The sequence below is a fragment of the Nothoprocta perdicaria genome, unplaced genomic scaffold (genome assembly GCF_003342845.1).
Source record: "Nothoprocta perdicaria isolate Ctin4 unplaced genomic scaffold, notPer1 scaffold_281, whole genome shotgun sequence".
Classification (NCBI taxonomy): Eukaryota; Metazoa; Chordata; class Aves; order Tinamiformes; family Tinamidae; genus Nothoprocta; species Nothoprocta perdicaria.
Window position 1 is genome coordinate 268,307 of NW_020455512.1, and position 66,107 is coordinate 334,413.

Genomic DNA, 66,107 nt, shown 5'->3' on the forward strand with positions numbered 1-66,107 from the left:
TAACTGGCCGAGAGACTGTAACTCTGATGCCTGATGGCRAAGTACTTCTGAAGCAGAAATGTTGCAGTTGGAAATGCTGCGGTCAGTAGATGGCTGAACTGGTCAAGGCAGTGAATGGCCAATCTGCCAGTTCCAAAGTGCTTTTATAGCAGTGTTGTTATGGTCAGCTCCTTCCAGCGGCCTTCTTGCTGGATTGCTTGATCTGCTCTTCCCTCTGGGCTACACAGAAACATTGGTCTGGTCMCTGGACACAAGGGGAAGGTGGACTATGGGAGACTGCTGTCCAGGAGCAGAAGAAGCTGGAGGTAAAGCAATGTAAAGAAGTTGCCRAGATCCTCTATTGTAAAAGTTCTTCACTTGAGCAGTCACAGGCTCTGCTCTTTTTAGAACCTGATACCACTGCTGGGAGAAGTGCTGTGTCACAGACTTGGTCAGGACACCCTGAATAGCCTCTTGGTCACCAGACAAAACGCRCCACTTGGTTGCACAGCCTCCTGGGAGGCTTAATGATACCAAAAGAACCGTGTCAAAAGCTTCTTGAGCACTTCCCACCAGCAGTGAGACCGCTGGCAGTCACTGCCTYGAGCGCCGTATCCAGCCTGTGCCGGGCTGTGGGTTGCCAGCAGCCAGTGGCAAGTAGTGGTGGAGGCTGTTCTGAGTGGCACAAGTGGCCTRTGCCGTCTCTTTTCACTGCTTAATGCACTTTATACGTGCACATTCATGTYGCTAGTTAGCAGTTTGTGTCAGGTAAAACCTCACTGCAGACTGCCTTTCAATTTCTTTCCAATTCACCAGCTAGCACGTAAAATTCTTACCTTCCTGATGAGTTAGTTGTAAAATCTCAGGTATGGTACGGTGGGAAAGTGGATTGCTGTGATTGCAACATACAACATTTTGGTTTCAATCTAAAAGGGATCTTTATTTGACACACTTCACCTCTGCCATGACCTCTRTCTCTGCTGGGTCCTTTTCTTGGTTTATTGCACACTTTGCATTCCTTTGCTGGATGGTTTCAAAGTCTTTGCAAGCTTTAACTGTGGTGGTTACATCTCCCCTGTGAGCATAGTAAATACTCACAATTGTGTTTTGTGGGAAGGGGGAGGATGTAGCAGAGGGAGATGTTAAAGGTGCTGCTGATGTTTTGGTGCTGCCCAAAAGCAGATGAAGAGGGACTAAGAAAACCTGTAAATCCTGAATCCCAGTCCATGTGCAGTATTTTCCTTGATTGCATRAGCAAGCTCAAGAAAGATAAAATGTAGCCAGCAAGGCAAGCTACAGGTCATCTCTCTTTTGTCTGTAGAGGTTGTGCTTTTTGACCTGGAAGCTGCWGAGAGCAACAAAAGCTCATAGATGCTGGAGTCTTTTCAAAGCTGGTTGAAAAACGAGCAAACCTTGAAAGCTTCACTCCTTTCTGTAGGGCTATTTTTAGGAAGGTTTAGAGAGCAAAATAAAAGGGATGTCCTGAGGGTCTGTAGACACAATTCCTGTCCATCGGCCTCTGTGTGGCTGGAGTTTGAATGCCTTGTCAGGGCATTCCTGTTTGTGCGTGGTGAAAGGCAGAAGCCAGAGCTGCCCACGCTCACGGTGCTGCTCCCAGCCCCTCGGTGGGTTTCTTCAAAGAAAAAAGTTTGTTTTGCACGTGGCACTGTTAGCCAGATGCTCCTGTCTGCGCAAGAGGCGCCCATCAGTGAAAGATTTAAACGTTCTTGCTACTGTTTACTGGATCGGAAGCGGTGGCAGGGAATAGAGCAGGAGCAGAAAGCGCCACTTTGATTCATAATGATGTGCACTGCTGCCTTAGGAACCACGGAAGAGTAAGACCTAACAGGGCATCGCTGCTGATGTTGCATAGAAGCATCTTTCACCTCAGTGCTGCTCCAGCCCCTGCAGAAGTCCGTTTTCACCCTTAGGTACATGGTGGCTGCTTTTGCTGAAGCCGGAGTCCCTTGAATGACCACGGTGGAAGGAAATGCAGGGTTTGTTTCTGTGCAGGTTGGAGGGGGAAAGTCTCTTGAAACAGTGGTAGGAGGAGACCACACTGAGTCTTCTGTTGTGGAGCCAAAAGCTCAACTCACAGCATAGCCCAAGTGCCCTGGGAACATGAGCTTTGCCACTCCAGGTCTTAAACTTGAGCAGCGCATGGGCTTTGGGTGCAGCAGGCTTGTGAGTGCTCAGGCTGCAAAGCAGCCAAGAGCAGTCAGGAGCTAGCAAGGCAAGAGCTTCATTTACTGGTGTCCTTGGCAGCAGTGCCTTGTTGTTTAGCAAGCGCGTGCTAAGAAGGTATTTTAATAAGGGCAGTCATGCAACAATGAACTTGGATGAGCTGGTTGGCCTGAAATGAGAATCGATGACAAGYTGTCTGCAGATTGCTGCTGCTGCGATGTTTGTGGCTCACGTTTTCTCTTCTCCTCCTGTTTTTACTGCAAATAAATGCTTTTTCTCTCCAGGGTCACTAAAGCAGATGCTTACCAGGAGTGCTTTTGTTTTCAGCTGTAAAGCAGGCAAGTGGTAAAAGTGAATGCGTTGGGGGAAGCTCAGTCCTGGTAGGAGGAGATGTGTGTTCTACTGCCTGACCCATTGGTACAGTTGGTGCTTTCTTGGCCAGCAGGCACCTGGCACGAGAGCTGCTGAGCTCAAATGAGTAGCGCATCACCCTGCCACCTTCACAGAAAAAAAGAGGCTTCGCAAAAGCAAGTGAGGTTGGAGAAATTACAGCAACGGTTTCCTGCAGCCGTGAGCTCTGCTGCAGCTTGGAAACAGCAGTTTTCATTTAATAATTGCTTTGAGTTCCAGCCTTGAGAGTGGTACTGAGGAAGTCGATAACATGCTGGGTTGGCCGACGGGGAAGGTCTCGCTGTCTGTGACAAGGCACGATGAGTTAAGGCAATATAAGAAAAGACGGTGCTCATAATACAAAAGCAGACAAAGCGTTGCTGGAGTGAAGAGAGGCAGACCCGCAGACTGCACCAAGCGTGTGACAGTTGCTACTTGCGCTGCTGCTGGCAGCGGGAGCTTCYGCTTCCCCTGCTGTTGTTGCTGATCTTCCAAATAAAAGCAAAGCAAAGGAGCAACAGAACAACTTGTCACAAGCTGAGGCCATGCACCAGGCAATTGCTCCTTTGGATGTCGCCTGTATTGGCGGTCATTTATTTTCAACAAGGTAAATGGCTGGATATTTCTCTGCCAAGAAAGCATTTTCTCTGAAGTCCAGGTTGTCTTGGAAATATCTGAGAGGTTGAAGTGACCTCAATCCTGACAGCACACAGGAACCAATAATAGGGTAGGGAACTTAAGTGTTAGATGGCTTCAGTTTGCGATGGCTTTCATCATAGAAACACCAAAGCACCCTTTCCTTTTTCAGCCTCTTGCTGTGTCGCCTGTGGTCTGTCTGCTTGGGTGCCCATCCTCCTTATGCAATCACTGGGAGGATAGAGTAGACGTGACCTTTATTTTTCCCAGCGTATCTTTAGAGTTCACGGTAGTCTAAAGATACATGGTAGTATAAAGCAAGTACAAAGATGACTTGGTAGTGGTGCAGGAGCCCATGCACAGGGAAGCAACTCCATCCTTAGGTTTTGTCTGGCTGCTAGGAGCAAAGTCATTGAGCAGTAGCAGTCAGGCTGAGGCAGTGCTTATGGGCAGGACKCTGGCAAGACACCGCACACTCTGATTAGTTAGTGGAGACTGAAAATGAAATGCTGAGCTGGCACTCTTGAGAATTGCCTGAGCTGTGGTGGCTTCCAGTGTGGCAAGATCCAAAGGAGCAACAATGGCCTGGCTGCATTCATGCCTCCCAATAGCTTCTGGAGAGGAAAAGAAAATCTAGCTTGACTCTGAAAAATGTAAGCCATTCAAGAACTTGTTTGTGGCAGTTACCTGGGCATTCCTGGGAGGCAATTCTCTGGGCTTTGGTGCAAGAGCTTTGCAAGCCAGCTTTGCAGAATACGAGTCAAACAAGGTTTCCTTCCGTCCCACACACTTCCTCTGCACTCGGGCTCATTGGTACTGTTAGTCTGCTCTCCCAGCTCACTGGCATATGGAGCAGGGCCCTGCCAACTTCAGGCCGCAGGGCCGTGCGGAGCAGCCTCACGCTGCTCCAGGCACAACAGGCACTGAACAGCTGTGCCTCTCGTGYGTAGAAACTGCTCTGGCAGCATCATGGCTGCCTGGGGCTGTTGAGCCAGCAGAGCACGTTGCTGTAGCAGGAGTGATAGGTGCATCATGCCAGGCTGGGAGAGAGACACAGGTCTGTGAACACCTGGGTGTGGAGCTGTGCCAGGCAGGGCAGCCTASCCAGCTCTGCAGGCCATGCGGGAACAAGTTTGGGAGCCCGAGGAAGCAGCGGGAATAACAAGCAGGAGTGGTTTCTTCCTGTGCTCCGTGGACAGAAAGGGCCTGGTGCTTGGATGGCAGTTGTAGTTACGGAGAAGCGGATACATTTCATTGTTTCAAAAGCTAAGCRTTGTTCCCAGCAAATGTTGGAGAGGCTTTTTTCAATCCCTCTTGAAAATGCAGGGACTGCAGTCTGTAATGTTGTAAAAACAACAGCATCCATGTGGCGCGTATAGGAATTTATTTGCACAGGCTTGCATTGGCTGAAGCCCTCTGCAGCCTGACAACTCAGCTGATTTCACTAGCACGTAAGGAGCATGTGGAAGCAGGGGCTATACTGCACTTGGTCTGCAATGTAGAGGAATGCCTCATTATCAGAGACGGTTAGAGTGCTCTGAGGGGGAGAGCCCATGTATAAGTTAGCGTGTGCTAGGAATAGCTGCCAGTGCTCACAGGAGAATTCTTGGAGTTTCGCAGGGATGAAACTCAAAATGGCATCAGGGTTGGTTGATGTATTTTTCATGCTTGTTTGATTTGCATGACATTTTCTGATCCCTTGTTTCTGGAAAGCATTTAAGAGCACGGTTGTGAGCCATCACTGTGAGAAATAGTATCAGGAGCACATCAAGAATGGGTAAAATCAGAGCTACAGCTGTGCCAGGTATATGACGGTAGCTCTTAGGGACTGTAGCTGTATAGAATTGTGGTATTCAGGAAAGCAGTCAATGAATAACATCCATAATGCAACTGTGAAACTTCTTGAAAATAGCTGATTCCCCCAAACCAGTTGGAGGACCTCCTATTTTTGGTCTGATTTTGCTACTGGCAAAATCACTGGAAGAGAAGGTGAAAACGGRTTTCTATTGGTTGTGCAAAGGTCTCCCTGGTGCAAAGGAGGCTTTGTCCATCCTTTGTCCATCCACCTTCCTGTCTCTTTGCTTGCACTCAGAAAGAAAAGAAAAAATCTTTAGTCTGTGTTTACTTGACTTTAAATAGTCTTATACTCCCAAAATATTGTTCAACTTTGTTTTCCAGGAGCTATGTGAGCTTGATAGACGTTTGTGACCTTTCTGTCCTTGCCCATAAAATCTCCACGTTGCGTGCGGCTGCATGTACAGCAGTTGGCGTTTGCCTCCCCTAAGCATGTAAAGAATTAACCTTTTGCAAAAGGAAATTGCCCAGGGTGAAATGTGCTGGCCGGACGCAACTGCCCTGCCCTTACCGGGATGCATTTTTGCCTGGCCTAAGTCTCCATTTGTTTTTCTGCAAATCAAAACATCTGCTTTCCCCCAGTGAAAGGAGCTTTTTAATGAGGTTCTCAGAAACCTTCTGCGCTTCCCTTAATCTAAATTTATCCAGGGGCAGAGATTGTTTTGGAAGAGCAGAAGCAAGAAAATGCTGCCTTTGTGCTGAAGGCCGAGCGTGCAGTCAGGTAGTTGTGTTCAGATGCCTGTGCCGCTAATTAGTATTGACCACCGGTGCTCCAAACAGAATGAGTGTTTYTGTGTGCAGCCCGAGTGTTCTTTGTGCTGACAGGCAGGCAGGAGTTATCAGGTAGGTCTGCGACCAGGCTGGTGCCACTGTGGTTTCTATTAAGCTTCTATATGCTCCCTGTATTTGTTAAAAGAGCAGTTGATTAATCAGATTTCATTGCGGAACCTCATTTTATAGTTGTAAAATCTGTGCCTTTTCCATCTGAAGAAGTTTGGAAAGATGTGGGAGGTAGAAGGCTGTACTAATCCCAATGTATGAGTTGGCTGGTGCTGGTTTATTTGAGGAAAACAGACAAACGAAACAGTCTTGGGAGGGGAAGCTCAGTACTGTCACTGGGCTGGTGCAGAGGGCCAGTGATAGACTGACTCAGCATAAAACCATTGCTCTGGGATATTGGACAGTTGCTTACAATTCTTCGCTTTCTGCCCAAGTCATCACGTATGCCATGCATTTCCTTGAAGCTTTGACATTGGGCACACATGGAGATGGAAGCTCWGAGGGCAGGAGCATTGCTGTTTGCATGATGATCAAAAAGATTTCAAATGATTATTTGGAAACGTTCAGAGCCCAAATGAGCTTTCATGCTGACACGGTTGGTTTCTTGGCCTGGGTCAAGGAGTTAAACTATATTTTATGGACGTCAACTCTGGCAGAACCTGCCAACAAAAGAAAACAACTGGCGTTTCCATTTGTTACAGTSCAGCTTCTTCTGTTCAGCGTGACAACACGAAAACACCTGCTCGGGTCTGTGCAGTAAAAGACYAGAGACATTGCTTGTGTTGTCAGTGCCATGTATTTAACTGGCTGTCTTAATGATTTGTTGCCAAAATGACAAAACATCAGCTTATTGGAAAATAAGCAAATAAGCAAAATATCCCAGTTGGCGCTCGCATCCCAGGSACCGCGTTGCCATGGCACCGCGCCGATCCCGGCCATTCCCTAGCTCCGAGTGCTCAGTGCGCTGCAGAACGTGTAAGCAATGTGTTGACACGCGCTTGACCAGGACCCTAGTGCCTGGAGAGGAGGCTGCACATAGGGGCTGAGCAGGTCAGGCAGCCTCTGGATTCTTGTAAAGGTTCCKTTTTGCTTTTGTAGTCAAGGCTGCTATTAAAGTATGGCCAAAAATGAACAAATAACTTGATGTTATCAAGTTATTTGCTCATCGCTCTGAAATGAGCGCTTTCAGTTGTGTTTTGCCAAGGAAACCACAAAACTTGTCATCTGGAGTCAGTGAAATGACTCCTGGAGTTTGCTTGGCAGGCAGTCCAAAATGTCATTTATTCTTGTAGCTWTAAATATGGACACCTTAATATTGTCGTATCTGCCCATTTTGATTTACAGCATCACCTAAGGAAGGTAACTGCTTTTCCAGTTCATGACAGGCAACTGAAAACTATGCTTAGATAAGTGTCTCCTTTTCTTTAGTTGAGTTATGCATCGTACAGTAAAATCTTGCCATGTTACAAGAGTGTGGACATTGTCTATGGGGCACAGCCTGTGATAGCTACTTCAAAAAAAAAAGGGCGGGGGGGATTATTTGGGGCTTAAAAGTATGTGTTTAGAAAGATTTTAATGAGCAGTAGTAATAAAAGCAGAGGTCCTTCAGACACGTCGTGTAGAGCAGCGTGAATCCTGACTCGGGAATCAATTTTTTAAAAAATACTGCCTTTCCTGATCTCCGTTTCTTCCAGCTGAGAACAAGCTCAATTAGAAGCAGATTCCAGCTGCTCCAGCTGTTGCGTGGGACAGCTGTTCATGCTGTCTGTCCAAGGCTTTGTTTGCCCCGCCTGTCCTTGCCAGGATTTGGGTGTGACGGGTGCMGCCCGTGAGGCCGCAGTGTGTGAAGGCTCCTAAATACCCTTCTCTCACGTGATTATAGACAGTGTATTGCAGGGATCCTGATGACTGTGTTTACCCTTCTGGCTCCTCAGCCTAATTTAAGAAGTCTGTTGCTTTTTGCTGGCCAGCTGATAACCAGAAAGGCATTTGAGAAAACACAAACCTAATAGTCTTGTGCCTCAGAGGTCCTATCTTTCCTGCGGACAGCTAATTTGCAGGGCCTAGGGCAGCCTGCTGACCCCAGGCTGGGGAGAGGATGGAGAAAAAGCTTTTGTGCTGTGAAATGTAATCAGAAGAGCAGGGGGCTTTGCTGGGGTTGGAGCTGTTTGTTTTCTCTTCTTTCTCCTTTTTTTTTTTTTTTTTTTTTTAATAGCAGAATTTGGTTTCTTGTCTTGGCTCCTCTTCAAGCAGCTGATGTTGTGATTTGCAGAAAATGGGTGGCAGTGTTTCAAGGACAGATGCACGATATTATTTTAATTGGTGTAGCCCTACAGGAAATGAGCAGCTACTGCTGTAGGTGTAAGGCTGTCRGGCCAGTGTGGCCACAGCGCCAAAGGCTGGCGTGATTCAGAGGTGGCCACAGAGGCTTCTAGCGCGTGTCCTCCAGGCAGGCCAACCTGGATGGCACCCGCAGAGGCTGGCAAGGGAGCCCTAGCTCCGATTTCATCATTGTGGAGCCACCAGAAATTGGCATCTGCTAGCAGCTAGAGTCCTCACCTTCCTGTAACGGGCTTTTCTCTCTCCTTGCAGATAMACTGGCCTCCGGTAAAGCAGAGCTTCCCACGTGCCTTATAAGAAGCTGTGCTTCTGAGGCAAGAATATAGGGAGGAGCTGCTGTCACTGAGATCTGAGAGCTAATATTCCATTCTCTTGGTTGTAACTCAAAGCTTCGTACCAAGTGGTACATGAAAAACAGTGTGGGCTCAAGGCACAAAGTACCCATTCAGATCTCAGCTCCACAGAACTGTTTTAAGAGGAGGGGGTTCAGATACCATGTGGTGGTCCAGGGCAGTCACCAGCTAAAGAGCTTCACACGAGTAGGTGCTGCTTTTCTGTCTGGGATCTCATCTGCATTGACACTCTGCCGTTGCCCACGTTGGTATGGACGTGCCAGCATAGCACCATGCAGGGAATCATGCGAAAGAGGCTGCCTTGCTGTGCTGTTATTAAAATATGCTAAGGGTGCTCAGCAACCGAGAAGGGCGGCGTTTTCTAATCAGTCTGTGTTGGTAGCAGCCAGTGGTTTGGCGCCTCTCCATTCCTTTTTCCTATAGCAGTTGCGGTGGATACAAATGGCTTCCGCAAGYGCTGGGAACGGAATAGAGCTCCTGTCGTTCGGTAGCAATCCCTGCATGATGTGACCTTGGTTACTGGACCAGCTCTGGGGGGCCATATCTAGAAGGGACGTTGCCAGGGAAGGGCCATAGTGCTGCAGCACGGCTTCTGGATGCTGCAGTCTGTCGTCTTCTTTTAGTAATTGAGCCGATTTCTTAAGGTATCACTGAGCATATAAGGTGTCATGATAGCTGCTGTTTTTGTGGAGAGATGAGAAAGGCCACTTGCTGCAGAAGCTGTTGCTATAGCAGCTGTGGGCTTGAAGAACTTGGCCTAATACAAATAGGTGTTTAATTGATTCCGTGAGCACTAAGTGCAGTACCAAACACTGAATTTAAGGGACAAAACAACTGAGCTTTATGCTAAGGCACAAGTGCAATTAGATTCAAACCCTGGCTGCCAACACTTCTTACCCAACGATCTCAAAGCCCATTGCAACAGTAATAACAAGGCATGTCAAGTTCGGAACTGCAGTGCTATAAGCTGAATTCTCTACCTGCATTGAAATAACTTTGTGATTTTMCCTTGTAACCTAGGGCAGTGTGTGAGCCTGTGATAGATTTTTCAACCATATCAAGAACTTACCAGATCATAACGATGCAGCTAGGTTGATCCAAAGAGTGCGCAGCCTCAAAGTGTGTGGAAATAAAGGTGTTGTGCTTACACTTTAAGATGAAATGACAGTGACCCATAGGTAAGTACTGCTAAAATTTCACATCTYGTGGCTGAGCCATTGGTTTTCAGGGGACTAGTGGATGTGTTTTTTATCCTGCATTCAGCGTGGCCATGGCGACCTAACCATGTAATGTAAGTAGTTTGGGGACTTGTATGTATGATGCCTCATCTCTCACCTTCCACCGGCAGTGCCGGAAGTAGGGCTGAGGACAGAGGCTGCTTCTGTGTGTGTGTGTGTGTGTTCCTCAGTGTGTTGGTAAAAACACACATACAGGAGCCTTGAGCTGCAAATAGCAGGCTGTGACCTGGTTAGCTGCCTCAGGGGGTTTGTTTTGTGCTGTGCTGTATCCAGTAAGTAATTTCTACCTACTGGGAGAAGGAATTTCCCYATATGCTGCCGCCTTTTCATTCTCTCCTCTTGTCACGTTAGCACGGAAAATGAAGTGCCATTTGYTAGCATTCATATTTTAAGTTCTCATTCTTGCTGCGTATTGTCTAAGCAAATCCAGATTTTATTAGCATGATATTGCTGGTATCCTTCTGTGAATTGGTAATGAGAGGTTCAATGAGTAAAGAAGAGGGAAAACAATTTTTTTCAGGTGTTGGCAGCTCTTGATGCGAACTCTCAAATACAAGCTCCAGAACTGTGAACCTGTGCTCAGACACAGTCTGTCCTCCCACTAGTTATTTCAGCTGTGGGGAACTCTGTATATATTTTCTTCATATAATTGAAGTGCCTGGTAAAATCTGCGATCAGTTGAAGTGCCTGGTAAAATCAGTTAATGTTTGTTTGCAACATCTTGAATATTAGCTTGAAAAACTTAAAAAAGCCCTTCTTGCATGCTCTCCTTGCTGTCTCCACCGTTCACTTAGGTTCGACAAGCAAACACGCTGTGTATGTGACCTCTATTTAGGTGTGGTGCAGAATTAGTTAGGGCAAGGTCAGCTAGAGCATGTGCTGAGGCATGGAGCAGGGGTAAAAATACCGTTACTCATTAAACATTGGGAAAAGAGTCTTTATTTAGTACTCAGCAGTACAGCGAGGTGGGGAGGAACCAGACCTGTTGCCACCCATGCCCTTTCCGGATTTGTGCCCGTTGATAGCCTAAGAGAGAGAGGCAAATGCTCTTTCCCCCACGTCCCCAAGGGGTCTCAGATGCTTCAGCCAAGCACGTGGGGAGCAAGTTGTCTATGACCTGCTCCACGTAGTCCCTGTGAGAAGGGGGACTTCCACAGGGTCCTGACCCCATGATGTCTTGCTGTGACTGTGTGCGCTGGGGTGACTTGGAGACAGCCGAGTCRCTCTGTGCTGCCTCTGGTGTGGTCTCAGCTGACTTGTAATCTGTCCGCACCAGCTCGGTTGGAGCAGGCTGCTTGCTTACGGCTTTGGACGAGGATGGGGAGAAATCCTGTACATTATCATTCCCATTCTTGGGCTTTCAATTTCTACTCCTTTGACTTGAAGACTTACCAACCGTATTAACTGTATTTGTACCCCTGCACACTCAGGGTTATATGTCAGCAAATCGCACCATGTGAATTACAGATTCAGAGTGTACATTTAGAAATATCACCCTTAATAGGTATTGCAGTCATGGTGCAATAATAATAACTTGTCACATACATATGTAGCAGAGCAGGGGACATTTTGCATGATAGCACCATTTAAAACCTTAAACATTTTTAAAGCAGAATGTAGTATGGCAGTTTTGTTAATTAGCAGACAGAGYAGAATGTTGATTAATATAAAGCCTGAGACAGTTGTGTCCTCACCTTCTAAATGCCCTTTTGATATGTTTTAGCATGTGCTTTTCATGGACTGATGAACTGGAACTGCACCTGAGAGAATGAGCTCTGAATAGGGATTTCAGTGCTGTCTTCATGGCTGGAACCCTGCTGCCCTCTAGGAATCTTTATAATGAAAGATTGTCAGCAATATTGTTATACCTCCTTGGCAAACTGTGGAGCACTTGATTAATGTTCAGTCATGAATGCTATGACTAAACCGCTACAAAATATAGCGTTTCATAGTTAAATGCTATTTTAAAAAAAAAAAAAAAAAGATTTCTGCAGGGACTGCTGGCTTATGTCCTGATTTTACAAGATCTACAGGAGTTCTGCACAGCCTCCCTGTTACTCTTGAGTGTTTTAATATATTGAAAGGGAACGAGGAAAGTTATTTGAAACTTAAATGAATTGAGACTTGAATCGGTTTCATTTGGACTCACCCTTCCCTGTCAGCAGCATTAGAGGTTGTAGCATTGGATGGTTTTCAGATTTCAGAATGATCTTCGGAATTCCTGTAGGAGTGAGGGAATATACAKAGAATGTTAATGGAGAAGTAACTTCTGCCATTGAAAAAGTTTTCTACTTAGAGATCTTGTAACAGGTTACTTAGCAGACAGTGGGCAAACCTGCTCCATGGCAAACAGTGAGAAGGAGGTTTAAAGCTAATGCCAAAYCACAAAGGAAGTTTTAGCATAATCTGGTGTGATAAACACTAGACTAGAGAAACAATGCTAGTTTCCAAATCGTATGGTTAAAAAATTAGCTTGCAGAAGTTTGCTGCTGATGGGTTTGAACCAGTTTAGCCCTATGCTCTCAATGGAAACAGTCCTGATTTGTCTTCAGAAATGAAGTTAGGATTTGCTGGTAGTTCCCTATATAGTATCTTAATATATCAGTCATCATGTGCAATACAGAAATAGTGTTGATCTAAAAGCATGTGTTTCTACATATGTGCTGTAATCAATGAAACAGTRATGGCTGGAGTGAAATATGGAGCTAAAGCTGAATTTGGTGCAAGCTAATACACATCCCTGGAGTGAAATTACTAGTTCATTCACTTCAGACTGACTTACACAAGGGAAAATATTATCTCCTATCAAGACTTGGTAAAATGCATAATAACCATCCATTCATTGCTTTTAGTGGTTGTCCCTGAAAGCTGTTCATCGTGCATCGTGCTTCTGCTGCTCAACGCTTTCTCCAATAGCAACTCCCAGCACACAGCATTTGACACAGCCCCTACCAGCTCCTAGGTCTCCTGGAAAGCCCTGTGGCCAGCATTTTGGTTTACAGCTTCCTTAGGCTGCCCTCTCTTCATGTTTGAGGCCAGTGGATGGTGCTACCATGTCTCAAGCGCGAGCAGTCATCTCCTTTGATCTGTTTAGATTTTTATTTTCCTCTACCAGCGTCGAGTGTGTCCTTCAGAAAGCTATGGGCTCTAAATATCATCTTTTCTCCTTGGTGCACAAGGAGCCACATGCCTATTTCTTTGTGGTTGATATATGAGGCTTTTATTCTCCTGTACGAAGTTAAAACTATTCCTGATAACTCGTGCTCCCTTCTGTGAATGGCTGGCTGCTTCTCCCCATCTAGGGAAGAGATAGGAAGTATCAACAGCCCARGAGCTTCACAGCTGTTGATTCGGTTGCGTCAGCCTTCCGGTTGAAASTGGATCTCGAAGCTCAGACTGGGAATGAGGTTCCCAGTGAGTTACTTGAAATCCTTCCATTTTAAGCAGCAAGCTTTTACCAGGCTCAGGGAGACCCTGAGAACTGCTGAGACCCTTTCTTTAAGGAAGTTGCAAAGATTTGTATGCATTCCTTTGTTSAGTGGAGGCGAGAAGCTTGTTCTTTGGGTTTATTTTGGGTTTTTCTTGTTGGTTGGTAATTTTGGTTTCTATTTTTTGTAAACAATATGTTTAATTTTCASTTTGAATTTCAAGTACAGATTTATATACATAATGAAAATAAACACACGCTCGCAGTGTGAGTTGTGTGTTGACCTCTTAGGTTCAGCAGAGGATTTAGGATAAGAATAGCTCCATGACTATCGAAAATCTATTGAGAGGGCAGCTTTTTCATGCTAAAAACAATCATGTGCCCTTCTAAACTCAGCATGTCAGTAAAATTCTGTTCCTGTGATAAACCAGTAGAAAGTCTTGGCTAATTCAGTAGGGTAAAACTCGGCCTGTCTCTGTAATCTCACAGCTGCTGATGGAGTGCTGATCTACCTTCCTTCGATCAGGAGCTGAAGTAGCCCTTTATTTTCCAAGACTTTGCAAATGCTAAAAGATTCGTGGAGAATTTTTAATTAAGTATTTCTGATTTTATCTTTGACCTTTTACAGGTTTCATGATGGAAAAGACTATCAAGACTGTGTACCAGAGTACATAAAGGACTCGTCATTTGCTAGTCCTGTGAATCCATATGGCAGCTTTCTTCTTTTCTCAGTATGGCCAACTTGTGGGGGTGTCCCTGGGGAAACTGTATTCCAGATGCACGCAGTGCTGTGTTCAGCGTGCGTGGTGTAGAAAGGAGAGCATCTCACTTGGGTAACCTGTCCAGATATCATCATCTGGTATACAGGATGGTGATATCATCATCTGGTATACAGGATGGTGATATATTGGCTATTCATTAGTTACTGTTTCCAAATATTTTTTCACTTGAAATTTTAATAGTTTAATTATGTTGTGACAAAAGTCTCTCTCTAATAAATTTCTAATGTTACACAGCTTCCAGGTTTTGGCCTTCAGTAGTGAACAAATAAGTTACTGGCTCCCAGAACTTGTCTCAGAGACATAGCAATTTCTCCTGTATTCCTGCCAAAGGGGGCTTTATGATTGCTAGCTTGCTTTGTCGAGTCGGTGATCAGTGTCAGCTATTGCTTCACCTTAAAAGATGAGTTCAGGTATTGAATGTAGAACAGCTGGATTTGGGTACACAAATAACGTATGACTTGTTTGTTTCCAAGTAATGTTTCTGTGTTCTTGTCCAGGCTAGAGAATGTGAGGCTGCCTTTCGGGATGTGGATGTGTTCTTCCTCGCCTTCCCTGCATGCAGCCTGGAGGCAATTCCCGTGCGGTCACTGGTTGCCCTCAAAAGGATTTGCTTTTTCACAGTGGTTGGCTGCTGCAAATCCTGTGTTTTTCTTTGACTTGCTGCTCCTTGTACTAAGWTTTTTTGGGTTCAGGGGAAGCTTTGTAATATTGTTGATATTGCAGACACTGCTTTAAGCAGTATAGACAGTATTTTGTTCTCCTAAAAAAAAAAAAAAAAAATCTCAATATGGTGTATTGTAATTTATTTCTCAGATCTGTTTTTTGTCCCCCAAATAAATTAAGCCCCCTTGGAACGGAGCTGTTTGGAACCGCTTCACCCCACTGGGTKACCACAAAGAAACTGGGTTTGCTCTGAAGAGCTTGTGGAACAAATGGAATRAACTTGATCATTTTCCCTGTTTTTTGGATAGGTTTAGTTATTTAGTCCTCTCTAATGAGGTTGTGTATTGCTAGCACAGCAATGGAATTGYTTTTTCCCTTCCATGCACATGCCAGAAAACCTTTGCTCTTGGGTGCATAAATAAAGGCTTGGAGAGGGAAGCGTCCACTTCAGAGCCCTGAGGAGTCTCTTTAGCCATTCCAGGCCTCTTTGCCTTATCCAAGGGAATGGTAATACCTTTAAAAAGAAATTAAATATGAGAATGTTGTATTCTGAGCCTGACATGGAAAGTGATGTCATCACCAGTGAGAGTGTGATGCCCTGGCAACAGAGTATAGGGAGCTCGATAGCTCCTCTCCTAAAGCAACAGTTGCGATTTCACTCTTGGATTTGTTTGTGTGCAGACAGGAGTTTCTGTGAGTAGTGTTCATCTAGCTAATCAGATACCTGTGCTGGGAAAGAGATAAGCTGTCATTTTGCTTTAACTGCTTCCAAGGGCAGAGCTGTTGTTTGCAAGGGTTTGAGCTGGCTGCTGATATCCTTTTGTGTCTCTTGACCGTGTGTCTCCCTCCCTTCTTGCAGGGAAGGGAGAGAGGTAAACTGGGAGGAAGCCAGTGTGCTGCAAGAAGCAACAGGTGAATTCTGTGGATGTCAAGGCCAGAAGTTAGAASGCCTGCAGGTTTCAGTGAAGTTGCTCATGACCTCAATTCTGCTGCTGCAAGGCATGGCTCAGAGTTAGCACATTTTAAGCAGTATTCTGCTCACGTACTTGAGGTTCGTTCCCTGTTCCCAGCTGGGAAATAGTCACGCCCTCTGTAAGAAGCACATAACTAGAYGTGCCAGGAGGGAGGCTCAGGGGGAGCTGGTTTGCGTGGTATGTTTGGGGCTYCTAGTGGTGTTCAGAGGGTTTGGTAAAGCCCTTGGTGGTGGTGGAGGGAAGTAGTAGGAGGGAGAAAATGAAGTTAGCAGCCCATGGCTGTAACTCCCTGCAAGCAACAGCAGGGAGTTTCTTCCCTTGGATAAGCCAACAGAAATAACAGGCCTCTCTGGTGTGGTGGAGAGGTGCAAAGGCAATATGGCTTTAAAAACACTTCTCTACAGATACATTGTTTTGTAGTAATCTCCTTTTCAGTACTTCAGGTGAACCCAACTGTGTGCGAGTCACAGTTTGCCAAAWGGACACAACAGCTCCTTGATGCAGGATTCCTGTAACGAGCTCTTTGTGGCACTGCATTTTAAGACAGCTCATGAGCTGCCCCTAATGCAAGAAGCGATTATTTGCTTGCTAAATGGAGTTTGATAAGGCTAACTTGACCTTAGCATTTGGGGATGCAGGCTGGTATTTGATTTGCAGTGTTAGAGCTTTTGTAGTTAAGGCAAAATGTGTGATAAAGGATGTATCAAGCTAATCCACATATTACTGGAGTTGTTGGGTTTGTGTTTGTGTGTGAGAATGGGAAGAATTGTGCAAAGTAGCATAACTAAAAGGAACTCACTGTGAAATGGTGCTGTTGAAGTAATACGAATGTGAGGTGGCTGCCTATCAATCTGTACAACTAAGAGTTTTTTTTAAATTCTTGACCTTTGTCCTCAAAACATGCAGCTGCTTCCTGAGCATCCTCAGCATTTCATCTTGCTAGTGCAATGAGCATGGGAATCAAAATGGAAGTACTGAGTATCACAGATGATTGGTTTTAGAAGGTGCCTGTGTTACAGGCAAAGCCCATGGTTCTGTGTCTATTGGCTGTTCATATCAGCCTGTAGCTACTTGCTGAGTGTTCATCTGGAGTCACCTTTATGGCTGTGTTTGCTACTGGTGGAATCTCAGCTGCTTTAATCTCTGCAGCCAAAACAAGGAGCTCAGGCACCGCCACTACTTCCCTTCCTTCCCCCCTTCTATGATATGTGTGTAAATATGTAGAGATATATGCTCATTCAGTAACYCCTCTGAGTTGCAACTTGCAGTGTATTATCTTGGCTCCTAATTTGATCTTATGCCTGAGAGCCTGATTGAACACAATAGCAGCTTTCTGTGGGTTCTCTTCAGAGGTGATGACCTTCCAGTGTACGGGTTACAACCTCAGACATCTGAGGTCAACACAGTTGAACACACACAAAAAGGCGGCCAGACCCTGTGTGCAGGTACTGAGTACACAGTCATGTTTACGCACAGATAAAGTGTAGGAGATGAGAAATGATCTGAAGTCAGTAGTATTCTTGGGCGTGTTGCGTCTTGTTCGGATGTAGCCATGCAGGCCATTGTCTCCTCTGCTTTTGGCTGAGGTGAGGTTTGCCTTTTTTTGAGAGAACATTTCTCTCAAGCCACTTTGCTTCTTGCTTGAAGGTAGTTTTGAAACCTTCCTTCATCARTCATGTTTGTTCTTTTGCTGTAGCTTTTGTTTCCTCTTTATTTTTCCATAGTCCTCCTTCACAAGGCTGGGGCCTGTTTTCTTCTTTCTCCAACAAACTTGTAGTCCAAGGAAATTTCCAATCAAGTAGCAGCAACTCATGTAATGAATTACTTACGGTTATTTCTGATTTAGTGTGGGTGGATCCTGTGTTTCTCAGGTGGATGCAAATGGAGGCATTTGGTGAGAAAGCAGTTTTCACAGTACCTATTCATATTGGCAGATAGATTTTGCAAAGCGCACCACCTAATGCCCCGGACTGTCTTTGTAAAGGTATTCAGCATAGGTCCATGTCTGAGATGTAGAACAAAACCAAATGACAGATAAAAGAAAAACAGGAATGTAGGAGGTAATGTGGCTTGGAGGAGTAAAGGACATGGAGAAAATAAGTGGAAGGTGAAATGAGAGCTTGATTAAGTTTATTTGCCAGGAGATTAGCATCAGTTGGTAAACCCTGGCTGCCTAATCGATGTATGGTAATTGGTTGGTCTTGTTTAAAAATAGGTTTTCAAATGGGACTCTATAGAGTTTGTTGGTAGTTGCTGAATATTTATGTTGTCTTTCACCTTACTGCTGTGTATGTAATAGGTTTGAGCACTTGCACGTTCTCCTCTCACCATTTAACCTTCCTTAGCAGAAGTTTAAGATTTTCTTTGCACAGCAAACTGAGTCAGTCCTCTGGCTGCAGCAGGCGATTGTAAATAGGGACGGCGATATTGGAGGTGAGTGCCCCAGGCTGTGCTAGTTCTCAAGGACGGCACCATCCTTACCTGTGTGCTGARCCACTTGCTGAGATGCCCTGCAGCTGAGTAATTCTATATCAACGAAGGAACCTTCTTGTGAGAGGGTGCTAGAAGCCTACAAAACAAAGAAAGGAAAAAAAAAAAGTTATACTTGAGAAAGCACCTTTTCCTGGTAGGTAGTTCACCTTGAAAGAAATTGTTAGGGAGGGTTGTACCCTGAAATCTCTTGTAAACATGACAGTATTGTCTTCCTTCTTAGGTCTCTAAGAGTTTAATTTTTCACAAGGACATAGGCATCAAAAGGAGAGGCAGGGCGAGAGCTCTCCTTTATTTCTAGGAAATGTTTTCTTTCCATTTGAGAGCCTCAAGTGTTGCTACAGTAAGAACAGATGGCTCTGTGAACATTTTACCCCACAAACAGGACCTCGTTTGTGTCAGCTCATTTTTGGGACACAGGATGGAGACCATAGTGGAGCTGCAATTAATTTCTATTGGTCTACCTGAAAACTTGGGTGTATTTGAGCATAGAATCTGTCTCACTTGTTTGCTGTGGATCAGTGTCACTGTATGCATTATTTGTAGATTCATTTGCCAGCTGTCACAAACTCATAGCTCCTTTCCAACGGGAGTTTTGATCAACATTTGCTTGATTAAGTACTTGATGATTATAAAGAACCTCAGACATAAGGAAAATTTATTCTTAGTCAAGGTGATAACTCTGCTTTGTTATCTGTTAGGTCTGTAAGAACTTCATGGATTTCTGAGTACTTTGCAAGGGATTAATTTAGTTCTGTGTAAAWATGCCCTTTCTGTTTTATCACCACGCATTGGAGCAGAGCTGTTGGACCTTCTATCAGACTCAGGCTGAGAAAGAGTTGCTGAAAGAATTAACCTTTCAGAGGCCTGTGAAGCCAGCTCAGCTTCTGTGGTTATTATCTCCTCTCCCAGCTCTACCTTGGTGGGTATTCCGGTGCKGTCATGGAAGTTACATGAAAACACAGAGAGAAGAATCCTTTGAGCTTCACTACTTTGTTAAGCAAAATCTACTTTTAGGGAGAAAAGCTATTAAGCTGCAAAAATCTTATTAACAATCCTGGATGCTAGACTTGACTGTATTAGTCATTTAAATTGCAATCCTGGTGTGTCAGTTCATCAGAGTTACTTAAGGCATTTGTGGGAGAGTTATGCCTACCTGGTAAGAATGCACAGTGACATWTAGTTTAATATAGTAATTAATTACTTGTAGATTTTTTTACCACTCCCAACTGTATCATTAATTCCCCCACCATTTTGAATTAACCTATACTGTTCCCTCAGATCATGCTGCTTTTTTTCAATTTTCTCTTCCCCAGGATATTGTCTTTTTATAACTATTTTGTCATCATTTAAACAGAGTATATAATCTCAAAATGATGARCAAAGTTAGGCACAGGGCAGTATTTTCCATAATATTAAGTGGATATCTGAAGCTGAGGAAAATGATGTGGTTTCTCTGACATTTCTTGGTAAGTCAGTGGCATTGAAGCACTCAGAGCAGTGGCTGCTGGGAAATAAGAGGTTCTGCTTCCCTAAATGTGTCTGTTTTTTAGCAGACTTCAGAGATTTTCAGTTAAATATTATGGTAACTACAGTGACTGGTTAGCAGAGAAAAGGACCAATCCAGCTGGCAAGAACTGGTCAAAAGATGGGATCTGGTGTAGTAATTTGTCGGCCCATTTGAGAAACTTATGTAGCTTTTATCCTTGCGCTTAAAATTCCCCTTTAACTATCCAGGTGTTTTTGCTGTCATGCAAATGCCTAACTGAGCCGCGGATTCGAAATCATTTGCCAGGGATTGCGCCTGCGTTGTGGTGYGCACGAGCTGGTGGCCACTGCACATTCTGGCTACTCTGTGTGCACCAAGAGCTGGGGACTGACTGTCACCCATACCAGTGATGAACACATTCCCAAGCTTCTCCTTGAGGCTTATTCACATTTCCAATACTTCTCTTGTCTTTTACCTTTGAGGGGATGTAAAGGGTTTCTGTTCTAGAAAGATGGTACAAGAGGCAAGAAATAGCTCTTTSAGACATGCTAAATGTTGATCTTGCCAAATATTTCTCTCAGTAAAATGGCTATTTTTGGTCTATTTTGAGTTTCTTTTTATTAGGTCATTGCTTTTGCCCATAGTAATCTGATAGTGATTAATAATCTTTTTACTGATTCTATAAACTTCATCAGAATGCATGGAAATTAAAAAATCATCAAAAGAATAGAATTTGCTAGTGAATGTTTCATAAATTTCRAAATGGCTTCAGAATCATTTTAAATGTCTCTGTTGTTTTGTTTCCTAACTTCAAACTAACATTTGTCTACTCTTCGGTTTGGTAATAAATAGATAAACCTCTCTATAGAGGCTTCAGCTTAAACTGTGTGTGATATATCTGTAGTACATTTATCAAAGGAGCCAGCGGCAGTTAAATTCTTGCTTCTCTTTGGTCATTTGCCAGTATCTGCATGTCATCTTTAGGTCCTTCTCCCAAATTTCTGACTGGTTCCATGGTTCAGGCTCCATGCTTCACGAGCAGGTTAATGATTATCTGAATGATAGATGCTCTCTCTCCAGTATTAGCCAGCATCTGCTGTGTATGTGATTTTGCTGGTTAATACTTTGCTAGTGTCTAGGTGTCACAGATTTCTGCCACCTCTCCAATCAGCGTAGTTTAACTCCTTCCATGCACCTAGAGACATGTTCCAAAGATAGAGCAGAAATGCCTAACGACTTTCTATAATGTCTGTCATGTGTTTTCCTAATTATCACAATTTTTCTTAGCTGTGTTTCCTATTAGGAAGGAATCTGCTGTTGTCTGCTTAATTCTGAATTACTTAKGTTGTATAGTTATTGATATTTCTTAAACTGTTGTAGATGCTTTGGGGATATGTTTTCAACCACAAACTGCTTCAGAAATGGTAATACCTAGGTGAGTCCTTCTCATATTATATGCTTGTGTGCATGTAAAAGTTGGTATGAGTTTCAGAGGAGCTTTCTGCTCACTTCTGTTTTGATCTGCTCTGTTACCAGACACAGGGATTTATTGAGCACTTTGTGTACTCTGCAAATAACTGTCACGATGGGTGGTTCGTTCTCGAGAGAAGCTGCACTCAAATGAGAAATCTCAAAGTCACTGGAAGGGCTAGACAGTTGTGTTGATAATTCGTTAAGTGACACTGCTTTTATGTGCACTAATATTGAACTGATATCCCAAAATGGTGCTGAGAGGCACCGTGTATTTGGAGATGTCTGATTTTGGATGAGTTGTTTCACAGATGTCCTGAACTGATGACTTAAATGTCCTGCCAGTTTTGATGAGAAGGAAGACTCTGGCATGCTGAGCCCTGATTCTCTGTTAGGTAACTGCAGTGTGCYGTGTGCCCATGTCCTGTGTACATAGGCCTTCAAGCTTCAGCTTAGTAACTTGCTTTATTTTCTAAACTACTAAAATACWGCTCTACAGCATTAAACAATTGATGTTATGATGAAACGATGTGTATGTATTATATAAGTTTGCTCAGTTTGTTCTTTTTTTTCTTTTTTTTGGCCTTCTTTGGGTTGTGTACACATGCCACAAAGAGAAATCACTTCTCTTAGTGGTCAAATCTGAAGGCAGATAGGAGTTGAATTAACTAATTTCCCCATGCAGAAATGAAATATTTCTATGTTTGGCCCCAATTTGGTGTACGCTTAGCACAGTGCACAGAATACATGAATGATTTGCACACTGGAGAAATGAGTCAGGCTGGCTGCCTTTTCTGGATATTATTCAGAAGTGGATGTTAGGAAAGTTCTTGTGTCTTTTTGGTTGATGTTGACAAAATGATAGACTTGGTAAAGCGAGAAGAAATGGAGCATGTCTAGAGCTCGTGTGTTGGAGAAGAATTCTGTTATCTTAGAATTAATAAGTAGTGGTGGTGCCTGCTTGCCGCTGKGGAAGCGGGACCCAAGACCCTGGGTGAGATGCAAAGAATTACAAGAACCGGATCCAGTAATTATTAGCCACAGTAATTACACCATCCAAGGGCACAGGACAGTTACCTGTTGRTCAGAGGGCTGCAGTTCTGGTTTTGCTCACCTCTTTCTAAAAAAGTAACACAAGAATTTAGCAGATCAACAGTGGTTTTGGGCTGAGTTTTTCCCCCTTGTGCTGTGTTTCCAGGTGCATGTTTAACCCACATCTAGATGTGTATCTGCTGCAATGAAAAGCAAAGAGCTTAACGAGTAGCTGCTGATAGCTGCAGCGATGGCATGCATTGAATGTCGGGTTTTTTAGGCGCTGAGGTTGATGTGGGCCCCCTGAGTCCTGGCATGTTGGCATTCCAGATTTGCAGCTTTCCATGGGTTGCAGGAAGACSTGTTCTCCACTACCCCCCACTAGGTCTCTTGGTGGCTTTGTACTTCAGAAGAGTTTCCTTTTGCATAGTGACTGCCTAAATTTGGAGACGTTGCATTCAAGAAATTCCTTTGCTGTCAAGGCATGACTTGCGTGTCTGAAACCTGGCTTTTTTCTTGCTTCATCTGCTTCTGTAAGTTCAACCCCAGTCTTGGCTATACAGGCAGAGAAAAGTGATTTCATCTCAGCTGGTGTGCTTGAAAAAGATGCATAAAAATATTTTGTGCTGTTACAGTTCAACAGAATGTTAAACAWGAAAAAGCATTTACTGGCACAGGAAATGTTAGTAAAGGCCTCTGAAAATGGTTTAAGTTGAAACAACAGCATAGTGAATATGACAATTCTGACCACATGTTGTATCATAAGGATGGTAAGAACAGTAAAAAATTCTTTATTTCTGGAAAGCTGAAAACTAACAGCAGAAGTGCAAAGCAAGAGTGTCTCTGACTTGCCTTGTGGTACTGATTAGTGGGGAACACAGGGACATGTGCTGCTGCTCTGGGATCTGGTGGAGAGCTGTGATGGGGTTCACAAGGCACCATGGCCCTTGACTGCAACTTGAAAATGTTCTAGGCCATACGCCTCATGCAGGAAGAGATACAGACTACCAAGTAAGTACCACGTCGGATCTGCGRCTGAGGGACAGCCATGAAATTCCTTTCTCTCGGTGCTGCTGGGAATTTCTGTGGGCTGGCGTGTTGGGGAAGTGGGCTGGGAGCTTCAGAACCTCAGCAGTGCTGGTGACTTTGAGAGCAGTTGGATAATGATAACTGCTGATGAGCAAACATTGTATCTGGTTGCTGAGGTACAGATGTAGTTTCAGTAATTATTTGTTAGGAGAGAGACTTTCAGTATCTATGCAAGATGTAGAACACGTGAATATTTTACTATGCAGTATCACACTTATGCACCTATCTTGATGTTGCTGTTGCACAAGGCATTAAACTTATTAGTCTGTTAAAGCTTTGTAGACACTTCTGCTCTAGTTGTAGCATAGGGAAAATTCCCAGATGAGCATTTCCTGAACTCCATTTTCAGATATCCGAAAGGAGCTGGTTCAGAACTCCACGTGAACAATTGATTCTCCTATCCTAAATATCCTGCTTTGTTCCTGGCAAACTGCAAATGGCAAACAGTGCCCGAGTACAGTGCCGACTGGGGAATGTACTTGTGTTACTGGCCTTTTGCTGTTTAGCTGCTTAAATGACTGTGCAGTGCCTAAGTGGAAAAGCTAATATGAACATAAAAAAACAGAACTTTAATGCAGAGATCTGCCATCAGGATGGTTAATACAAAAGATGGGGGTTATCTGCAGAAAATGTTGTTTATAATGAAATATGTTACAAGTACTACCTTTCTTGCTAACTTGTTTGTAGTTTTTTAAATCCCTTTAGAAAAAATCTGTTCTTTGTGGTATCTAATATGGCTTGGTAGTAAAACAACAATGAATTTGGTGACAGTGTTGTTCAAAGCCAGGGTTTTCAACAGTGGTGATATTAGTCATTTAAGATGYACAGGTGAGAGGAATGCCAGCCCTATCTGTCTCCTTTCACATGATGGAATAGCACTGAGCAGAACAAGGGCAGAGGATGTAAAAGCACTATGGTTAAAATAATTGACATCGTTATTTATATATTTCTCCTATTCAGCCTGTCATCAGTGTATAAGATGCAACAGAGCTATATAATAGAACTCAAAATAACATAGTGGCTGAAGCCTATTGGTAAATATCGCATTCCGTGTCACCAGCACAATAGCTGGAAAGGGTAACTGGCACGATTCTCTTCTTCCAATCTTCCTTTTTGTTGAAGGGGGGAAAAAAAAAAAAAAAAGCTGGCGCCTGGCACTAGATTCTGATACCTGCTGTGATTTTAACAGAAACAATATAGAAGGTTTTCCAAGCTTTGCCCAACACATCTTTAAAATAGATTGCACGTGAAGTTCTCATGTTGGCTACTAAAGTTTTAAAACATTAGCCATCTAGATTGCCACGGAGACTGTAACATCTGACCATCTTACCTTAAGTAAAATTCAGGTCCTCCATGATTCTTAAATTTAATTTAAGAATCRTGTGTATAATCCAAGAATTCTAATCTTAAAACTTAGCAGCTGTAAATGAGTTTCTTAACTCAAAGTTGCAGGATAAATGGACCCTGTAATTGCCAAAGTCAGTGTATGGAAGATGAGCACATRCAGATTTGAACTGTCTTTTAGTGTCTCACCAGTGTGTCAAGTGAGACTTGTGAGGCTGTGCTTAAAGTGATTAGTGTTGAGTTAGGATCTAGCTTTGGATAATCATTAATTGAGTTTTGTTTGTTAACGAACAAGGAAAAATGGAGAATAAGGTTGCTTTTGTTCATACTCTGTGCAACTTGCAAAGATGATTCCTGTTTCAGAACAAAAAGTCGGAGTACGAATGCTRTGAGAACTGACAAAGAAAACGAGGTGTGCTTTCCCAGAGAAATTATATATATTGCTTGCCTTGCAGTTCATTTGTAACTGGGGGAAGATTTAAGAACGCAATGTTAGAAGATAGTCATGAATTCTACCATAATTATCAGACTATTTTTTGTGAATATCAATTGCAGTTATGAGCAGGAAATGCCAGTACTCATTTGCACAGGAGCATTGTATATCTGAACAGAGGAGAGGATGCTGGTTCCTTGGGCAAGGAGACTTACACAAATCCTAAGGAAGATAGCATGTACTTTTCTGATGGGTGTAGTGTTTGCATGGAGTAGCAGCTCTAGAGGATCAGCTCTTCTGCCCTGAAGGCTGCTGCAGCTCTTGGGCTACAGCTGATACAAGCCATGTAAAGGAGAAGCGGGCAGAGTTCAGGGCTTGCTTACAGAAGTGATGAACAGCAGGAATGGGAACAGGATCCCAGAGCACAGAGACCAAAATTGCCTGAAAAGATGACAAGCTTTAAAAACAAAAAATAAAGCGAAAGCAGAGGGTGGGGTGGAAGAAAACAAAGAACCCCTGAGGCAACACTTGCAGAAACTAATTAGGAGTGGAATTTGAACTCCAAAATCCTTTTGTTTATATGGCTTTTAAGTGGCTTTTTTTTTCAAGCAGTGATGGGCAGGAATTGCCATATGAATACCATATAGAGGTCTATTCAGTGTATTGACGTGAAATATTAGAAAGCTAAAACTTCACTCTTGAGCGTTTTCCTCTGAAACCAAGAAATCAGGAATCAAGTAAAAAACATTCATATACAGGGATGTTTCTAAATAAAACCCAATGGGTTCTGTTGTTATGCCAAGCTGCCTTTCACCATCGTTAAGCTTTCAATTGAGTGGGTTTCAGAGCTTGTAACTRAGAGAAATGCTGAATATTCAACTGCTTCATTTTGAAATTGGCCCCCAAATTTTCTGTTGGAATGCACATATTCTTTCGAGGTTGTCCATGACATTTTCAGCTGAGAAAAATCAGATTAGCCCTACTTTTTGATGTTCCTTCTGGGAGAAAATTCTCTCTTAAGCAGACGGTATGAATTTAATCCTTTTGCATTCCTTTCTCAAGAATACTGGAAGTAGAGTTGGCAATAAATCCAAGATGCTTCTAAAAGGACAAGGAGTACTCCATTCAGAGTTCAGCTTGAGCTGCATTTACGTGAGAAAAGGGTGTCCTGGATCCAGTGCAGGTAGAGGATTAGAGAGAGGAGAAGACAGCACTAAAACATATTGACTACAAATCTTTTTTCAACCGAATGCAAAAGATTTGCACATCCTTATTTAATTAACAGATGATAAAAAGCAGGAGAGTTGTTGAGTCTGATATTTCACAAAAGCAGGAGAGTTGAGTTTGATATTTCAGGCTACACCCGTCCGTTAAATTCAGTCACCACCTCTTCATGCTTTTCAGAGCGCATGGTGTGGTGTTGCATGAGCAAACACAGGCTGTTTCCTTGCTTTCCCTCTGTGCAGTGGGTCCCTGSGAGAATTGGCCTCGCTAGATTTTAATTGTTTTTTTCCGGCTGCTGGCAAGAGATCTTAAAATACTTGGCCTCGCTTGTGTCGAAGTGGTGCTGGCTCAGTGGGCAAAGCTGCGCCCCGCRTGGGGTTGAGTGGTCACAGGCTGTCCTGGTCAGGAGGCTGTGCAGCAGTCTGTGTTTACCAGTTACTGGGCTGCTAGAGGGAATGCATAGGAGCAGCTGGGAAGCCAAGTTATTGCAAATGGGAAAGGTGAGGCAGGGGGAGACATCTGACCTGTTCCAAGTGGAAGATTCGTATTGGAGTTGAGCCGTATCATGGTGTCCAATCCAAATGGAAATTYTGGGTAGAGTTCTTAATGAATACGAATTCGTTGGTGAGGCTGCCAAGAAAACAAAACAGTTTAGGGACTGATTAGGGCTGTAGGAAGTAAATATATGTCATTACATTTCAGTCTTGTGAAACAGTACGGACCAATTTTGGCTGGGACCTGTGGTTGAAAGRAACAGGATATGCACATAATGGTATAAAGAGCAGCTTTTCATCTTGGATATGCAGGAGTCCATATCTTTGATCCCTAGTTTGGTTTCTTCCAGTTTCTGTGACATCTCTAAGTTAACAAGGGAACAAAGCAGTCACAAAGAGCCCCTGACTCAAAGTGTGTCTCTTGCACTTTGACAGCAAATGCAAAAGGGACCACCACTGTGAGATGCATGATCTGGGGCTGTACAACCATGCAGCTAAAATATATTATTACTTGTATKGTCTTAGGAAAGGATGAAGGATGCATTTGCCCATTTAGTGAACTTCACGCCTAGCTTGGTTTTCCAGCAGAGATACTTAATACCAGTATCTGCAGAATGACTAAATATTTAATATTTGAAGCTGGTGAGCTGCTCAAGCAACACTAAAATAATAACAGTAATGCTATTTAAAAAAARGGGGGAATGCAGTCGCTAAGCCACTTTTTTCAGAGGTGTCCCGTTGACCTACTGAATATTTAGAAAGGGCCTTGTAATTTCTATTTCTCCCATATTTCTTATTTGAGATGGATATTTACTGTATCATGGGCATTTTTTTCTTGATACTCTACAACACCTTGTTCAGCTTCTATTTGAAATGTCATGCCATTAAAAAGTAACATTTGCAGTAATATGCAGATCAAACACTACTGTAWCCCCACATATTTGTTAGCAAGTCTTCATGTCAACCTCTGGCAATTCTTGAGTAATAGCTAAGTCAAAAGAAAACAGAGTTCTGCAAGATCTGATATGTGAAGGAAAGGACTCGAACTATAGAGCAGATCCAGAATCAGTATAGAATGATGAAGCTCGTAGTTATAAAAGCTTTTACACCAAAAAAACTAACATAATATACTTTCTTTGCTACACTAAGCTCATCAGATTATTTATATACTAGCTAAATCTAATGTAATATACTTAGGTTTATTGCTACACTAAGCTCGGGTTATTTATATATAAGCTAAAACATTGTTTAATGTAGTTAACTGATTAGAGTGCTAGGCTGGAATCCACACTGCCAATGAACTATCTAGACTTCTGGGATGAATTCAGTTTATCTGAAGAGCACCCTCCGTTTTTTTATAAGATGACCACCAGTTAGTCCATCAGCTTTAAATGTGCAGATTGAGAAGAACATGGAGGAACGTAACAAACAACAAAGAGAAGCATCTTTTCTTGGTTATGATTTTCACCTTTTTCATTATCATAAGTAGTAAGAAAATCAAATCAATTCTTGCTTAATTCCTGGATCTGTCAGGTATTTAAKATGAATACATCCTTATGGTCTTTTTAGACCTTACAAGTTTTCAGTCCATTCAAAACACAAGCAAACAAAACCACTTCTGGTTTAGCTTGATATTCTTGGGCCAAGTACTACTTAAGTGACTGAATTTGATTATCAGCAAAATATTCCATGTCCGTTTACTTTGTCAGCTGCAGGCAATGTCCCCGTCCTAAGTGTTGAAAATGTTTCTGTTGTATTCTTAAATACATTTCTTGAGCTCAATATGGACAAAGTCTATTTAAGTGCTCAATTAAATGCAAACCACTGTTCCTTTCTAGGAGGAATACGCTTCTCTAAATACATTTACCTAGTGTGACAGTATAGTGRGGCTTTCCATTTGTATCCGAATTGTTTATGCCTTTTCTGGAAGAGAGCTCTAGATGACATTATAAAATAGGTCGGTTTGTGCTGGGCAGTCACAGATGGATTGGCTAGACCCCTAGGATGTTCCTCCTCAGAAACCTAAATGCTACAGTGCCCAGCACGGATCACGGCACTCTTCAGAAGACCRCCTCCCAGGAGCAGTGTTCTGCTCTAATGAACAGCAGTCTTTAGTGTAGATAGGACCTGCATTAAAAGGAAGATGGGAGAGGAGGGATAAAGATGAGGACAGAACCCCTGATTTCTAGGTGCATCAAGTTTGGACATGTACGTGTGTGCCGTTGGCTCAGTGCAAGGTCTTCAGAACGTCAGGATCTTTTTAGGACTTTGTTCTTCTGTTTGCTTTCAGGTTGGTTTTGAGTTCTGTTCTTTTGCTCCTGCATTAACAGAGGACCGGCAAGCTTAGAGCTCAAGCAGTACCACAGCAGTGAAACCTTGATGCGGGGAGCAGCTGCCTTGTGTTTTAGCCCACCCCGGACCTGTCCAAGCCAGTTGGCTGGGCTGCACCGCTGCTAGCATTAACTGTTTTATCCCTAGGGATTCCCAGTGCCACCTGTGTGTCAAATGTCATTGCTGTGAATGTCTTGTGTTGTTCCTGAAAATAGAAATTTTCTATTCATGTCTTGTTTATAGCTCCCTTCTCTTTCTCGGTGTTTATTTTATCTACTGCGTTACAATAATTGCAGCAAAACTTTGTGTATATCAAGTTACAGATTAGAGCAGACCCTGCGGTTTTAGCAACAGCATGGAGCTGTTTTTGTTTTCCAGTGACACTTATCCTCTCATTGCCTTTTGGAAGCCTGGCAGCACCTCGCTGTCTGCTGGGGAATGCACGGCCAGGCYCTTCTTCTCGTGCCGTGGCTGGCGTGGAGGGCGCCAGCGCTATCTATGTCTGTTCTCCTCAGAGCCACTATTGCTGTTTGCAGGAGCTTGGTTGGACAGCAAAGCAAAAGGATTTCTAAGTACAATTATCTTCTCTTGCAGGAGGAGACCGAGAGCGGATGACAGCTAATCATGAGACGTACCTGCTTATGGCAAGCACACAGAATGACATGGAGGATTGGGTGAAATCCATCCGTAGGGTTATATGGGCGCCGTTTGGAGGAGGTGAGTCAGTGAGAATGTCACATGTCCAAAAGAACAAATACACAGAGGGATTCTTTTGTTGCCTTTCAGCTACAGTCAGCATTTTGCAGTGGAGAGGAGGCAAGAATGATCCAGGTATTTCAAAACCAGTGGAATAAACCCTTTGTTTTCACCTGTTATGCCAGTTATCAGGCATGTTTCCACATAGAGGAATCGGTGAATAGGCTTTAAAACATCTAAAACTCCTTCCCTGGAGAAGGCCAGCATGTTGTAGAGTGTCACCAAGGCAACAGGGGTCTTAACAGAGGAYTGATCTTGTGTGAAATGAGCTTCTCACTGGGAAAACTGGGATGGATGACCAGCTTAAAGGCTGCTKATAGTTCTTCAGTTTCACCGTGCTTGGGCCTTCCCAACTGATGTCAAACACTGTCCAAGCAGCAGTGACATCAGTTCACAGCCCCACTGGGAATGGCGAAAATGCTGCTACCCCCGCATCACTCAGCATTTGGATTCCTGCAGTCTCTCTGGCTGAGAACATTTTGCGAGTGGTCTCATAGCCACCCACCTGACACGGGSTGCTGTATGCAAAGGAAGTGGAGCTGGGTCACCTTGCTGGCAAAGACTTCTTACAAGAGGCTGTCAGGGATTCTCCTGSAAGTGACAGCTAAGAGCAATGAGAATATTATATAAAGCTGTGCCCTGGGGTATTAGCAAGAGCATTATGTGATAGGTGCTTTCTCTTCTGATTGGCAGACCCAGTAATTTGAGCAGTACCGATCACAACGTTTTGTCAGTTGTCTTTAAAAAAAAAAAAAGTGCACTTGTACTGAATGAGCTGGAATTATTGTCCTCRTTTCTTGTAATAATATCTATGTTATTATAGTACAAGGATGATTGATGCACCCAGAAAAAAACAGTCTGTGCATCAATCAAATGGTTCCTTGAAGTTATCAACTCTTTGAGTTTGGGGACTAGGATATTTTCCTGCTATGGAGGAGCACCAGTACTGTATCAAGGGCTTTTCTTTTTTTCTCCTGTCAGCAGGTCTTAYTACACAGTGGAAAAGAAGGGCAGGGTGGTCTCTGCTTTCTTATGACAGAAGCAGTCATTACTGAAAAACGTGTTTAATTGCAAATGTCTCCTTCCCACCTGTGAGATAATGTGACAGGAGGAGGGATGGAAGGGACAAAAAGAAATGACTGTTTTGAATAAAAMTCTTCTTTGAGCTACCCGTCTGTCTTTGTGCTTTATTCAGGTGATATAGAGAGCTTTGACCCTTGCTGGTGAGCTGCCCTGAGGGCCTTAGCTGGGAGCAGAATTGGGGAGACAGGAGGTGCTTTAGTTTGCAGCGATGATCCGTCTTSAACTTTGTTTTGTAGAGAAAACATTAGATTGAGTTCTTCAGTGTTCTTGTATCAGTCAAATARCAGTGTAAGATACTGTAGCAGTAACTAAAATGGGTGGTAAGAGAACTGGATTTTTCAAGGARGAAAGCTCTGTGTGTGTTGTTTGCCTGGCTACCATAACCACCGTGTTGGTCTGCAGCAAATGTGAGCTCAAGTCCCCCTGTAGCTGCTCTGCAGAAGACAGAAGTGTCACCATTTTGCAGGTGGGGAGCTGTGATCTCGGGAAATGGAATTGTAGCCTAAGCCTGTGCATAGAGGCTGTGACAGAGCTCAGAATAGAAGCAGAATCTCCCGAGTCCTGACCCTGTGCTTTCTTTGCAAGCCCCTCATTTGCATTTATAGGGCAAGAGCTATTTCTGGTTTGCAGATGGGAATCCTTCCAGCCACTGGGGAAGTTCTCAGGACACAGTCGTTGTTGTTGAGTGTTTAATGGCACTTAATGACGGAAACACCTAGCTGAGGACTTTGCGTGCTGATTTGTGTAGTACAAGAGGAGGGGGCAGTCCCTGAATTACTGCTTAAATTCATTTGTAGTTAAAACTTTTTTAAAACCTTTTTTGTGTTTTGTTTGTTTGTGGTTTTTTTTTTTTTTTTTGGTTTTGAACTTCTCTTAACTATACTGAGTTGAAGGTTACCTGGATTGGAAAGGAAATGATTAAATCCCTGGAAAACCAGAGAAGTTGTATGTTTATGACGACAGTCTGAATGTCATTGCAAGGCACAAGGGGTATTGCAGTGTGTTACTGTTARGAATCATGCCTCTCAAATGTCTCCATTTGATTAACTATTTGTTATTTAAATTGGTGTTTTGAGATCCCCAAGTCTTGTTAACTGTGATCTAGTTAGGTTATCAACAGATATACTCAAACTTTCACTACAACTTCCCCCAATTTTTCTAGCGCTTTCTAAAGAAGGATTCTTTTGATTTAGGACATTTAAGAGCTTCTATATGAGAGATTTAACTACTGAAGTTAAATATATGTTGCATTAGCTATAATGAAAATACAGAGAAGCTCTAGTCACATGGTGATAACCAGCCAGTAATATATAAATCTTCATAAGCAAAAGTTGATTCCAAGAGCAAATTCATCTAAACACTTCACCTGCATTATTTCTTCCTATTTTTTTGCTTAATTTTATCACTACTTGGTAAGCCWCAGTAGTTTGATGTTATACAGGTCAAGTGTCGGTCTGAGTAGCATCTTTGAATTTTCTGTTTCTTTTAAGCATTATAAACAAGTTGTATGCTTATTCAGTGGATATCTCTGAGCCTTGGTGAGCCACTAGTATTTAAAGTTAGTCTGGCAGTGGGAGAGGACTCCTGGTACCACAGCAGGTAGCTCTGTAAATGATTAACCTTATCATTAAATTGTTACTTGTTAACCTGTGCTAGAAAGAGAATAAGGGGGGAGGTGGGAATCTGCAAAAGTGATCAGAAAGAGTGGTTTTTTTTTTTTTTTTTTTACCAACAGAATAAGCAGCTATGGAAAAAATCTTCAAGGGAAAAGAAATGTAAATGAGCCAGGACATGTAATGCTTGTTTGCACATGACATTCCTTTCCTGATTAGATTTTAAAAAGCAATTTTTGTAGGAGGGGAAGGCCTGAGCTTTAATTGCAGAGCTCGAAACCRAGGGGGAGGGAGGAGGCAAGACGAAGGGACGTGTGCATTTTAGCAGGGCCAGTACCGTGAGGTCTGGCACCTCCTCTGGGAGCACAGCCTGCCTGCTTTCCAAGCTGCCACACACGAGAGCCGCCTGAAGTCAACTCAAAGTCATCCCCCAGAGCAGAGAATCGCGTTGCAGCAGCTCCCTCCTCTCTGCTGTTTCCCCGCACCTGCTGCATGTGAGTGGCTGGCGCGGAAAGCAGTGGTGGCTGCCGCTGCCGGGCATGGGAGCGGGAGGAAGCGAGCAGAGCATCCCTGGGTGGAGACACCTATTCCTCAGCGGCTCCCCATGATCCCGCTGGCGAGGGTGTGCGGCTGCTGCATCTGATTTGCCTCTCCCGTGAGAGCTTCTGGTAGTTGGAAGGCAATAAAACGCGCAAGAAACCCACGGGACCATCGGACAAGGGAGCGGGTTTATAAAAGGTCTTTTAAAAAGAATCTGTTATGGATAGAGAGATATCATTAGTTTTGCTCCTCAGTTAAAGGGATAAAAGGAGGCCACAAGGAGTATCGAATCCTGGAAGATTCCTTGGTGTCCTTTTGGATTTTGTGCTCGTTTCCCCTTGTGCCCCGCRAAGCACTGACCTTTCCCAGTGGAACACTCTGGAGTGCCTGCCGCTCCACCCCCTGTTCCAGCAGCGAGGACGAGGTCTTTCTCCCCCTGCATCCCTGCAGACACTTCTCTTTGAATGGAAGATCTATCTTTTTGCTGAAACTCTTTTGTTGTGACGTTGCATAATAAGCAGTTGTCTCACCGCAGGAAATAAAAGAAACGAAGGGAAATAGATGGAAGGAAATTGTTCCCCAAAGCAAAACTGAAGAAGGGAATAGAACATTAAAATTGCTTCAAACCCTACCCGAGATCGAGAAGACCGCCAAGTCTCCTAGCTCCAGAGGAAAAGAGACAATTATAAAAACTCCCCAGCGCTCGGTAACGATGAACAGTCGTGGCATTTCATCTGGATGCAGCTGGTAAAGGAAAGCTTTGGGGGGACGTGGGGGCTCTGGCCTTTATGATGCCTGAAGATAGAAATGCTGGAGTCCGCAGCCCAGGTGCCTTAGCAGCAGCTCCTTTCATTCCTAAAACCACTTATAGGAGAATTAAGCGGTGTTTTAGTTTCCGCAAAGGTAGGTCTGCTCTGTTGCTGTGTTGTGCTTTGCTAGCGAAGCCATGGTTTCTGTGAAGTCGAGGGGGCTGTGCATGCTGGTGCAGATGAGAGTGCCGAAACAAAAGGCACGAAACAATGCGGATGCTGACATCCCACGAATGATTTATGAACTTCTTTGTTCGTTTATTTGCAGTTGGCAAGCTGACATTGCCTCTCTGYATAAGAGCCCATGAATGGGCTGCCTGAATGAAATGGTTTGGGACAAGATTATCGCAGAGCAAAAATGAGTGAGAAGAGTCAGGCGTTTGGACCTGGGATGCTGGGAATTGGCTATGTGGTTGGCAGAGTGTTAGGGACAAGAGGTTTAGCTTTGTATTCTGTCTGTGTGGGAGGAGGGGAGAGAACAGAAGATGCRAAGTAACAAGGTAAATATGCATCTGTTGAGAAGATTACATCCTTGGCTTCTGTTTTCCGTCAGTTTCTGATGGACCAAAAGGGATCCTTACAGTGCACTGTCCTCTTCCAAGTTATTTCACCCCGCTATCCCACAGCCTGCCGTTGTGTTTCCTCTTGCTGCAGAGAGATTTTGAAAGCCTTTCCTTCTGCATTGCACATATTCCTGTTGAAACAGAGCGTGGCAGCACCGGTGGGAGGAGGGTGTAGAGGAGGCTGACTTGGAACATGTGTCAGCTAGTAGTGCTGTAAAGGAAATGCATGTCCAAGAAGGAGATACGGACAGGKGACGGTAAGTTGTCACCATGCCTGGACAAGAGGGAGAGCGATCTGATAGAAGGCAGATTTGGTTAAGAGGAGCAGGAGAACGTTTGTGCTGCCTTAACTGTGCTTAGATAGGGAAATCCCAGTAAAATGGCTAAATTGTCATGTTGTGTGGGGAAATGATCTTAGACAGCACACATGCACAAGCAGAATCATCTTCCTCTCCTGCTCCTAAGCTGTGTCTCCATGCTGTAGTTCACAGTGTACAGTGGTGCTGTCCTGGCGTTGTGGCTGATGCCCTTGGTCAAGGAGCCTCAAGGAGCCAGGGCAATCGCAGCGCAGCCCCAGCACAGACCTGATACCATTTGTGCCTGAGGTTGTACTGTGGGCTGCTGTGTGAGCACACAGACCCCATGCACACCCACAGCTGATGCTTTCTTTAGCTGCTGGAGTTCAGACTGGGCAAGAGGACATGTGTATGTCTCCCACTTATACGTTTAACTATTTGAGAAATGTCTGGAGGCTGAAAAAAAGGATTAACCCACGAGTTTGCAGAGAGCTGTCTTTCCTCTCAGGGTGCAGCCTGGGCTTCTCCGTGAGGAGCATCAGCTGTTTGTTTCTCAATATGTTCTGACCCAGAAGCTGTTCATGTCTGAAAGTTGTCCAAGTGATGCTGCAGGGTTTGGGGCAGAGCACTGCATGATGAAAGCCATGCTTCTTATTTGCTGTCTTGCAGACACTTCCTGTCTGGCAAATGTTTCAGTCAAAAATACTGTTATGAAGCCCCTAGATCCAAGATTCAGAATGCACGTGTGTGTGTGTGTATATAARTATACATATATATATAATGTATGTGTCCATGTCCCATTGATATCAGCACAGAGGTAGTTAATCTTAAAGTTGATAAGATCAATTGCCTTACACAAKTCTTGAAATTTATATACATTGTATACACATAGTATGCACAATTTATATACATAGTAGACAACATGCATTGTATACTCAAGTATAAAAAATATGCAGAAATAACCCCCATAGTACAGGAGCTAACATAAAGAAGATAATTTAGTATAAAACTGTACAACTTAGATCTCTTAAGTACAATCCAGAAAACAAAATTAGCAGGGAAGGCCATTGGCTGGTCATTGAAAGAGCTAGAAGAGAATCTTAGCACAGTTTGTTTTGGCAGACAGGCAWTGTCATCATCTTCACTCATGATGCATGGTGAAGAACATTTATTATGTCCTGAAAAAATAAGTATCAGGCCTGTGTGGGGGTCATGTCATCAGGGAAGTGCTTTTTCAGAAGAAATCTCAAGAGGGACAGAGCTGAAAGTTCTTCAAGGTCAAGAAAGATGGTCTGTATTGAAGTATTACCTTGGTGGGACAGAAGAATGACTAAGGGTTACTTGGAAACATTCCTCTCCAGCCTGTAGCTGTTTCTGCTATTTAAGAGTTGTACAGTTTTTTTTGTTTGTTTGTTTTCTATTGTTTTTTTTTTGGATAACTCTGCCGTGCTGAGACTCTAGGCAGCGACCTTATGTACACTGGCCGTGGAGGGGGAGAAGACTTGAAGCTAAGACAATTTGAATGAGGTGGTAGCAAATTTATCTGATCACTTGGTGAAGTTTTGCTCCCTCTGTTTTTGTGTAGTACTCAGAATGGTACTCAGCGCCGGAGAACAGAGAAGCAGCCTGTCCTTAAGAAAAAAATAGTTTAAAACACTGTCTAAAATATGATGTGGCCGTGCCAGCCACTTTGTGTTATTTCAGGACCTTTGTTCCCAGACCAGCTGGAGAAAACTTTTCACCTGATTCCGTTATTTTCAGTCTCAATCACTTAGTCATTTAAAGTTGACAGTTGCTTTAAATAGTGAACCAGATTCTAAGCTGGGGTCAATTCCTTTGATCTTATCTGACCTGCTCGGGTGAGGATGGCCCACAATTAGTAACCTGCTTTGGAAAGATGGCAATCCTCTGTGCCACACAGTGAGGCGATACGTGGTGCAGGTGTGGGAGMTGTCGGATGCCAGATTCACAGTCCCATCATGGGAGATGCCTAATTCATCACTAGTGTTATCTTTTTAGAAATCATATTATTTATCATTTTCTCAAGGGTACCCCCATTCTTCCAGGCTGCTGAGTCTCAAAGAAATTCCCTTTAAAGCACCCTTCACTGAAGGTCAAGGTGCACTAGCGCAAACTTGGTGCTTAGCAGGATTGTATGAATTGGGAAGAAGATTCCATCCTTGAGCTTCAGGAGTGCTTTAGTTGCAGGGCTGAGTTTGTTTCTAAATCGTCAATTCACCCTTTTTTAAGAGAAGCTTCAGAGATCCAGAGAGATGGACACAATGGTCTTGCTGTGACAAAGAAGGTCCAGTTCATATCTGCTAACTAGAAAAATTCACTTGCACCAGTATCCAGCTGTATTCAGTGTTCTGTATTAGTTGTGCTGGTCAAAGGTGACCTGCCTTACAGGTCAGTGCAAACCTGTAGAGCTACTTTGGCTTTCTACCATGTCTAATGGATAATGCAGAGCAACCCAGCTCAGCATAAGCTAGCAGGCATGTCTGACTGAGCCGTGTTCTGTACTGAAAGCACAGTCTGCTGTGCTTTATACTGTCTGAAATCATGTTGCTACCATCTGAATTGCTCAGAGGCAACTTGAGAAAACCAGAGCCTTCTGATTCACTGAGCATAYGTGCTGTGATAGAGCTGGGGAGATAGGTAATTCTTTTCAAGCAAARAAACCAAAACTGTGTACTGCCACTTGGATCCTCTTACTCTACTTCACTTTTTTATTAGATCAAAAACTTGGAGTAGACTTGAGAGGCATCCCCTGCCTCTGTCCAAACACTGAGGAAATMGTTGACTATTAGTATTCTTATTTTTTCCAGCACTTTGTAGACTTGCCTTAGTGTGTGTTTGTGCCATTGAAAACCCCACAATGCTTCCACAGTTTTAGGCACAATACATGTATGCAAGGTAGCAAGGTCTTTCATAGCATTCATATACATCTGTCAGGCTTGGAAATAGAGTTTTTCAAAATGCGTAGAGGACTTCTGCCACGGGAATGTTCTAGTTAATGAGTAACTACTCAAAATGTTTTCTTTCTATCATGTGATTTTCTTCTTTGATGTTATGTGTGATCTTGGCTCCTGCTTAATTGGATGTAGCAGGGGCCTCTGCAAAAGAGGTCCTGCTGATTAAATCTAATGACTGGTCAGTACTGGAAACATGTATGTTTCCCTGTCTCCCTGCACTTGGGTGGAAGCCAAGCTCTGGATCTGGATTGTGGATCTGAAGGGGTTTGTGTTGGCTTCTTCCTTCTGAATCTATATCCTGAGAGCAAGCCAAACCACAAGACARCACTTGTTCATCTGTGCTTGCCTGGATTTTGGAGACATTACGTTTTAGAAGGAGAACTTGTGTGTTGATAAGATATGAGGTATCTCTCTTATTTCCTTCTCCTCGAAGGTGTTCTTGCTTAGTTGTTATAGTGGAAATATACTTAAAAAGCGCATGTGAAATTATTTCTGTGATACTGGTTATGCTGTAGTTGAGTAAGTGGTGTCCATAACCTTTGGCTGTATTTTCATGGCTTCCCTGTAAGGGAGATGCTTGTAGTTACCAAGTCTAGCTCAGTTACCAGGTATAGCTGACAGTCCTCATTCAGGTTTAGTCTCCCTCAGCCAGCCACTACGGTAACTGTCTTTTTGCCACCACAGTCGGTTATAGCATTGCCTTTGCTTCTCGGTAGTCAATGTCTTGGTCTTTAAAAAACAATAATCCATCATATATCTAAAGCAATCACTTAAGATGTGACATAGGATAAGAATATTAGAAAGTAACAGTGGAAACAGGTGATCCTAAAAGGGCAGAGATCTTGGCTTTTGTTCTGAAAAGTCCCTACTTTAAACAAAGAAAAGACCAAGAAAGACTACAGAATAATTATGAACAAGGTAAAATATATGACAAGAAGATGTGGCCACAGAGTTGTCATGGCTTCTCTGCACTTGAAAACCAAAGACTTKGGTCTTTACTTCTCTAGATTTGAAAACCAAAGCAAGTCCTTCTGAGATTAATTCCAAGCTCAAAGGAGTTAGAACACAGGGCACAGTAAATGGGGACTTACAGAAGCGTTTAAAGGAGTGTCATGGTGATTTACTCTTAAGATTTTCCGTAAGATTTCCCTTAAGTCTGAGGCCTTTAACTTTAGGCTATTCTACGGTGGTCATTACCACACTGGGTATCTGCTTCCCAATACAATAGGAGGAGGTACTCATGCTTTTGAGGTGGACACAGTAGTATCACCATTTTATGGGTGACRAACCAAGTCCCTAAGACTGTGAGCTGTGAGATAGGATTGCAGGGTGTGTGCTGATTCCTCTAGCCTGATGGGATGCAGCTGTCTGAAGGTCTTGTATGACCTGAATCCAGTCTGTCTAATCCTACACCAGTATTGTAGCTTTGCTGCCTGCCTCTCAGTTGTTCTCAACTAAGCATATCCTAAGTTCCCCAGTAGAAGTCTCCTAACTTAGCAAGTATCCTGTTGCAGTTCATCGCAAGGAGTCAGCATTTAATATGTCACCTTTGATATGTGAACCATCTGCTACCTGTTRTTTGTGCTCAGAAATATTGTTTGGCGATAGTCATGGGCATCTTAAATTTTAACACTTACCAAGTGTTTTCAATATTTTGTGGCTTGTGTTACAGTGCATCAGCAATTTGTAACAATGCAAAAAGATTTTGTGCTCCCACTGCACAAAAATGCATATTCTGATTTTATTCATTTTATTACACATGCATTGAAAATGTCTTCTAAAAGGRAAAAAAAATGCAGTAATTCTAAAATATATTCATATTTAGTGATGTGGGTTTTTTCTTGACTGTCATTACTAATAAGAGCCTCAAAATAGTCTGATAGTTTTGAGAACTTGCTCTTTCCTCTGCAATGGAATGAATGAATGGTTGGGGACTGCAGCTTTCCTCCTGCAAGGAGAGGGTGAGAGAGCAGGGCTTCTTGAGAAGACTTTGRGGGGAAACTCTTTGGCTCTTCAGGGAACATCAGGAGAATGAGGGACAAYAGACATAAATTGAAACGAGAGTTTGGATACAAGAAAAAGCTTTCTTACCATGAGGACAGTCAAACATTGAGACAGATTGCCAGGCTCCAGCCTTGGAAGTTTTCAGGACCATGATACTAAAGCTTCAGCAGTGTACAAACCTTTGCAAGGCAAAAAGATAAAACAGACTTAATAAATTTCTTTATATGGTAATGTATCTAGCTTGAATCTTTTGAATTACATGAATGAATAAATAGTGGAGTTTTTTTTTTAGAAGGCAGAGAAACCACTTTTCTCTTGTATGATAAGTTTGAACACACTCTCAGACTGCAAACCTACCAAGAAGAAACCTGTTTTGAAAGATTCCCAGGACAACAGTCCTGGGCCAGTGATGAAACTGGCTCATGCTGTTTCCCTTATTTGAGYAGTGGATTGTACGGCAGAAGGTTCGAGTCACGGAGAATCTGCTTTCGGCTGAGTTTTTTCATGCTACTACTGTAAAAGATGCGATTTTGTTTCCATCTGTTGAATATAGGTGCCTTTGTTTGGAAAGGCACGTGTTGCTCCATTACAGTAGCTTCCAAAGTGCCTCGGTTTGTGAAACCTTGGCCCCTGTGGAGGCAAGTTTGGACCTGATTCCCCTAAAGCTGCACATTTGGCTGAAGGTGTTTTGGGGCAATTCCAAAATGAGGAATTCTCTTAATTCTCTTAATCACAGTGATTCCCTTACGACCTTTCAGTGGGCCTTTTTCCTTAAATCCACTACCTGGAGAAAGAGGGCATAGAAAATGGAGCAGTCTGAGCACTTCCTCAGTATACACCAGCAGCAACCCAAGAAGCCCAGATGCACTTAATAGTCCCACCACCCCCACAGGCAGTTTGCAGGCAGCTAGGAGGATATGTAAGGAATAAAAACATATTTTCCATTCTCTGTCAGCACTGGGAGGCTAACTCCCTGGACACCAAATATTTTGCATCAGTCGGTATTCTTACAAACTTGATTCACTCTGCAATTTCAACCATTTCTCCTTTCATTGCTTAGTGCTGGATTTTGGCTGTTGAACAACACAGAARGAAGTGGGCTAATAAAGTGTGACTGTGTGGTGGTCAGTCCCCTTAGCCACTGCTGTGTTTGGCACCTACAAGTGAGAGTACTGTGGCAATTGCAAGTTGTGTTGCTTTGCATTTCAGAAACATTTCTGGATGACTTGGTTGGACATGAGTTAAGATTCTCCAGTCATTTTCTGTGTTACAGGAACTGCTCGTAACTACAAACCCTAGACCTTCAATATGGGTTGCAAAGCAATGGATGAAGAAGTGACAGCTTGCTGCCCTTTGCCTTGACACCCTGCAGCATGTGCAAAGCAAATTCCTCCATGCCCAGGGTAGAAGCCTGAGTTAATTTTTGCAGTAGGAAAAACACACGTGCTGAAGGTCATTCTAGTGTCACTGAGGAGCCACTTCAGTTTGCAGCCCACTTGAACCTTTGGTTGCTTCTTCATGTGCTGGTACTTTATGGCTGATGTAGTTTTGGGAGAGCCAAAAGCAGAAGCTGACTCGTCTCCTGCAGTTTGTCTGACATATTTTGCCCTTCATAGCATGATTGTTTTCCATATGCACAATTTATTGTTGCTGAAGCAGAAAGTCATAGTGCAACTGTGTGTAAATTTCAGGAATGAGCTCTTATTTATGTGTGGAACTTTATCATTTGATTTAGTAGGAATGAAATCCCAAAAGATATTTAGAAAACTTTTCCCTCAGTGCATAAAGGAATAATTTCTCTGCTGCTGAAAGCGATATTGAAAGTATTTCATTTTATATGGGTAATTAGCCATGAGGCAATGGATAGAAATTTGTGTCACTTCTGAATTGGAAGTTTTGTGACAGAAAATCCTATTTGTATTGTTTATGTATATTTTGTACTTCTGGTCTGAAAAGCTATTTACAGTATATTTTCAAGAATGGTTTGAAGCATTTCTGTAAAATAGAGCAATGTCAGATTTTGATATATCGTGTGAAATTGAGCAATAAATCCTTAGGAAAGGAGATTCATTATCTGTGTATTTAAATGACTTACAAATTGTATGCTTTTTAACATACAGCATAGCGCTGCTCAGACACTTTTGTAAGCCTCAACCAAGTCACATCCTTCTGTATTTATGCAGGTATTTTTGGCCAGAAGCTGGAAGACACTGTCCGATACGAAAAGCGCTATGGGAACCGCCTGGCTCCTATGCTGGTGGAGCAGTGTGTGGATTTTATCCGACAGCGGGGGCTAAAGGAGGAAGGGCTTTTTCGATTGCCTGGGCAGGCTAATCTTGTCAAGGAGCTGCAGGATGCATTTGACCATGGAGAGAAGCCTTCTTTTGACAGGTAAAATCTCCAGGTGTCCCAACTCACTGAGCCTAGGCAGGATGTGAAGTGATCTGAAGTGAAGTGCACTGGCTGTCCTGCAGTGCTGTACATGTGACAGTGACAGTTTTTGTACTTGATATGATTTGGGGCCTTATGTCTTGCAATAAAAGAACCAAGTCCTATCCTGGTAATTATAAATGCCTTCAGTCTTTTGTAAGATAAACTTAGTCGGGCAAATTGTGGTCTGAAGTGTGATTGTGCCCAAAATTGTACTCCTTTGCTAAAAGTAACCCTAAGTAGTGTAGCATACCAGTTCTTCTGCAAGGAGCCTTCATAGCAGTACATTTATTTTGAGGATGCAATCAGTGGATTCTGAATGTGGATTATGCAAAGCCTTTGTAATGCTGTGCTAGTAATATAAATGTAATGAAATTCTGATTTCACGTGACAGTAAAAGAGCTGTTATCCCTCGTGTGTTAGGAGTGATACCTTTAATATAGCCCCAAAATAGATTTGGGATTCTGTGTTCCCTTTGATGGTCGAACTGCAATGAGGAAGAGGCAGCTTGCTTAAAATTTTTCAAGACCTTTGGCTGATGGCAATGCAAGTAACAGGGCACAGCTTAATCTTTTAGTTTAAATATATGCCAAGATACAAACCTGACTGCTGGAAAACATTTATGTTGCTCTCTTCCTTATGCCTTCAAAGCGAGCAAATGTGGCATGTATGGAGGTGTGCGTATGAGATGCACAAAAGCCAGACATCTGCCGTGCTGTTTTTTCTGGCTCCTCAGTCCTGACCCTTACTTGAAGCAATGCTGAGAATTTCCTAGTGTCCTGGAAAAGAAATGCGTTTGTCTTCGTGCCAGGATTACTACTTCCTCCTCTAAAAGGAAGAGTTAAGAGTGCTTGGGTGCTCTGGGAAGTGATAATGTTAGCTGGTGCATATTTGTAGCAGTCTGTTCACGATTAAAATACTGAATAACTGTGCTGTGGGTACAAGTAAATGGTTTTAAAAGTAAGCAGAAATTTAGGTTAGGCATCCATTGGGAGTGTTTTCCTTTCTTGGTCTTTTCAGTTAACTGCTACTGGTTTTGTGTGTGGCGTAACCTCCACCTCTTACAAAGGTGTAAGTGGGCAAGCAGCAGGGGCAAAAGAAATCAACAAAGGGTATTTTGATCATGTCTGTAAGCCAAATGATTGAGATGGAAATGCCTAAGAAAACAGGCAACTTCCAAACTTGATGAAGATGATTTGCTGAACACTGTACTCGGAAGCGCTGCTCTAAAGAGGTGCACACATTCAATCTGCTCAAAGCAAAAGAGGCCAGGGATGAGCAGCATCAGTGTCGTTTGCAAGGTTATCTAGCAACATCTGTCACACACTAAACAAGCTCCAGGAACAGGCATCCAGTTGAGCTTTAGCAGATGAAACAGAGAAGAGATTCTGCATGCTGCTGCTGTGAAGTAAGCACGTGATCTCTGCTACAGCAGTTAAACGTCAGCTGGAGCTACCTATAAATCAGAGGTACTGCAGTTCTGCTTGTGAAGCTGCGTGCTTATAGAACACCTATGTTGTATGCTTGCACGGGGGAAGGAGGTTGCTGGGTTTGTTTTGGATATTTAGCTTTTTTCTTTTTTGTTTTTCACATTTTGGATTTTGGAGGTGATGTGTGATTCGTATGTGGCAATGGTCCAGAAGTTAGACTTAAAGTCTTGTTCTCATCTTTGCTAGATATCTATATTTTCCTTCAACCCGCTACTTGTAAGCTTTTGAAGTGGTGGTCATTTTAGAGTTTCTATAGAGTGTCTAAGTGATTACCTGGAATCTGGATAGCTTTTCCCCTTGTGCTAAATAATGGCATGCTGCAAGGTGACCTCTTGGAAAGTGGACACAATCTGAAAACTGCTGTAGGGAAAAAGAGAAATASATTAAAGGCCCATGCTTGCTTTCTCTCACAGACTTCCAGATCCAGGGTGTTTAATCTATAATTTCCTATGATAAGTCAAAAGTCTAGTAGTACAACAATCAACAAAGGTCTCCCTAATGATTTATATTCTTCCTTTCCCATATATATATATATGGCAATAAAGATTCTGCAGGTAGAGCTTACAGACAGTTTTGTTCATGGTATGCAAAGCACAACAGAATTAAGGTCACTTTCCTATAAAAGTGCTGGGTCATCAGCTGTAACTGGAAGAAAGACTAGCTTTTGTCTTTGGTATCTGAAGTAATATAAAGATCTGATGGTGTGAGTAGGATGCCATTTTTCATACTGACATCTCTTCTATGTCTAAATGCACAGAAGTGAAACAAAGATTTTAGAATACATGAAGATGCTGTGAATTTAGTGAGCATGGGCAGGTATATGGTTTTAAGTGGGAAATATTAACCATTCTTGGCTTTACACTTTGTTAGCTAATTAAGTTGAATACACAATTTGTAGAATTAAAAGGAAAAATAAAGATAAGATCTTATATCTTAAGTATTTTCTTGAAAAATACACGTTTATTTTTATATTTTTCTCAAACTCCAAAGTCTCAAAACCTAATATTTGGCCTGAAACATCCAACATCTCAGGCCCCTGATACCAAAACTGGAGCATCAGCATTTCCTCCTATCCCTTGGAAAGGGAGTTGAAGTTGCTACAAATGGAAACTGCTGAGGGTAGCCTCTACTGAAGCCCTTTGTGTGGTGAACAAAGGAGAAGAGCAAAAAATCTGTGTTAAAAAAAAAAAAAAAAAAAAAAATTAAATACCTCAGTTCCTATGTAGGTATATATGTAATTCTGCTTCAAGGATCTATCACTGCCATTAGGCAATTGTTAGTACTTTGAAATACTTTAGAATTGCTTTCTAGTACATCTCTGTGTACATCTTTGTGTAGAACTTTCTCTTTCAGGAAAGCCAGTTTGTTTGTCCTTTGAGTGGCTGTTTCTGTCCACTGCATGACTTAGATTTTAAATTGAAAATCCCTTAGCTACTGCTTGTTAATACATTTGTAGTGATATATGCCAAGTAGATTATGATTGTTCTGCCACATTAGCACAGCAACTATGGCTCTGCTAAAAGAAAACATGGAGAAGGATTTCTTTGTTTTACAATTTTTACCTTGAAGGTAAAAACTGGATCTGTCTTTCTAGATTATCTCCATCTGTTTATCACAGTTACTACCTGCTGATACAGGATTTAAGAATTCTCAGGAAGAAGTGACATTTGAAACGTCACTGAAAGATACTAATATTTATGTAGTCAATATATGTATTTAATGTGGATTTTTATAACCATTTTAAGTGATGTGGGTGTAGTTCAGAAGTTCAGAGTTTAAGACTATGTAGCTCCCGTGCCTGTTTGTGTGTACCCATGAGAAAGCAAACACATGCCCATATAATTAGTCAAAAGAAATTCCCTACTAAGTTTTTATGAATATCACTACTTCTAAAAAGGAATGCAGTATGTTCTGGGCTGAAATATTCCTTGCTGCTCTTTTGATCATTGCTATCAGCTCAGTATACGATAAGCCAGTGGCTGTATGTGATAGCTGGCAGGCATTAAGGTTTAATTACAGGATGCGGATAGTCCGGAATATAGAACTGGTAAGTTCCTGTTCATTTAATCACTGGGATTGTCAAAGAAAAAGTAGTGAATGACAAGTGTGGTACTAATGTAATAGCCTCAAGGTCAGAAGGACCAGCTGCCGAATCCTAGGCATACAGAGAACAGGCATATGGAGAACAGGCAGTAGTTACTCCATCCTGTCTCACCAAGGGCATGGTCAAAGGAAACCATAAATTTCCTTTAACTCTAAACCTGACACAGGTGAATGATTTTACTAAGAAGAGCACTCCTCTTTATTATATATATATCTGTGTGTCCTCTGAAACCACTGAAAATTACATACAGGGGCTCAGCCTTCCAGGCTGGATGTAAAATCATAATGCTGGCACAGAAGGAATAAAATAACTTCATAAGGCATCACTATTGAATCCCATCCTTCTAGGAATACTGGACATGGGACTGGAGAATAACCATGCTTTCTGAATTGCCAGGTTTTGCCCATGTTTTCTGAATTGAGGTACAACAAACACTAGAAAATCCTGGCACAGTAAATGTTTTTGTAACATGAAAGTAACACTGCTTTCCGCCCCCCCCCCCCCCCCCCCCCCCCCCCAAAAAAAAGTCAAATGTATTTTCAATCCATTCAATCCAGAGGCATTCAGCTATTAATATCCTATATATCTTTAAGTCTAAACTATTATTCATAGGAAAGCTATTTGTGTGTTTTAGGAGATGTGTGCATGTGAAACTTATAAGCCTTATATTGACTTATGACATGTTCCCCATAGTATATTACTTCTTTTGTGCTAAGTGGAATGATGTTACGGAAGGGAATATAGACAAGCCCACGACAGGGTTCCTTGTTACCTAAATCGTCATGCATCATGTTTGCTGTACTTATTAAGGCTGTGTTTGGTTTCTCACTTTGCAGTGGCTGTGGCAGCTGCTAGGCAGTGTTGCCTGCACCAAAGCAGCTGTGCGACCCCCAGGCGAGGACTGTGTTCCTGGGCACTGCCTTGAACTTGGTCCAGCCACGCTTGAGATGATGAGGGTCACCACACTTGCTTTTACGTTCTCATTCTCCCACAAAAAACAAGTATAAATGTTTTGATCTTTGGCAAAAGCAAAAGATGACGAGCCATCTTGGTATGGCTGCAGTTTCCACTGTCATTATATGGGCTACAGCTAGACATGGGCTTGGAAGTCATTAGTGATGAAGATTCTGTTTTTTTTCCAATATCCACCTGTGCATAAAAGTTGTCTTTGTTTAAAAGCATAGTGCCTTATGAGAAAGGAGCTTTATTCCCTTCCTTGAGTGTGGATGGAGTATCATGGAGGCTCCTTAAAATAGCTTTATCTTGGGGGGGGACCCCGTTCATCTGAAATTGCATCTTTATTAAATAAACAGCTGATTTCTACCAAAGGTCTTAGGCCTGTGAATATTCCTGGTAGTTTTTGAATTCTTGGCAATTTCAGAATTGAAACTGATATTTACTGGGAGTAAAGCCAGACTCCTGTAGCAACTGGAAAGATTCACAGCTGAGGGCTGAAGGTGAAGGTTTTTGACTGCATCAGAAGTTGAAGGTGAGATTTCAGTTGGTATTTAGATTACATGCCCTTTATATATATATGTGTATATAGATTATGTATACATTTTATAGGGAAGTATACTGTCATCTAGACACAGTCCTTAGAAACATGCTCTAGGTGACTCTGTGCAGGAGGCGTTGACTACATGATTCTCCTGGACTATGATGATCCTCAACCATGAATGGTTGAGGTTGCTTCCAACCCCTGCCATTCCACAGTTCTATGAAATGCCAGAGGCACAAGCCTGGAAGATGCTACCAAAGAGAAGAGAAAAAATGATGTGAGGTGTTCAACCTGATATTTGCATAGTCCACTTCAGCACTGGTTAAATCGCCCTTGATTTCACCACAGCTGTTGAACAGGGCTATGGCCTGTGACACAAATTATGGGGAATTCAGAGGTCTATGATTACTCCAAATGTTTGAGCTTTACTGTTCTCATTTTATTAGCAGATTTCCTAAATTGAATTACAGCCTCATAATTTTCTGTTCCCTACTGTTCTTTATGCAAACTGCATATGTGTCATCACGGTCTAGAGCTATTTTTGGCATAGCATTAATCTTTTTGCAAAGTGACCTTGCCCCGTTATGTTTCTTCTCTGAAAGCTTGTGAGGAGCTTGTTGACTTTGCGCTCTGAAACGCTGACTGCAGCTCACTGAACATGCTGTGTGCTTGACTATGAGCGCAGGGTTATGTGTGGATTTCTGGTGACCTGCTGGGCTTTAGTAAGTTTTGTTTATGGTAGAGAGGGTGAAAATCTGCTGTCAGTGTAATCAGTCTGACAGCAACTTCAGCAACTTCTACGGTGTCTGTAATACCACAATGGAAAGTGTTGTCAAAACAGCACTGCCACGGGGATATTAATGACAGAGTTCACATGAACAGGGCTTTGAATACATGTAGACTGATGACTAAGGAGAGAAGTTGTGATGTGCTGGCATTTGTAATGCCTTCACATGAGCAGTCCCGGAAAAGCGCTGTWAATGCTCTACCGGTAAAGGAACCTGCATTTGGGTACATTTGTTWCAGAACAGAAGAATTCTGAACAGAGGAATTTGTTTCTGTTAGCAGAAGAGATTTCTGCTTCCCCTTCCATTAGACATGGATAGACCAGCTTGTTCTACCTTAAGGGAAGTACAGTAGTCATGGACAGGCTTCTTTTGCTGTGCTCCCTGAGAAAGAAACGTGTTGACCCACAGCTCAAACGCCTGAATAGAGGGGCCTGCGGATATCAAAATCTGTCTTGACCATGGTATCTTGTGAGGGCAAACCTCCCACTGAGGCATGTCAAGCCACAACTGCAGTGTCTGTTCACGCCCCAGGAGTTTGTGGCTTAAATTGCTTGTCCCAGTAATTGGACTTTGACAAAACAAATCCATGTTTGTTTGCTTTTTTTGTAGCATTTTCTGTTCTCTATGCTAATATTTAAACATAACAGCTATACCTACCCTTGCACAAAAGAATTTTAAAAAATACAGCAAAAATGAGAAAATTGGAAGAATAAGGAAATGCATTGAGGAACTTRCTGTCAAAATTTATTAACATATAACAAAACTCTTAATCATGTTAATTATGTATAATTGGTTGAAGACCTTGATGTTAGTGTCAGAGAGCAAAAGATATATTGAAACATATTATTATTATTACATTTCTGTAGCTGTAATGGTCCTAGGCTATAGGCAAGGCCACGTTTGTCTTTTTCTAAATTAATCTTTTGTAGCTGGGAAAAGTCCATGAGGACAAGGGCCCTCTGCAGGCCCTGAAAGGCTCAGCAGATATTTTCAAATTACATTTCAAAGCAAATAAAATTACATAAATGCCCTCTAGGGAAACATATTAAAACCCGTTTTTAAAAAATACTTTTCTACTGTATGTAGAAAATACATATTATTACATAAATGCTTTTCTACTGTATGTAGAAAATACTTTTCTACATACAGAACCAATTCTGAGCCAGTGTTCTCCATATTAGAGCAAATATTCCATACATTAGAAGCATTATTTTATTTCCTTGATTAGAAAGCGGATCCCTACTGATGTAGATACAAGACCACAGAGCTTGAAATTCAGCAGTCCTTRAAAAAATCATAGCTGTTATCTGTGGCTGAAATGGGCCTGATGGTACTTGTGGAGGGAAATGCCTACAACAGAGATGGATTAGAAATGGAGCCTGCCATTTTGAAGTTTACTTCTGCATTTTAAGTTGAAGGATGAAAAAATAATATCAGACTGCAAAGTCTAAGCAGTCCTTGTAGTGGCTCATATAAGGCATTCTTAGTTGCATTATCGATCATGTTTTATATCAATACTTTAGAATGAAAGGAGGTTTCTAGTCTCTGCGTAGTAGYTGCTGAAGAGAATTTTGAAAATCCAGTTCTGTCCAGCAGCTTTGTGAGGCTTCACAGATGTGTCTGCATGTCTGTCTGCTTGTTTACGCTGTCAAACACTGTGGATAGACTGAGCTGAAATCCTAGAAGGCATTCCAGGACATTTCGGGGACAACCAACCAACTTGTCCAAATTTAGGATAATCTTRCTTTGCAATCCCACCATCTAGTGGCAGTCTCCTGGAAATGTCCGAGCACTTCGCGGAAGCTACCAAGCAAGGCCCGCATTTTGATGGCTGGTCTAGCAGGCACATCTGTGCAGCTCCGGGAAGCTGGCTGGAGAACGTGGGACTGAGCTCTGTGGCTGCTTCTCTCCTTCAAACTCTGCCGGAATAGAACAGGTCTTTCCCTGTGTGGATGCATGTAATGTTGTACCTGCGGCAATGAGGTGGGGTACAGGAGATGATTCCCATTTTGGATCCAAATCAGGCTAAAAGTGGAGGGTGGCAATGCAGGGATTAGAATTTGAACCTTCACTAAAATAGTAGTTTGAATTGCTGCTTGGTTTAGGGTTCCTCCAAAAAGTTGTTTGATACATGTTTTGGAATTTGAGTATTGTTTTTCTGGGTTTAAATAAAGATTTTTTGCTGGGAGCTTATTACTGTATTATATATAGGAATTTCTATATTAATATGTAGCTATTTATAATTTTTCTTCCTCTTAGATTGCTCATGTCATACTGCATTAATGTAAAGTTGTTCCCAGTATTCTTGTTAAGATTTAACGTAGTAAGAGCCATTGTTGTTTCAGCAAAGAACATTCCAACATAATGATTAACATATTTATAACCAAGCTGAAGTGTGTCAAATGCCAGTGGTTCCCTTTGTGAAGTTGAGAATTTTAGAAATGTTCAAAGGAAGAACACTGCTAAAGAAAAATGAACAATAAAGCCATGTCTATTGTAGAAATCCCTGTTTCTTAGAAGTGAAATGGGCCTAAGTTAGTACCAGTTTTTCAGTTTTTTTAGAAGTCAGATGGAAGGCCATTCGGTTGCGATATAATTCTGTTTAACTGAAACAGTGGAAGCTTGTAAAATATAACAGCGAGGAAGGATGTCAAGAAATGTCTGAGCAGCTAAATCTAGAGATGGTGTCAGAAAGAATGAGACTTTGTGCTGGCTAGTATTTTCGTCTGTTCATGCTTAACTTTTTTCTGCAGAAATGTTTCAAAGAAAGTTCAACTTAACTTTACACACCAGAAAGATTTCAGAAGATCATACTGCATGTTCTGCAGGACTGATTTTCTTCTGTCCGTCTTCTTTYCTCCAGCATGTCCTGACTCCTAACTACTAACAACCTAGAACAATCTAAGTTTCTTTAAACTGTTTTTTAAGAAAGCATGTGTTAGTGTCACCTCTTTGACTATCAGCTTGCTTAAGACTTCCTGTGACTGAACCCTAATGTGTTGTCTTTTGTTCTACCACTCCTTCTCTAAGCTTGGGTGACTTGCTATGCTTCGGTTATGATGCCTGGTGACTGGCTCCAGGGAAATTTGAGCATATGATTTGGTTAAAAGGCTTTTTTGCATGTATGATGCAAGATGACTCTGAATGATGGGCAAGACCATCTCCATACCAGACCATTATATCTCCATACTACAAGAAAATGTTTGTCAGTTGTGATGTTTTATTACTACTAGAGCTTTATTTGCAGATACCCTTATGTTTCCTTTAGAGGACAAGAGAAATAAAACCACATGATAGATGTAATCTGTAATTGTGTATGTTGCTGATAAATAAAATCTCAGGTTGTAAGGCAAATGTAAAGCCGCAGCAGTAGCCTGTCAGTTGCACAGCATTTTCCTGATTCATAGTAATCATCTTTTGTATTTCAATCCCACAGCAACACAGACGTGCACACGGTGGCGTCACTGCTCAAACTGTACCTAAGGGAACTCCCAGAACCAGTCATACCGTATGCAAAATATGAAGATTTCCTTTCCTGTGCCAAAACCATCAGCAAGGAGGAGGAAACGGTGAGTATGCAAATTGATTGAGTTTAAGAGGTTGGCATATGTCAACCTCTTATGATATTCTCCTCTGATTTAAGGCTTGCCTTTATTAATTTAGCCTGTCTTTGTGAAAATGACTGCCCCCTAGCTCACTTGGCAGTCTGCACTGAATTCCCTTTGTGCAGTTTTGATTGCGTATCATTGAATCCCTGCTCAACGGAACATCGTTGAGGCGAATGGCTCCCATTTTGCCCAGAGGAGCATTTCTGTTTATGTGGGCAAGCAATCTCAAGCTGTGGTTGGAAGGGTCTTACCAGCAGCTGTGCAACTGTTCTGGTGTCATTTTCTTGCAAGTGTCGTAGGATGCCAAGCTTTATTTATTTCTTTTTTAGGGAAGTCCAAAGGACACAATTACTTATTGTTGATTCGGAAAGCATCAGAAAGATGCTTCTACAGCAGTGTTGGGCCTTCTTCCAAACTCTTCAAAATTGGTGTAATAGCTATTGGCAAAATCAGTACTCTTGCTTACAGTGTCTGCCCTGCACTGTTTTGGTGTTGATACACATATCTGAAGAATTAATAAATAGCACTCAGTGCTTCTTTTTGTATTGTTTTAGATGGACAGGAGTAACAGACATTCCTAATATTTTCAGAGTAAATATAAGCTGGAGATGGTACTATGTGTGAGCAAGCAATGGCTATGGATGAAGCAATTTCTGTAATGTGTTTACTGTTTGTTAATTGCTGATATTGCTGACGGTTTTGGAATCCCAGTGGCAAACTACTATGAACCTCTGTCACCTCCTCCTCTCTTCTTTTCAATTGCCTACACAGGGCCTGAGGGAGTTGGTGAAGGAAGTGAAGAGCCTGCCTGCTGTCAATTTTAACCTGCTGAAATACATCTGTAGGTAAGCACACCTGCAAAAACATGATGCTGTTCTTTGTAACTGTGAGCTGACAGACAGAACTGGCTCTGCATGTGCCCTGAAGGAAGAACATAATTCTCAGAGAACTTGTGACTGAGTGCACTAAAAATATATGTTTGTTGTGTAACAAATTAGTAATTTGCTGAATATCCTGTGTGAATATCTTGTCCTCTTCACAAGAACCTGGTTTTCTTGATTCTAATGGCATTTATTGGCCATGGTTATGAACAAGGTCACTGAACACAGCATACATTATTCAGAATACAGACTAGTTTTCCAGAATTGTGAAAATGTTACAAACATGCCTTACACAGTTGCTGTTCGTTACCTTACAGGAAGTTCATCTTTACCAAGTTACAAAATTAATATAACTTTCTAATGGGAAGTTAGCAATTTAAAGGTATTTTAGGTATCAAATAATTACCCTGGAGGAAATGAGTTTTATAGGTTTTAAGAACATATCAAGAAAATCAGAAGAAAGTGAGGTGAATGGYCAACAACTTTAAAGATGTTGCATAGGACTTGAGATGGAATACTTGAATGCGAAAAAAACGTGATTTGGGATTTTTGTCCTTTCCCTTTTCAGTTATCTCTTAAAAACATCTTTCTACCCCACAGATTCCTTGATGAAGTCCAGTCTTATTCAGGTGTGAACAAAATGAGTGTGCAAAATCTGGCTACTGTGTTTGGCCCCAACATTCTTCGCCCGAAAGTGGAAGATCCTTTGACTATAATGGAGGGTGAGTTGGAGAAGATAGTATACAACTTGATCTAGGAAAAGGAACTGCCTTATGGTATATTAACAGTACTTACCAGTCCCTGTGGTTATGTACAGGAAGTTCATAATGTGATTAAAGTTCATTCTGTGATAATACTTGTGTACACCAATACCTTTGTGGTTTTGTGGCTTCCCTCTGGCTTCCCTCAGATGCACTCTAACAGTTTAATATGAGGGCACCAAGATAAGCCTTACTATGCCATAGAAATCCTGGTTTACACATCAAGTCTACATGGTAGTTGGACAGAGAAACGTGAGGGCCTTGCTTGACTGCCGTTCCCCTTCATACTCTTATCTCTCACCGGAGTCCTATATTTTGTGTGCAAGTACTGCATCACTTAATTTTCAACCCTTCCTCATTTGTACCTGCAGACCAGCCAAAGTGACATAAATAGGGCAGTAGCTTTTCTTGCCCTGATTCTTTTTTTTTTTATGATTTAACTACCTTGTAGGTACGTACTGTGAATGCTTCTCTGGGCCAGCCAACACATTGGCACTTTGCTTTCAGTCTTTGATGTGAACTAGTACTTGAAAAAATAGTAAAATTGTTCAAGAGATCGGAGTTAGGTGCCCCAGAGCTGAAATCAGTGGGAGTGATATCTCACAGCATGACAAACTGATAGGATACCACGTATCTTTTGCTCACTTAGGAGTGGGCAGACACATAGGGATTAGAGACAGGAGAGGCTACTCACAGAATGAAGTACTATTTTCTGGCTCCATATTTTCCAGAACTGGCTCATGTCAAGACAGTTATTTTTTTGTCAAAGCTTGAGCAAGACAGATKATTTAAGTGGGTGGAAAAGGAAAATAATGTGCTTTTCCAGTTGTTATATGAAATCTCCAGCCTGCTGTTGCACAGGCCTAGTAGGAAAATGACTCGTGGCTGCTGTATGAGATGGCATTTACAAGATGACATGCTGTTTTACAACCATCTGAAGCCCTTGTGACCATTCTGTGTTTAAGACTGAACATGCAGTTATGGGTAATRCCTACAGTTTGTGGATAAAGACTATACAGTTGCCTGTGCCTGCAGGTGAATCASAGTTAGTCCAATGTTTGTTGTAAAACTTGGCATGTAACAGCTAATGTTCTCTGAAGAAATACAGTTAAACGTGTCATGGATATAATTGGAAATGAACTACCTTTCTGCATAGTTCTGATGGATGTCCTTACCTTGGCAATTTTTTTCAAAAAAAAAAAAAARSMRRACACAAAACAAAAAAAAAATCAATCAAAAAAACTTCAAGCCTAATGGGCTCTTAGTGGTTGTGTTTTAAAGGGATGAGGGTGAGGGTGAAGGTCCAAATATTTCAGTGTAGTTGATGTGAAATTATATTACCCAATGCAAAAAYACTTACTGAAAGAGTAAAGCATGCTTCTGAAAGCTGTCTAGCTGAACCCCCAAATGTACTTATGCCTTAAAGAAAAGCAGCCATTAATGGCAAGGCGTTTGGTGTGTCTTTGCAGGTACAGTAGTAGTCCAGCAGCTGATGTCAGTGATGATCAGCAAGCACGAAGAGCTCTTTCCCAAGGATGCAGATCCTCAGATGGGACCTGAAGCGTGTAATAACAACAACGACGAAATACCAAAGAAAACCACAATGGGTCAGCTACAGAACAAAGAAAATAACAACAGCAAGGAGTCAGCGGTGAGGCGCTGCTCGTGGGACACACCTGAGTCTCCCCAAAGGGGAAGTGTGGACAATGGGTCTCCCACGGCTATGCCGGGCAGCAAGACAAGTAGCCCCAGGAACAGCATCCAGAAACTGGATGTCACAAGAAGTCCGCCTCTCACGGTGAAAAAAAATCCTGCCTTTAATAAAGGCAGTGGCATCGTCACCAATGGGTCATTCAGCAGCTCTGTGGAGGGCCAGGAGAAGAGCCAGACCTTACCAAACTGTGCCCTGCAAACCAGGAGAACGGCATCCCTGAAAGGACCGGTGACTAAGATGGGCACACACAGTGTGCAGAACGGAGGGGTGCGCATGGGTGTTTCCAGCACAGACGGGCACAGCAACACCCTCAACGGGCGGACCCCGGGCTGGGTGCCCAACGGCTACGTCACGCTGAGGGACAGCAAGCAAAAGGAGTCCGTGAGTGACTCGGGCCAGCACAACAGGCTCTCTACCTATGACAATGTCCACCAGCAGTTTTCCATGGTGAATTCTGAGGATAAACAGAGCGTGGACAGTGCCACCTGGTCAACATCCTCCTGCGAAATATCCCTCCCTGAGCACTCCAACTCCTGTCGTTCATCCACCACCACTTGCCCAGAGCAGGACTTTTATGGAGGTAACTTTGAAGACTCCGTGCTGGAAGGGCCGCCACAGGAAGACCCCTCTAATTCAGGAGACTACGAGAATAAAGGTGACCGAAGGAGTGTTGGGGGCCACAGCAGCCGAGCCACGAGCAGCAGTGATAACAGCGAAATATTTGTGGCCAACAGTACCAACAATCACAGCGCTCTACACAGCTTGGTGTCCAGCCTGAAGCAAGAGATGGCCAAGCAAAAGCTAGAGTATGAAACGAGGATAAAAAGGTAACACAGCTTGGCTCTTTCACTTGATTGCTGTTTGCCGTCCTGTGCACCCCGGGTTCTGACTTAGAAGCTGAGAAGTCAGTACAGCAAGACCGTTAATGTTCCCACATCACTGTGTTTAGCGCAGGCAGCACCAGAAGTAGCAGTTACAGGTGCTGCTGTCTCCCTAGTTCCCCTCTGAAAGCTGGCTAGTTGCAGGCTTGTGATTCAGAGTAGAGTAAGTGAAATGGAGCACTCGGTCCGGCTGTATCTGCATGGCACCTGCCCAGAAGGGAGAGCCCCTTTCAGCTGAAGCCCCCATAGCATGTAAACAAAAATCCATTTTTGGTGTTAGTTGTGGTTTTTTTTCATATTGTGGCTTGATATGCCTTGAAATAAGATTTATGAAAGCCAATAGAACTAATGATGAATGTTTAGTAATGCCACTAGCATGCCTGATGCTTTTCAGGAGGTAAAAAGTATGTAAATTTTTTTAGTCAAACCTTGTTGTTTGCTATTTCAGAGTCATCCTTTTTTAATGGATACATATAGTAGATAAATCAGCTGAAGAGATGAGCTGTGAAACAAAGGCATTTAGGGCACTATTTTGAACTTGCGTGTGACACTAGCGCTATGTAGCGGGAGATGAGAGTTGATGCCTTGGGCAATAAAAGGATGATTTAAGCCATTTCCTACAGAATTAGATGGAACTATTTGTACAACTTACTAATGGTTGCTATTGTGCATTTTCTAACTGGAATAGGGATTCATCTATGGGAGTGAATTAGTGACAAAGCCACTGTTTACAGACACACCTCTCAAATTTAATCTAAGCTTTGTAAATGAAAAGCTAAACAGGCATGTGAGTGTGTCTGTCTGCGTAAGCTAGTGAGAAGTGCTGCTCAGGAGTACTCTGCTTTTATTTCTCTTTCTGTAGCTTGGAGCAGAGAAATCTTACCCTGGAGACAGAAATGATGGCCCTGCACGAAGAGCTGGATCAAGAGCGGAAGAAGTTCACAATGGTAGAAATCAAAATGCGTAACGCAGAACGGGCCAAGGAGGATGCAGAGAAGAGGAATGACATGCTGCAGAAGGAAATGGAGCAGTTTTTCTCCACTTTTGGAGACCTGACAGTGGAACCTCGCAGACCAGAAAGAGGCAACACCATCTGGATCCAGTGAGCATTGGAAATGTAGACTGTTGGACTTTGGGGAAGGGCTTATGGGGGTATTATACTGTATCAGGTGGCTGGTCACCTGTTTGAGGCTAGTACTCAACATAATGGTATGAACCCTTGAAGGAAGAAATTACAGATGATTAACCACTCATATCTACAGCGTGTTACTTAGCAAGTTATACTCTTTGGATGCTTCATGAGACTACTGTTAAGTGTTACAACTGGATATGTGTATATAAATTTTGAAAAGATCACCTTAGAGAGTGAGAGATGTATCTCAAAAATATTTTAATGCAAGTCTTGTATTTAAACTGGTAAATTGAAATGTTGTTGCAATCAAGCTTTATATCAAGGCTTTTTTCCCTTGCACTTAACATAATAAGCTATTTTTGGCATTGTGTTGTTATTTTGTTATTCCAATGTTTTTGATTTTTTGTTTTTGTTACTCCTCTTGCTCGGGGTTGAAAATAAACAGATGCATTAAGGTAAATGTGCATACGGCTAACTGATTTGCGGTGTTTCTAACAAGACAGAAGAATGAAAAACAGCAGGACACTACAGATAATAAGAGGGGTGCTAATTTCCATCTTGGTCATCAATTCTGTTAAAGTATCACGGCAACTATATCACTGTCACCAAAATTAGGTTCAACAGGAAAAGAAGAAACATGGTTGGGCTATGTATTTGCAAGGGGGTGAGGGTGGTAAAAGGTAAGAACTGAGGAGGCGAGAAGAGAATAATCAAGGACGATACAATCAGAGCTTTTGGGGGTATGTTAAAACAGCCTGGTGTGCAATCATTGCATGGAGCAGGAGCACGAGGAAGCTGTGCCTTCACCATATTCACATCTGACTGACTTGTACAGTCCAGCGGAAGCTGGCTCCCTTTTCTAAGGCTGCTGCCGTGATATGCARAGGGGATGGACTGGGCATTCTGATAGCTTTAGCAGTGTGACAAGTGCTAAGGACAGAAACAACAACAGAAATGATGACCATAGTAGAAATTACGAAGGCCATATAAGGAAGGCCATATAAGTAAGAAAATACCTGAACATTCATCACCCATATTTACAGTGTATACYTAACAAATGATCATATTCCCCAAATGTTTCATGATTCCTAGTGTCAACTAGCGAACAACCAAAAGGAATAGACTATCTAGCCTAACAGCATGCAGAAAYTGAAAAAGGTCAGCAAACCTATGCTGTAAAATAAAGAGCTATTTGGCATCTTTACCACATATAAAACATTTTTGGTTTGGTTTTTTTTTTTTTAGTGTATACATTTTCTAAACCATATTAAGGACTTGTTTTTAGTATGTTTAGGACAGCAAGCTGTATTTTTAAAGAATGGCCATCAGATGTCTTGGCTTCCCTCTAGTGTCACTTAAATATATTACAGTTATTTTTGAATTCCAGCTGAGCAAGAACTAYGAAAGAACTCAGAGAACATTTTTGCTTCTGCTATGTACATTACACTCTTTCTTGTATTAAAGCCTTTTGATTCAAGATGCAATTACTTCTTCAGGGCAGGGTGCCTTTTGCATGAGGCAGGTTTGTGCTTTACTGTTTAATCAAATGGACCAGTCTCTTAGTGTTCATTTAAAGCTATGCCTGAAGAAAATTTTACCTTTCTTCCCTCGTTTCCCCCCACAGATTGATCCAGGAATTTATTTTGGTTAATGGTAAATACAGCTGCTACCAATTTTTTTTTTTCCAGAACTCATGTCAGGAGTGCAACACTGCTGCATATTGAACCCCTGTTGACATGACTAGGAACCACATGTATGGATAGATGACAAGAGGTTGTTCTTCACTATTACCAATTAAGTAATAGGAGGTCTGCAAACCTCTGAAATTCTTTTGAAAGGTTTTGGTTTGATGGTAACACCCGATGGAACCTGCTTTGGTTCCGTGGAGACTAAATCAGGAAAGAGTACTGTTTCTAGACAGCTGAACCCTACTGCCTACTGTGGCTAGATACACAACAGCCTTCCTCTCCTATTTTACATCAGAGTCATCTTACTAGAATTTACCCTGAAATCCCAGGGAACACTGATAGGGGAGCCTTGTGGTCAGCAGKAGGCGCCATCAGTCAGAACAGTAATACTGACTGTTACTGAACAAATGCAAAATACAGTGTGGTGATGGCAGCAAATACTTTCTGTAGCTGAGATCAACACTTCGTAAGCRGAGTTGTAGAGGCAAGTTTTTCACAAATGTTTTAGCCACTCAGATGTGCTTTGAGGACAAAGTAATCAACACAGACCACTGTATTGGAATACTTCATTTCTACGTACATTATTTTAAAAATTCTACATTTTATATGTGTTACTGCATTCAAATTGGTGCAGTTGTCTTGAAGAGTGTTCTAGAGCCTTTCTGTAAGGCAGCTGCACGCTCTTACCTAACAGAGAAAGAAAAATGAGCTCTGGAGTTTGAGGAACTTATCCAGTCTGTCCTGCAATTGGCTATAAAACTCAGGAGAGCACTCAAGTCTGCTAGACTGAGACCTGCCAGTATTATTTATTCCCAGCTGATTTGTACTTGTTAAAAATTCCWGTAAAATACTTGTCTATCTTTTTGCATATTTATGCCATGTTCATTCTCACAACTTAATACGGTCTGGCAGTTCTGACTAACATAGAATTTTCAACTTCTGCATTTCATAAGACAATATGTATAAGTTACTTTGTGAAGTTGCTTGTGAAAAGCAAAAATAATTAAAAAGAAAGGCATGGGAAATGGATAATAAATGGCTAAAGCAGTCTTAGAAGAACAAATAAATAGTGAAGTGTGATGATGAACAGTTCTTGATTTGGTCCTAAGTGTGGTTAAGCAAATCAGGCCTACGCTAAAGGCAATTTTTGGTTTGGGTGGAAAACAATAAAATGCACAAAACAGAAGCAGAAATACGTAATTCCACATGGAAAAATGAATGATGTAACTATTAGCCAGGTTGTCAACGGTCCTTTAAAAGATTTTCATCCTGTGACTTTATATTTTAGCAGTGTTTTCCACGCACTCTATGAAGGTGGCTCCTGATATGAATATTGTGCTATTCATCCTTTAGCTGAAATAAGGATCCAAAAAGCATGGAGAAAGCTACTTGCTAGAAACTTTTTCTTTTGACAAATGCTCAGTGTATAGCATCTCTGGAGGGATGGCATAGAGGCAGAGTAAGGAGACATCAAATGAAGAGGTACTGCAATTCCAATATTCTGACGGTGCAGTCCCCACAATGAGTTGCCTCCAGCTGCTGTATAAGCCAACCCTTGCTGACGGAGTGAAGCTCCTTACTAATTTCCTTTCTTATTCTGCGTTCCCTTGCAGTCTGCCCATTGAAGGGTATTTGCAGGCTCTCTGCACCTCTTGCAATTTTGCAAGATGCACGGTGGGGAGAGGGAGATGAGGACCTCTGAAATGACCACATGCACACTTTTGATGTGGGCATGCAAAAACAGAGCAGGAAGACAGCAGGAGTGAGGAGAACAAGGAAATGAATATGCCTGAGATAGCTGCTACGTGTAGGTGATGCATGTACTTTCTATTAGTGGCAGTCTCGTTTAGTTGGAGAAATGCTTGTCAGCAATAAAACAAACGTATCTCTCTACTGTTAAAATAATCATGGAGAGTCTAAATCGCTCTGAAGGAAAAAAAAAATGAACAAAAATGCAAATCCATTCCTCACTTTTCCCTTAAAGCATCCAAGATAATGAGCTTTGTATGCAACACAGATCCATTTATGAGTCTCCCAAATGCAAGAATAGAAAATTCTGTGTGTATTATTCTCTTTATGCTAAAAACTCCCCAAATTATTCCCTTTCATAAAGACCTTACTGGAGTTTAATCTATGATGTGAATACTATTATCAGCATGGTTGTRTTTTTTTTAACTGTATAGTACTTAGCTTGAGTTTAAAACAGGTGATTCAGAGCACTCTCTTATTTCCTTGTTGTTCAAATCGCTTTGGTGCTCTCTATGCTTTTCTGACCTTAACAAGATGGAGGGTTTCACTTTTTTCTCATGACTTGAAGTTTGGTGAAATACAGTCTCTAGCTCAGTGGCAGGGATACTCCTATGACATCACTACTAAGGTATGCCTGAGACTGGCAGTTTTAATTGCACTGTCTTTTACATCGGGCTGAAATGCAGCGCGTGGCTTTTGGGAGAGCAGACGGATTAACGGGGTGCTAGCTCTTCCTGTAGTCATCCTAAGCCTAGACTGAGCACTGTGGTCAGGCTTTGCCTAATTTAGCCTTGCAGATGTGTTCTTTATATAATATTGAAAGCTTACACTGGGAGTTGTGTGAWACAGCTTCAAATTCCCACCTACGTATACCCACAATAATTCCCATGTGTAGACATGTCTTAAGTCTAATAGTGCATGTGCATAATGAAGGAGRTATTTGTATAGTTTTGTTTTAATACTGAGGGTATCGCAGTGACTTAATTGATATTCTTCTGCCTGACTGAAGCGCTCTACATCAAAGGAGAGCATAAGGGAAAGGAGGCAGGATACAAACCCTGACAAAGATGAAGCATCTCTAGAGGCAATTCCAAAGGCCAWTAAGAGACCAGTTCATGAACTATTCATTCATCTATTTCTGTGTTACCAGCYAAGCCTGTCTTTCCCAAGGCCAAAATCTGAGATCAAAAGCACATTAAAATCCTTTCCTAAAAAGGAACGAGGTGGAGCACATCTGTATCAGCTCAGGAAAACTTAGTACATGCAGACAGCTTCAGAGCGAAGACAGCAGAGCCTGGGGAAACTTGCAATACTCCACAGGGCCATGCCGATTTATCAGGCCATCTGCCACGTGGCAAAGCAGGCTGCGTAAGCCTGGGCACACAGCACTGTGCAGGTATTACTGGGCCTGCTCCAGGGCTGGTCTGGTCCAGGCTCCAGGAACAAGCATCAAGCTCCTCAGCATTAAAAGTTCCTGGGAGAGAAGAGCGTAGACATAGCCGGAACTGTATGGTGCAGTCCCACTGCTTCTCCTCCCTCTGGCTCTCTTCTGAGCTCTGTGGCCAGAGAACRAAAGTTGGAACGACCTGGCTTGACTGTGCTTTGAGACAAGAGGTGAGCAGAGGAGGCTGCATGTCACCTGATGGCTACATACYCACAGGTAAACAAATAGTGCAGAAGAAATAATTTTATGCAGTTGTGYGGGTAGCTTGCCACAGGCACAGAGAGACGAGTCCCTGGCAGTTCCCAGCTGCAGTTGGGCCTCATGTGTGAATGCAGTTGGAAAGAATGACTGCCAGCTCCCAGCCTGGGGCTTCCCGCTAAAAGCATTACAGTGTCAAGCTTCACYCGTTCCAAAATGAAAATAATGGCTGGGGAGGGATTGCCTTTCCCTGACTGTAGCTGGCAGGTGAGAACAGGTTTGTTGGGGGTTGACAACCCCATTTAGTTTCCTGCTGTGAAACATTCAGTGAGAGGTGATCCTTGGGGAAGAGTGCCCGCAAGACAGAGTGGGAGAGAGAGCACAGAGGAGGTTCATTTCTGAGCTATCAGGACAGTATTGCTCGTAAGGAAGTCGCGGGGAAAGTGATTGCAAAGTTAGCTGTGAGGTATACAAGTGTGCAGAGAAGTGGCAACAGGGAACAAACTCCAGACAAGTTATATAGTGAGAAAAGGTCCTTTGCTACTGAGGTCATTTCTCTTGGTTTTTTTGGGGTGTGAGGAGAAAAAAAAAAAAAAAAAGTGAGCAATGTCCTTATAGTTTTACTTTCTGTTTCCTGGTTCAAACTTTCTGTTCTGACTAAGGTCTGGATATATCCTGTAATCTGGACATTCTGTATAGCTCATAATTCTAATGCGCTATAGCAGTACCATGTTTACACACTGCAACATGCCTCAGGCAAATCATGCTTTTCAATACGTCAGTCATGTTGTTCGATACTTCAGTTAACCTATATGTTACTGTGTGGAACCAAATACACAGCAACTCAGGAAAGGCAAAGCACTTGGGCAAGACACCATGCTCATCCATACACATCAAAATAATTGCAGAAAGAATTGATTTTTCTGCTTTAGAATTAAAAAATGAGAAGAGAATCAGTTGTGAATGTCGCATGCAAGTTTTGTGTTGTTTTTAAAATAAAATAAAATCTTTATGTAAAAAGAGACAGACAGATAGTAAGACTGGTAGACACTTGTGTGTTCTGGATACATAAAAATCAACCTTTCTGTCAGCAGGATGCGTTCGTTTGTGAAACAGCAGTAATATCCTTTTCGCATCTCAGCACAAGGGACAACAGCGTTCACGTTTGCTAGCCCTGCGAGTGGTAACTTTAATTGAAAGTCCCTAATGCCTCAGCAATAAAAATTTACTGTTGTCTTCCCTCCTTAGTTACAGTAGCTTAAACATAAGCGAAGCCTAGACCTCCCTGGAGCCATTTTACATTGACACTTTTGACCCTGCATGTCAGAGAAGGATAAATTGTTTGTTGTTTGGAGACAAGTCAAGGTCTCCCTGGTGAGTTTGCAAGCATAACTGAAGCCATTCTAATGATTTAAATGACATTACTTCAGAATAGCATTGCTTTAGAATGGCATTGGTATATCCAAGAAAGATGTTTTGCTCAGCAGCATATATTTGCTGATGAAGTATGGTAGGGAATGGAAATGGAAGAGAAGATATGAAGTTAAAGAATTCAAAGTCTCCCCTAATTTGTTTAAGGCTTGACCCAACTCTTAATGACTTTACTTAGGATCAAGCTTGGTCTACAGTCAACAAAGCAACTTTTCCAAGTAAGGAGGATAGGATTTGGGTCTGGCAGCAGCAGAAACAACAGAAAGAGAATAATACTTCTGTGTTGTTGTCCGCAAATTGAACTTAAATTAATTCAGTGTAAACAGTGTGGCTCATTCAGACAATAAATACACTTTGACAATGCAACGATTTTTAAAAAAAGCAGAACAAGATTTTAAAAAATGGCTTACAAAAATTTAGCCTGGAGGGCAGCAATSAAAGCTCAACACACAGTACTGTATTAGAGAAAGGGATAAAAAAAATCCACGGGAGTACCAATCTATAGCTAGCAGCTATGTGTAAATCTTCTAAATTTGCACAGGTGTCAGGTTAGGCCTATGTATCAGTTGTAACTTCTCTGGCTTCTCACATATGGTATTACAGCAGGCTCTCCACCACTAAATGTGGCTATTCATKAGTGAAATGGTGATGCTTTTCTTAAACTTTTCCATACATCATTCTGAATCCCACAGTCTTATATTCTTAAGCATATACACCACATTGAACCACTAGGAGAGCATACTGTATCCTATTATTCAACACAGATACTTGCCTTTAGAGCAGTGACTTGGGTCCTATGCTGCAGTACAAGAATTACAGTTTCAACTTCTTCCCACCATTTCTGTCATYCAGAACAGTTTGCAGCTAATGTGATACAAGCATGACTTGTTTCACATGGATAGAAAGAATATTACCGCAACACAGAATCAGAAAAACTCTCCGTAACAACTCTCTGAGTAAACTGGAAATGCTTCTCAGTTGTTAGTTACACAGATTTAGTGATCCCTTTATATTTTTTCTCCATATGCTTCCCGGCCTCTCTCTGTACATACATGTGCTCAATACMTTTGTTCCTATTTAAACATAAGAAGTCAATCACATTCCACAGCACTTTCTTGCCACCCCATTTGCCAGAGTTTCCCCTGTCCTTCCTCCCTTGCCTYTCGAGCAAGAGAGGTCTTGCAACACATATAAATTCCATGTATAAATACACATATATATGTATATATAACATCCTGTGCAGTGGTCCTTATTGTGAACAAGTTGTAGGATGGTGCCGGAACAGTTCAGTACTGCAGAGAAGCAGTGAGGCAGATTATCTGTGCACACTTGGAGGGCAGATAAAAACCCGGAAAGYGCCTGCTGCCAGTACTTCATGGCAATTTTGAAAATATTTTATTATTCTACCATGACTAAACATGCTCATACTTTAGAAATCAAATCAAATCGCATACTTTCGTTTCAAAGCACAGCTCTAGACACATCTCAGAGAAAAGAAAATTGAGATGCTACACCTATAGATAATGAGACACGCTTCAAACTGCGATAGTGGAGTATGGCTTCTTGTTTCACAATGAGATTTTAASAGTAAAAATATCAAAAGTATTTATTACATGATACACTGTACTTGTGTCTGAAATACTGAGAAGGCTCAGAGATTTTTTTTTCAAGCAGTCTTTAGTGTTTCTCCACGTTTTGAAGATGCCAGGCTCCCATGTAACAGTCTTATTGTTTGCATTTTTAAAGGACTAATTCAAATCTATTTACCATTTCACCAACTTGACTATGTAATTCCTTCAAGTGTTTGATAAATGAATCTTCACGACGGTGAGAGCTATACCCAGGAGATTTCTTTTATTACTTCATTGTCTTCAGCATAAAATAATGTAAGTCCTCAGGAATGGAAATACAAACCACAAAGCCTCTGTCTTATAAAACCAATTCCATTTTCTGTCTCCTCTGGAAGACAAGCCAGACACTTCTTAGGTTTGTATAGTTGTTTATATAGGAAATGAATTAGTTGTGGAGAAAAATAAAGCAAGCTTGTGCTTTATATTACTTTATTAAGAACTGGGGATCTGGGATGAAATACTGGGAAATTTCTCTGTACCAGGCTAGTGTGCTACTCTGCTTGAGGGTACCCAAAACACAGAAAGGAAGCACATCTGTTGCACAACTGACTGCTTGTTTTTATAAAGAAGTTCTTCCTCAGTTGTAACACTGAGGAATCAGATGTCAGAGAAGCTTTCTTCCTACCTTTGGAATGTACATTCCACTTCTTTGCACAACAGAGAACTTATTTTCTTGATGAAAAACACTTAGCAAGGACAAATTCCAACTTCAAGGCAGTCTTCTAATATGCCAATTCATTTGACTCCACAAGACAGACAGCATCATGGAGAGCTACTCTGGTGCGTGACTTCACACTTGGTGCAAATCTGTTTAAAAAGTACTCAGGAAATATCCTCTTGGGCAATTGTAAACATCTTTTCCCAAGATCTTGCCAGAATCTTTCTGGGATTCTTTTCATTTAATCGGTTGATTTCGCATGTTTTCTGGAGCATACTACCTACGTAGGCCAAGTCCATGCACTCCACCCACCAAGCTGGGTGGAGTGGCCGACACTCCGGAGGGCTGTGCTGCCATCCAGAGGGACCTGGACAGGCTGGAGAGTT

The 66,107-nt window shown here is 42.2% G+C and overlaps 1 protein-coding gene and 1 long non-coding RNA gene across 3 annotated transcripts; one reads left to right on the forward strand and one right to left on the reverse strand.

Annotated features, from left to right (window-relative positions):
• Positions 1 to 18,091: 18,091 nt before the first annotated feature.
• LOC112948965 lies at positions 18,092 to 39,810 on the reverse strand. Its single transcript, XR_003249738.1, has 3 exons — positions 39,723 to 39,810; positions 26,696 to 26,801; positions 18,092 to 18,169 (listed from the first exon to the last, which is right to left on the reverse strand). It is a non-coding gene; the product is annotated as an uncharacterized LOC112948965 (long non-coding RNA).
• Positions 29,596 to 57,274, forward strand: ARHGAP24 (Rho GTPase activating protein 24). Of its 2 annotated transcripts, none has more exons than XM_026041319.1 (7): positions 29,596 to 29,713; positions 41,819 to 42,026; positions 51,382 to 51,514; positions 52,325 to 52,398; positions 53,035 to 53,156; positions 54,665 to 55,736; positions 56,653 to 57,274. In XM_026041319.1, exons 1-7 carry the CDS (start codon positions 29,608 to 29,610, stop codon positions 56,894 to 56,896), a joined length of 1,959 nt encoding a protein of 652 aa, XP_025897104.1. In that variant the 5' UTR covers positions 29,596 to 29,607; the 3' UTR covers positions 56,897 to 57,274. The 2 variants fall into 2 exon arrangements, with proteins under 2 accessions (XP_025897104.1, XP_025897103.1); XM_026041318.1 differs by lacking the exon at positions 29,596 to 29,713 and adding an exon at positions 33,681 to 33,891.
• Positions 57,275 to 66,107: the final 8,833 nt, after the last annotated feature.

Coding starts and splice junctions, on each gene's coding strand:
- ARHGAP24 (XM_026041318.1), top strand. CDS start 33,777: ATGATGCCTGAAGATAGAAATGCTGGAGTCCGCAGCCCAGGTGCCTTA. Junction 42,027..51,381: donor GAGAAGCCTTCTTTTGACAG/GTAAAATCTCCA, acceptor TCAATCCCACAG/CAACACAGACGTGCACACGG. Junction 52,399..53,034: donor CTGCTGAAATACATCTGTAG/GTAAGCACACCT, acceptor TCTACCCCACAG/ATTCCTTGATGAAGTCCAGT.